Raw genomic sequence first — 72,089 nt, 5'->3', positions numbered from 1 at the left:
GCAAGCCCATGTAATGCTTTGTAGGTTAGCAGTAAAACCTTGAAATCCGCCCTTGCCTTAACAGGAAGTCAGTGTAGGTAGGCTAGTATAACAGTATAACTTTAGACTGTCCCCTCGCCCATACCCGGGCGCGAACCAGGGACCCTCTGCAAGGGGAACCACTACTTCAAGGTCTCAGAGCAAGTGACGTAACCGATTGAAACGCTTTTTAGTGCGCACCACCGCTAACTAGCTAGCTATTTCACATCCGTTACACTAGCACTGGAGTAATATGATCAACTTGTCTGGTTCTAGTCAGGATTCTAGCAGCCGTATTTAGCACTAACTGAGGTTTATTTAGTGCTTTATCCGGGTAGCCGGAAAGTAGAGCATTGTAGTCCAACCTAGAAGTAACAAAAGCATGGATTCATTTTTCTGCATCATTTTTGGACATTTTTGGACAGAAAGTTTCAGATTTTTGCAATGTTACGTAGATGGAAAAATGCTGTCCTTGAAACAGTCTTGATATGTTCGTCAAAAGAGAGATCAGGATCCAGAGTAATGCTGAGGTCCTTCAGTTTTATTTGAGACGACTGTAAAACCATCAAGATTAATTGTCAGATTCAACAGAAGATGTCTTTGTTTCTTGGGACCTAGAACAAGCATCTCTGTTTTGTCCGAGTTTAAAAGTAGAAAGTTTGCAGACATCCACTTCCTTATGTCTGGAACACAGGCTTCTAGCAAGGGCAATTTTGGGGCTTCACCATGTTTCATTGAAATGTACAGCTGTGTGTCATCTGCATAGCAGTGAAAGTTAACATTATGGTTTTGAATGACATCCCCAAGAGGTAAAATATATAGTGAAAACAATAGTGGTCCTAAAACGGAACCTTGAGGAACACCAAAATTTACAGTTGATTTGTCAGAGGACAAACCATTCATAGAGACAAACTGATATCTTTCCGACAGATAAGATCTAAACCAGGCCAGAACTTGTCCGTGTAGACCAATTTGGGTTTCCAATCTGATGTCCCACTCATTATGCATTCCCCAAAACATGTTGCATGTTTGCATTTTATTTGTGAATAACTTGACCTGCTTTTTAAATATTTAATAATAAAAAATAACTATGTTAAGTGAGATGTGTTTTTGTATGTTTAAACTGCGTTTTGAAAGCTGTTGAGATTTGAATGGATTTACTGTAATAAAACCTTTCACCTTTTCAGTCAAAAAAAAAAAAAAGGTAATTTACCACCTTCACAAGTGCAGTCTCAGTGCTATGATGGGGTCTAAAACCAGACTGAAGCATTTTGTATACATTGTTTGTCTTCAGGAAGGCAGTGATTTGCTGCGCAAAAGCTTTTTCAATTTTTTTGAGAGGAATGGAATATTCAATATAGGCTTATTAGTTTTTTATATTTTCTGGGTCAAGGTTTGGCTTTTTCAAGAGAGGCTTTATTACTGCCACTTTTAGTGAGTTTGGTACACATCCGGTGGATAGAGAGCCGTTTATTATGTTCAACATAGGAGGGCCAAGCACAGGAAGCAGCTCTTTCAGTAGTTTAGTTTGAATAGGGTGCAGTATGCAGCTTGAAGGTTTAGAGGCCATGATTATTTTCATCATTGTGTCAAGAGATATAGTACTAAAACACTTGAGTGTCTCTCTTGATCCTAGGTCCTGGCAGAGTTGTGCAGACTCAGGACAACTGAGCTTTGGAGGAATATGCAGATTTAAAGAGGAGTCCGTAATTTGCTTTAATTTGCTAATGATCATGATCTTTTCCTCAAAGAATGAATGTATTACTGCTGAAGTGAAAGCCATCCTCACTTGGGGAATGTTGCTTTTTAGTTAGCTTTGCGACAGTATCAAAAATACATTTTGGATTGTCCTTATTTTCCTCAATTAAGTTGGAAAAATAGGATGATCAAGCAGCAGTGAGGGCTCTTCGATACTGCACGGTACTGTCTTTCCAAGCTAGTCGGAAGACTTCCAGTTTGGTGTGACGCCATTTCCGTTCCAATTTTCTGGAAGCTTGCTTCAGAGCTCGGGTATTTTCTGTATACCAGGGAGCTAGTTTCTTATGACAAATGTTTTTAGTTTTTAGGGGTGCAACTGCATCTAGGGTATTGCGCAAGGTTAAATTGAGTTCCTCAGTTAGGTGGTTAACTGATTTTTGTCCTCTGACGTCCTTGGGTAGGCAAAGGGCATCAATTCTGAGAATTAGCACGACTTTTGATGCTCCTTGATTGGGGTCTGAGCAGATTATTTGTTGCGATTGCAAAAGTAATAAAATGGTGGTCCGATAGTCCAGGATTATGAGGAAAAACATTAAGATCCACAACATTTATTCCATGGGACAAAACTAGGTCCAGAGTATGACAGTGACAGTGAGTAGGTCTAGAGACATGTTGGACAAAACCCACTGAGTCGATGATGGCTCCGAAAGCCTTTTGGAGTGGGTTTGTGGACTTTTCCATGTGAATATTAAAATCACCAAAAATGTGAATATTATCTGCTATGACTACAAGGTCCGATAGGAATTCAGGGAACTCAGTGAGGAACGCTGTATATGGCCCAGGAGGCCTGTAAACAGTAGCTATTACAAATGATTGAGTAGGCTGCATAGATTTCATGACTAGAAGCTCAAAAGACTAAAACGTCTTTTTTTTGTAAATTGAAATTTGCTATCGTAAATGTTAGCAACAACTCCGCCTTTGCTGGATGCACGGGGGGGGGGGGGGGGGGGGGGGGGGGGATATGGTCACTAGTGTAACCAGGAGGTGAGGCCTCATTTAACATAGTAAATTAATCAGGCTCAAGCCATGTTTCAGTCAGGCCAATCACATCAAGATTATGATCAGTGATTAGTTCATTGACTATAAATGCCTTTGAAGTGAGGGATCTAACATTAAGTAGCCCTATTTTGAGAGGTGAGGTATCACAATCTCTTTCAATAATGGCAGGAATGGAGGAGGTCTTTATCCTAGTTAGATTGCTAAGGCGAACACCGCCATGTTTAGTTTTGCCCAACCTAGGTCGAAGCACAGACACGGCCTCAATGGGGATAGCTGAGCTGACTACCATGACTGTACCAGTGGCAGACAGTTTTAGCTTTAGCCAGCACCATCTTCAGATTAGCCTTAGCGTCGGTAGCCCTGCCCCTTGGTAAACAGTGTATGATCGCTGGATGATTCGTTTTAAGTCTAATACTGCGGGTAATGGAGTTGCCAATGACTAGGGTTTTCAATTTGTCAGAGCTAATGGTGGGAAGCTTTGGCGTCTCAGACCCCGTAACGGGAGGAGTAGAGACAACTCGCTGCTTAATGGGGAAAACCGGTTGAAAGTTTATGTCGGCTGAATGAGCGACACCGGTTGAGCATTACAGCATTTCCCTCCAGAAGCCATGAGAAAGTTGTCAGGCTGTGGGGACCGTGCGAGGGGATTTATACTAACGTTACTATCTGTACTTACTGGTGGCACAGACGCTGTTTCATCCTTTCCTACACTGAAATTACCCTTGCCTAACGATTGCGTCTGAAGCCGGGCTCGCAGCACAGCTATCCTCGCCGTAAGGCGATCGTTCTCCTGTGTATTATGAGTACATGAGTACATGTTAATGTTACTACTTACTACTTAGCTTCGGCTGTTGGAGGTCCTGACGGACCATGTCCAGATAAAGCGTCCGGAGTGAAAAAGTTGAATGAAAAAAATATAAACAGTAATTAAAAAGTAAAATCCGTAAAGTTGGCAGGTAGCAATGTAAGGTTGGCAACAAAACGCACAGCAACAAGTAAACAAGTCTGCAAGTTGTGACCGGAAATGACGGTACATAATTATATATCCACATAATTGTCCTACCTCATGATGCCATCTATTTTGTGAAGTGCACCAGTCCCTCCTGCAGCAAAGCACCCCCACAACATGATGCTGCCTCCCCTGTACTTCACGGTTGGGATGGTGTACTTCGGCTTGCAAGCCTCCCCCTTTTTCCTCCAAAGATAACAATGGTCATTATTGCCAAACAGTTCTATTTTTGTTTCATCAGACCAGACGACATTTCTCCAAAAAGTACGAGCTTTGTCCCCATGTGCAGTTGCAAACTGTAGTCTGGCTGTTTAATGGTGGTTTTGGAGCAATGGCTTCTTCCTTGCTGAGCGAACTTTCAGGTTGTGTCGATACAGAACTCGTTTTACTGTGGATGCAGATACTTTTGTACCCGTTTCATTCAGCATCTTCATAAGGTCCTTTGCTGTTGTTCTGGGATTGATTTGCACTTTTCGCACTAAAGTACGTTAATCTCTAGGAGACAGAACGTGTCTCCTTCCTGAGCGGTATGACAGCTGCGTGGTCCCATGGTGTTTATACTTACGTACTATTGTCTGTACAGATGAATGTGGTACATTCAGGCGTTTGGAAATTGCTCCCAAGGATGAACCAGACTTGTGGCGGTCTACAATATTTTTTCTGAGTTCTTTTGATTTTCCCATGATGTCAAGCAAAGAGGCACTGAGTTTGAAGGTAGGCCTTGAAATACATCCACAGTAACACGTACAATTGACTCAAATTATGTCAATTAGCCTATCAGAAGCTTCTAAATCCATTACATCATTTTCTGGAATGTTCCAAGCTGTTTAAAGGCACAGTCAACTTAGTGTATGTAAACTTCTGACCCACTGGTATTGTGATACAATGAATTACAAGTGAAATAATCTGTCTGTAAACAATTGTTGAAAAAATGACTTGTGTCATGCATAAAGTAGATGTCCTAACCGACTTGCCAAACTATAGTTTGTTAACAAGATATTTGTGGAGTGGTTGAAAAACGAGTTTTCATGACTCCAACCTTAGTGTATGTAAACTTCTGACTTCCACTGTATATATACTACAGTTCTTAGAAATGTCCTTGTTATCCATGAAAACATACATGAAATAAGTTACAAAAGGAATAAGAAATATAGTCAACATGTTGACAAGGTTATAAACAATGATTTTTCATTGAAATAATCAGTGTCCTTCAAACTTTGCTTCCGTCAAAGAAACCTCCATTTGCAGCAATTACAGCCTTGCAGACCTTTGGCATTCTAGTTGTCAATTTGTTGAGGTAATCTGAAGAGTTTTCACCCCATGCTTCCTGAAGCACCTCCCACGAGTTGGATTGGCTTGATGGGCACTTCTTACGTACCAACACGGTCAAGCTGCTCCCACAACAGCTCAATAGGGTTAAGATCCGGTGACTGTGCTGGCCACTCCATTAGAGACAGAATACCAGATGACTGCTTCTTCCCTAAATACAGTGCCTTGCGAAAGTATTCGGCCCCCTTGAACTTTGCGACCTTTTGCCACATTTCAGGCTTCAAACATAAAGATATAAAACTGTATTTTTTTGTGAAGAATCAACAACAAGTGGGACACAATCATGAAGTGGAACGACATTTATTGGATATTTCAAACTTTTTTAACAAAGCAAAAACGGAGAAATTGGGCGTGCAAAATTATTATTATCACTTGTTGTTGATTCTTCACAAAAAAATACAGTTTTATATCGTTATGTTTGAAGCCTGAAATGTGGCAAAAGGTCGCAAAGTTCAAGGGGGCCGAAAACTTTCGCAAGGCACTGTAGTTGTTGCATAGTTTGGAGCTGTGCTTTGGGTCCTGTTGTAGGGTATGGGTATGACATGGTGTTGCAAAATGGAGTGATACCATTCCTTCTTCAAGATCCCTTTTACCCTGTACAAATCTCCCACTTTACCACCACCAAAGCACCCCCAGTATCACGGCCGTTGTTGGTGGAAGAAGGTGAGGACCAAAGAGCAGCGTGGTATGTGTTCATAATGTTAATATTTAATGAATCAAACTGAACACTGAAATACAAAAACGACAACCAAACAGTCCTCTCTGATGAAGACACACAACAGAAAACAATCACCCACAACTCAAGGGTGAAAACAGGCTACCTAAGTATGGTTCTCAATCAGGGACAACGATTGACAGCTGCCTCTGATTGAGAACCATACCAGGCCAAACACAGAAATACCAAATCATAGAAAAAAGAACATAGACTGCCCACCCAACTCACGCCCTGACCATACTAAAACAAAGACAAAACAAAGGAACTGAGGTCAGAATGTGACACCCAGACCATCACACTGCCTTCACCATGCTTGTCAGATGGCGTCAAGCACTCCTCCAGTGTCTTTTCATTTTTTCTGTGTCTCACGAATGTTCTTCTTTGTGATCCGAACACCTCAAACTTAGATTTGCCTGTCTATAACACTTTTTTCAAATTTTTCTCCTCGTCCAGTGTCTGTGTTTTTTTGCCCATATATATTTTCTTTGCAACTCTGCCTAGAAGGCCAGCATCCCGGAGTAGCATCTTCACTGTTGACATTGACACTGGTGTTTTGCGGGTACTATTTAATGAAACTGCCAGTTGAGAACGTGTGAGGCACAGTTTCTCAAAATACATACTCTAATGTACTTGTCCTCTTGCTCAGTTGTGCCAGGGCTTCCCACTCCTCTTTCTATTCTGGTTACAGACAGTTCTGTGAAAGAAGTAGTCCACAGCATTGCCTTAATTTCTCAGAACAAGAACAGCGGCCATTCTGGCTATAGTGGCCAATTCTGGCCATTTTGAGCCTGTAATCAAACCCACAAATGCTGATGCTCCAGATACTCAACTAGTCCAAAGAAGGCCAGTTTTATTGCCTCGCTAATCAGCACAACAGTTTTCAGCTGTGCTAACATAATTGCAAAAGGGTTTTCTAATGATCAATTAGCCTTTTAAAACGATAAACATGGATACGCTAACACAATGTGCCACTGGTGATGGTTGCTGATAATGGGCCTCTGTAAGCCTATGTAGATATTCCATTAAAATTCTTCCGTTTCCAGCAACAATAGTAATTTAAAACACAAACAATGTCTAAACTGTATTTCTGGTCAATGTAATGTTATTTTAATGGACAGAAAATGTGCCTTTCTTTAAAAAACATGGACATTTCTAAGTGACCCCAAACTTTTGAATGGTAGTGTATATAAACAGTGTGTGTATTATACACTGCTCAAAAAAATAAAGGGAACACTTAAACAACAAAATGTAACTCCAAGTCAATCACACTTCTGTGAAATCAAACTGTCCACTTAGGAAGCAACACTGATTGACAATAAATTTCACATGCTGTTGTGCAAATGGAATAGACAACAGGTGGAAATTATAGGCAATTAGCAAGACACCCCCAATAAAGGAGTGGTTCTGCAGGTGGTGACCACAGACCACTTCTCAGTTCCTATGCTTCCTGGCTGATGTTTTGGTCACTTTTGAATGCTGGCGGTGCTTTCACTCTAGTGGTAGCATGAGACGGAGTCTACAACCCACACAAGTGGATCAGGTAGTGCAACTCATCCAGGATGGCACATCAATGCGAGCTGTGGCAAGAAGGTTTGCTGTGTCTGTTAGCGTAGTGTCCAGTGCATGGAGGCGCTATCAAGAGACAGGCCAGTACATCAGGAGAAGTGGAAGAGGCCGTAGGAGGGCAACAACCCAGCAGCAGGACCGCTACCTCCGCCTTTGTGCAAGGAGGAGCAGGAGGAGCACTGCCAGAGCCCTGCAAAATTACCTCCAGCAGGCCACAAATGTGCATGTGTCTGCTCAAACGGTCAGAAACAGACTCCATGAGGGTGGTATGAGGGCCCGACGTCCACAGGTGGGTGTTGAGCTTACATCCCAACACCGTGCAGGACTTTTGGCATTTGCCAGAGAACACCAAGATTAGCAAATTCGCCACTGGCGCCCTGTGCTCTTCACAGATGAAAGCAGGTTCACGCTGAGCACATGTGACAGACGTGACAGAGTCTGGAGACGCCGTGGAGAACATTCTGCTGCCTGCAACATCCTCCAGCATGACCGGTTTGGCGGTGGGTCAGTCATGGTGTGGGGTGGCATTTCTTTGGGGGGCCGCACAGCCCTCCATGTGTTCGCCAGAGGTAGCCTGACTGCCATTAGGTACCGAGATGAGATCCTCAGACCCCTTGTGAGACCATATGCTGGTGTGGTTGGCCCTGGGTTCTTCCTAATGCAAGACAATGCTAGACCTCATGTGGCTGGAGTGTGTCAGCAGTTCCTGCAAGAGGAAGGAATTTAGTCTATGGACTGACCCGCCCGTTCCCCAGACCTGAATCCAATTGAGCACACCTGGGACATCATGTCTCGCTCCATCCACCAACGCCACGTTGCACCACAGACTTTCCAGGAGTTGGTGGATGCTTTAGTCCAGGTCGGGGAGGAGATCCCTCAGGAGACCATCCGCCACCTCATCAGGAGCATGCCCAGGCGTTGTAGGGAGGTCATACAGGCACGTGGAGGCCACACACACTACTGAGCCTCATTTTGGCTTGTTTTAAGGACATTACAACAAAGTTGGATCAGCCTGTAGTGTGGTTTTCCACTTTCATTTTGAATGTGACTCTAAATCCAGACCTCCATGGGTTGATACATTTGATTTCCATTGATAATTTTTGTGTGATTTTGTTGTCAGCACATTCAACTATGTAAAGAAAAAAGTATTTAATAAGAATATTTCATTCATTCAGATCTAGCATGTGTTATTTTAGTGTTCCCTTTATTTTTTTGAGCAGTGTACATAATGTGATATATATAATAACATTCTATTGGTTGTAATAATTTTGTATAATAATTTAAATTGAAAAACTCAAAGCTTTGAATCCAGATTTGCCAAATGGGGTGCGAGGTAGAGTTTTGTATGCGTCTCTGTATGTGGAGGGAAGGTTATCTAGAGTTTGTTCACCTCTAGTTGCACAGGTAACACTCTGGTAGAAATAAGGTAAAAACGGATTTCAGTTTTCCTGCATTAACGTCGCCAGCCACTAAGAGGGCCACCTCTGGATGAGCATTTTCTTGTTAGCTTAGTGCCCTAAGTGCCCTAAGCTCGTTGAGTGTGGTCTTAGGGCCAGCATCGGTTTGTAGTGATAAACAGATGGCTTTGAAAAATATCAACAAAAACGCTCTTGGTAAAAATTTCCAAATAGAAATGGTATTGAAACTGAGACTTCGACTAGTTACCCCATGTCTGACTAAATCCAGTATATCTACATTTAAAAGGCAGCTCCCCTTAACACAGCCCCTTTCTCTGCTCCAGTGTCTTAACCCCCCAATCAGTGCTCACAATGGGGTAACTTGAGTGGCAGCCTTGACACCCAGAAGGCCCCTATTGTGGCAGGGTCAGAGCCTGCCACAACGGGGCACTTGACATGTGTCAGATGGATTTGAGAGAGAGAGAGAGAGAGAGAGAGAGAGAGAGAGAGAGAGAGAGAGAGAAATCCCTCTGCAGTTGAGCGGTGGGCGCCTTTTCTTTAGCTGCCATCTGTTAGCAGAGGGCAGATTGCCTCAAGGGTCTTATACTCCCAGGTTACGGGGTCAGGCTAGGCCTTCTCAAGCCTATTATAAGATCCTGGATGAGTAGACACGAGTGGAGCAGTGCAGCAGGTCTGAAGTCTAAGCAAAGCTCTTTGATCGCTTGTCTTCATTTCCACTGCAATAAGCATGTGTAGCCAGATGGAACTCCACTGTATGTTGTGCAACATGGGCTGCCTTTTGGCAAACCACTTATCCAATATTAGGCTTCACTGAAAAGGGAGATTTAAAAATAGTCCAGTTGGTCATCGGAGCAGCATTACATGATGACCGGTTGAGGAAACGTGTGTTTGTGTTTGAATAGTTAGTTGGCCAATGACGGAGGCCCGGGAGCGCGACTAAATTCCTCAGCTTCATGTAACATCCTGCACAATTAACATGGAAAAATTCCAACCGCCAATTTCACGGCACCAATAATGGGGACCATTAGATAAACAAGCTGACACAAACAGTGACATACTGTGACACACACACTCACTCCAACACACACACACTTGGACAAAGACACAGGATGCCCCAAAGTGAGGAAACTGAGTCGGTAGATAGGAAACAACACAGCGGGAGTGTGTCCCCCTGTCCCTGAAAGCACCATGATGTACTTGAACCTGGGGGCCTCTGTCCCTTCCTCCCTGTATTTTCCTGTTTATGACTCACTTGTTTGGATGTTTTCCATTTTTCTTTAAAGACATCTAAACTATGAAATAACACATATGGAGTCATGTAGTAACCAACATTTTTTTAAACAAATCAAAATATATTTTAGATTTGAGATTCTTCAAAGTAGCCACCCTTTGCCTTGATGATAGCTTTGCACACTCTTGGCTTTCTCTGAACCAGCTTTACCTGGAATGCTTTTCCAACAGTCTTGAAGGATTGAAGGAGTTCCCACATATGCTGAGCACATGTTGGCTGATTTTCCTTCACTCTGCGGTCCAACTCATCCCAAACCATCTCAATTGGGTTGAGGCCGGGTGATTGTGGAGGCCAGGTCATCTGATGCAGCACTCCATCACTCTCTTTCTTGGTGAAATAGCCTTTACACAGCCTGGAGTCGTGTCTTTGACCTGTTGAATTTAAAAAAATATAATAATCCCACTAAGCGCAAACCAGATGGGATGGCGTATCGCTGCAGAATGCTGTGGTAGCCATTATCTTTAAGTGTGTCTTGAATTCTAAGTAAAACCCAGACAGTGTCACCAGCAAAGCACCCCAACACCATCAAACCTCCTCCTCCATGTTTCACGGTGGGAACTATATATGCAGAGATCATCCGTTAACCTGCTCTGCGTCTCACAAAGATAAGGCGATTGGAACCAAAAATCTCTAATTTGGATTCATCAGACCAAAGGACAGATTTCCACTGGTCTAATGTCCATTGCTTGTGTTTCTTGGCAAGTCTCTTATTCTTGGCAAGTCTCTTATTCTTATTGGTGTCCTTTAGTAGTAGTTTCTTTGCAGCAATTCGACCATGAAGGCCTGATTCACACAGTCTCCTCTGAACAGTTGATGTTGAGATGGTTCTGTTACTTGAACTCTGTGAAGCATTTATTTGGGCTGCAATTTCTGAGGCTGGTAAATCTAATGAACTCATCCTCTGCAGCAGAGGTAACTCTGGGTCTTCCTTTCCTGTGGCGGTCCTCATGAGAGCCAGTTTCATCTTAGCGCTTGTTGGTTTTTGCAACTGCACTTTCAAAGTTCTTAAAATTTTCCCAGATTGACTGACCTTCATGTCTTAAAGTAATGATGGACTGTTGTTTCTCTTTGCTTATTTCAAATTTATTTTATATAGCCCTTCGTACATCAGCTGATATCTCAAAGTGCTGTACAGAAACCCAGCCTAAAACCCCAAACAGCAAGCAATGCAGGTGAAGAAGCACGGTGGCTAGGAAAAACTCCCTAGAAAGGCCAAAACCTAGGAAGAAACCTAGAGAGGAACCAGGCTATGTGGGGTGGCCAGTCCTCTTCTGGCTGTGCCGGGTGGAGATTATAACAAAACATGGTCAAGATGTTCAAATGTTCATAATGTTCATTATGTTCAATGTTCAAATGTTCATTATTTGAGCTGTTCTTGACATAATATGGACTTTCTTCTGTATACCACCCCTACCTTGTCACAACACAACTGATTGGCACAAACGCATTAAGAAGGAAAGAAATTCCAGCAAATTAACCTTTAAGAAGGCACACCTGTTAATTGAAATGCATTCCAGGTGACTACCTCAAGAAGCTGATTGAGAGAATGCCAAGAGTGTGCAAAGCTGTCATCAAGGCAAAGGGTGGCTACTTTGAAGAATCTCAAAAATTAAATATATTTTGATTTGTTAAACACTTTTTTGGTTACTACATGATTCCATATGTATTAATTCATAGTTTTTATATCTTCACTATTATTATACAATGTAGAAATTAGTAAAAAATAAAGAAAAACCCTGGGATGAGTAGTTGTGTCCAAACTTTTGACTGGTACTATATATATATATATTTTCAATTTCTCCGTTTGAGCCCCCTCCCCCCATACTCCTCTTGAGGTATTTTTAAAGTTAAATTACATGTCTTTACTATAATAGCTACGGATTACCTCTGAATGTGCCATGAACACAACCTGTCATGATGTTCTCATCTGATTGTCAAACAATAACTTCAAAAAGTACGTTACCTTTGCACTTTCATCCAAAATAATTCTAGCATCCGAACAGTGCACTATGCACCCACCAACTTTCCATCAATTTCGCAAGTGGCTGAAACTAACTCTCTAGAGAAAGCATCTGAAAGCGCCCCTCTGTCTTACCACACATCTGCTTGGGGCCTCCAAATCACTAAGTCCGCCCCTGCCTTTGGCTTCCCAAAGTCAATAGCCTCCTGTGGTGGGTGTCCGGACATCATTAAAGGGCTAAGAATATCCGGGATGTCTGATGGAGTCTTGTTTGCGGGTGCATTGTTTTGAAACCACCCTGGTTTGGCTAGGGCTATTTCTGGAGCACTGATCGCCTCCCTCCCTGACTGTATCCAAACTGTAAAAAGACCAGGGATTTTTCACCCACGTGTCCTGAAAAATAAACAATGCCACTTCCAAGGCCATTCTAACATTTCAGTAAGTCTCTACCTCTGAACTATCTTGCATCCTCTGTGAAATGCTGGAATGTTATTCAAACTACTAGTTAGTTATACATGTCATGCTTAATTTGGATGTCAGAAAGAAATGAATGGCGAAACATTGGAATTACAGATGGTAATGAATGATAAGAAACAAGGCAGCCTCCGCCAAAATGGCCCACTTTCAGCTGGAATCAGACCACATATTTTTTTCTTTAAGTGTTTTTTTGGGGGGCACGTCCACTCTTTGTCTGCTCTGCACTGCTGCACTCCGCTATCAGTCAGGGGAGGACACAGAATCCTCCCGTCGTCCGTCTCTTAACGACTCCTGTGACCCTTTGCTGTGAGATTGCTCAGATGCAGTGCACTCAAGGGCCAGTATCGAGGTCACTGATTGGTCCTTTTGGTTGACTATTTGCTTTCACATGCTTTATCACTCTACAAATGGAGCTGAGTGGAAATCTTGCACAGGGATGTTCATCAACTAAAACAAGTGAGTTACAGATTGGCTGAGCATTTAGGCTACTCAAGCACACACACACACACACACACACACACACACACACACACACACACACACACACACACACACACACACACACACACACACACACACACACACACACACACACACACACACCTGTCCTTGTTTGCTGACAGACTCCCCAGCTGTCCTTTCATCCAGACCCATGATCAACTAACACAGATGACACGAGGAAGAGGAGTGCAATTGGCCGTAGTATTGAGCTAGTGGAACTGCCCAGACTCGATCTGACTTCCAACTTGTAAAGTCCATCCACACACACGCAGACAAATCAAGTCGTTCATCCTGATGTGCAAGCCTCTGTGTGTTTCTATGTTTGTATGCATCTTCCTGACCTGCATCTTCCTGACCTGCTGTATTGTAATACGTACAACCCTACTGAATATGCAAACCTAACTTTAGTAGATGCAAACCTACAGATGTATGATTTTAATTTGATTACTCTTTTGTCTGCTTAGAATTGTCCTGCGCAGCAGGAAATGCAAATTGGAGTGTATTTCAGTTTTAAAAAGGCTTCTAAAGTTTCTAATTTCCATTTTAAAAGTTCAGACTTGATTTTCCCTACTGTAAATGTATCAACCCTTACAAAAATGTTCATTAATTATAATCCTTATGATAATTCACATTTCCTGTTGCTGCAGGATTATTTTCCTGCTATAATAAACTGGCTCATATTATGATCCTACATCTGTATTGTTATTATGCATCAATATACTGTACAATGCAGTAGTGACTTCCTTTTTTACTAGTAGCAGTCCTACACGATCACTCTCTTACTGTACAGACAGTTTGCCCCTCAACTGTAACAAGTGCAGTTACTATTCCATCAGCAGTTTGGAGTATGCCACTCTGGAAGAGTGGGGGAGGCATGACCAGGCTTCCTTGGGAGTGTCCATAGCAATGGGCTAGTGGAGTAAGACCCTGTCACCCCACACCAAGTCAACAATGTTATCTCCCAAAGCCCTGGCAAAAACATGCCAGCAGCTCCAACTGTGAATCCTGCCTCTTGGTTACAGTGAGTCCCAGCTCTTGGTCTTAACGAGAGAGAGAGAGAGAGAGTGCAGAAAGAGAGTGCTTGTTAGAAAGAACAACATCAGCTGACAGGTGGCTCTGTTTCAAATAGAGGTTTTTCTCTGCAGTACTGGTCGTTGCCAACAAGTCTAGGCCTAATCCCTTCGAAATTCATTCCGCAGAATTTACGACATTCTGACACTATTCTGATTTGTTTTACAGGATAATTCCAAAGTACATGAATTCCCTACTTCTAATCTTCCGATAGTTCCACGTTCCGTCAGAGGTGAACAACTCTCTTTGGTATTTATTATAAGTCTTCTTTTAAAATCTGTGGCCAACCTAAGACTCGGTGTTAACCTCAACAACTTAACACTCATGTTAACCTTGATAAAGGGTTATCACTGTCTGACTTTGTTGCAATGCCATCTTACGGATGTAGGATCTTAATTGGATCACCCTGCCGCAAGATAACTTTCCTGCAATGCAGGACATTTTTTACGTGTAGTGTAGAGGTTTAAGAAAACTTCCCTTAAGAAAAATGCATTAACCCCTACAAAAATGGCTATGTGTTATATTCCACATAATAATTCACATTTCCCTTTGCTGTAGGATCATTTTCCTGCTGTAGAAACCTGGTTCTTTGGGGTTATTTTAGGCTGCTGCTGACATGGGGTGTGTGTGCTCGCCAGAAATTTCCAAATGCAACATTTCTATCCATGAATAGTTAATAGCAAAAACCTCTCACAGATTCTTCGTCATCATACAGTACATGCACGCGCACAAACACACACACCCACCTGCACCAAATACCCCCTAATGGATCCCAACGCCCTTGCACGTTGAATGGAGTAAATATTAATGAGGATGTAGTAGTATGGTCTATACAGTCTGTAACTCATTACAGATGTAGGATCTTAATTTGACCTATATTGTCACAGCAAAGTAATCCTGAAGAAATGTTAAGTCCGTAATGTTGCTTGATCAGTGGTTAGGCTATTAACTGGCCAAAAGTAAGCTAAATGAAAAGTGCAATACTTTAAATTTAACTGTGGGTTTTCAGTGAATTTCTGTAAATCAAAAAGCAAATCATTTCATTCTCAGCATCAAATGAGTGATCAAATTAAGATTCTTTAACTGTACATGTGATGGGTTTGTCTGCTAAAATAATTCAGACATGCCACAAATGTCTGCAAATTGCCATAACTATGCTATCTCGTAACCCGGTGTCCACTACATTATTGAAGACAGATTTCAGAAATCTGTCTCTACCCATATGTTTCCCCTGAGGCCCCAAACTCCCCTTGACGGTAAAACATTATACCTCTTCATTAATTCTGCTGATTGGAACATAGCCCAGTTGGATCTCCATTTCTGCGGCTGCATGCGGCATGTGTGTGTGCACTTGCGTGCATGCGTGAATGCGTGTGTACATATCAGTGGAGGCTCCTCAGAGGAGGAAGGGGAGGACTATGCTCCTCAGTGAATTTTTCATATTTTTATATATTGTAAAACATTTCAAAAGTTAACCTTTTAGAAAAAACTATGCTAAATATAATCACGTCACAAAATAACTGATTAAAACACAATATTTTGCAAAGAAAGTCTATAGTAGCGTCAACAGCACTGTAGGGTAGCACCATGGTGTAGCGTGAGGACAGCTAGCTTCCGTCCTCCTCTGGGTACATTGACTTCAATACAAAACCTAGGAGTCTCATGGTTCTCACCCCCTTCCATAGACTTACACAGTAATTATGTCAAATTCTGGAGGATGTCCTCCAACCTATCAGAGATCTTGCAGCATGAACTGACATGTCGTCCACCCAATCAAAGAATCAGAGAATTAATCTAGTACTGAAAGAATAAGCTACAGCTAGCTAGCATTACAGTGTATAAAATGTGGTGAGTAGTTGATTCAAAGAGAGAAAGACAATAGTTGAACGTTTTTGAACAAATTAATTTCTTCCAAAATGAAGGAGAATCAAGAGAGAAATAAAGAGAGAGCAAATGCAGTTAGCTAGTTAAGCCCACTGAAACCTCTTGCTCAAACAGAGGGATTCTATGGTAGCTAGCCGGCTATGACTTTCCAACAAGATACTGGAACTCTTCCAAGTCAAGGTAAGCTTTTTGTATTACTAATTTATTGCCATCAGGGCCCGCCGGTGTAACTACTTGGTGACTAACGTTACTGCATGATTGTAATATTAGCTATGCTGACTATGACATTCATTTAGTTAATATGGTGACAATGATGTAGGCTGTGTGCAGCGGTTTAGCTTGGAATCATTTTTTTGCCTGGTCACATACAGTTGATGTGTTGTGCATTGAAGTCCACAAGCGAAGGGAAGAGGTGAGAGGAGGAGAGTGCATAGATGCGAGAAGAAATACAATGTGGCTTCTATGAAAGTGAACTGTGTTTACACGTGACCAGGGGTGTACTCATTCCACTGATTCTGTTGAAAAACATTTATTAAACGGATCAAAACAGGGATAAACATACCTGAATTTGTCTAATAGAAACTCTTGTTTGCAACTGTTGGACTAATGATTACACCCTATATCAGCTAGATGCAGATAAGAGTGTGCAAGGCGGTATTGAATGTCACTGTCTACACATGTGCCAATTGTCTGTCACCTCAAATTTGTCTCTCGACCTGTGTGCACATACGCTGTAAACTTTCATTCATAGGCTAGGTTGTAGCAACCTCATGATGGGTATAGGGAAAATGTGAGTATCATGTAGTAGCCTAAACCTATCGATGTTACATTGAACTGGGATATGAATGAGAGTCATACAATATGCTTAAATAGACATAAGGCCTTGCTCATGAAAAATAATTGGTCCTCCCTCATTTTAAACGGCACTGACCGCCACTGGTATGTACAGTATATACACACAGTACCAGTAAAAAGTTGGGTCACACCTATACTCATACTGACTGGTACTATATATATATATATATATAATAATATGTGTATATATACAGATGAAGTCAGAAGTTTACATACACTTAGGTTGGAGTCATTAAAACTGATTTTTCAACCACTCCACAAATTGAACAAACTATAGTTTTGGCAAGTCGGTTAGGAAATCTACTTTGTGCATGACACAAGAACATTTTCCAACAATTGTTTACAGACAGATTATTTACCTCATAATTCACTGTATCACAATTCCAGATGGTCAGAAGTTAACATACACTAAGATGACTGTGCCGTTAAACAGCTTGGAAAATTCCAGAAAATTATGTAATGGCTTTAGAAGCTTCTGTTAGGCTAATTGACATAATTTGAATCAATTGGAGGTGTACCTGTGGATGTATTTCAAGGCCTACCTTCAAACTGAGTGCCTCTTTGCTTGACATCATGGGAAAATCAAAAGAAATCAGCCAAGACCTAAGAAAAAATATTGTAGATCTCCACAAGTCTGTTTCATACTTGGGAGCCATTTCCAAAAGGTACCACGTTCATCTGTGCAAACAAGAGTAGGCAAGTTTAAACACCACGGGACCACGCAGCCGTCATACCGCTCAGGAAGGAGAAGCTTTCTGTCTCCTAGAGATGAACGTACTTTGGTGAGAAAAGTGCAAACTCAAGTTAAGCAATTTAAAGGCAATGCTACCAAATATTAATTGAGTGTATGTAAACTTCTGACCCACTGGGAATGTGATGAAAGAAAAAAAAACTGAAATAAATCATTCTCTCTACTATTATTCTGACATTTCACATTCTTAAAATAAAGTTGTGATCCTAACTGACCTTAAACAGGGATTTTTACTAGGATTAAATGTCAGGAATTGTGAAAAATTGAGTTTGAATGTATTTGACTAAGGTTCATGTAAACTGAGAGGGGGGGGGGGGGGGGGGGGGGGGGGAGTCTAGCATACATCCTGCCTGACCCCTCCCAACCTCCTCCTAATCCTTCTATTTCTTTGGCCTGCCTCAAAGCCTGCCTGCTCATCCATCAGCAGATGGAGTGATAGACGACTGCACTCTGGACTCCTCTGTATCCACCCCTGGCCAGACACTAGTGTCATCCTTCCTGCATTCCAGTCATGGGAATTTCTCAGTCCCCCTGTGTCCAGGCCATTGGTTGGTGTCTTCCTGGTGAGGTCATTCCAGCTTCCCTATTGTATTTTCATAGGAAAAGTACTGCCTAATCATATCTCAAGCAATGTTTGTCTACACTCCAGCATCCTACGACACCCTACAACTTTGAATTTCTTTTTTTTTCTCAATTCTAAGATTAAACCACAATGGGAACTATGTGACATTTATTCAAAAGTTAAATATTGATGTAAAGCGTTCTAGTCAATGCTATGTGGCACATGATCTATCTTCGCACCAGTGGGAGATGCAGCTATATTATGACAAGGTGTTACTCTAGCTTTGTCTGTGGATCTCAGCCTGATTTACAGCACACGTTATCACACATTATCACCCCCCCCCCCCCCCCCCCCCCCCCGCCTATCTGTCTGCACAATCTGCTTTCAGATGGGTTCCTGGCTAGATTGAAGAGCACCTTTTCAACACAATGAAAGGCAGATATATTCCTCATACTCATCTGAAGCACCCCAAATTATGTATTGTGTAGTATAGAAAGGAAAGAGTTATTTCACCAAGGCGGTGCTGAAATCTGTAATGCCTTCAAGATGTTGGAAACGGGTGGACGCTTTATTGCGCACGTAAAAATAGCTTTTAAGAGGTTGTATTTTTCCATCGCTGTACAATGCAATCACATCCGAATTGTACTACAATGCAGACCAAATCATTGTGTGTTGATTTCAAATGGAAGGTAATCATGCTGCCATTTATCTTGAACACTTAAGATGTTTTTGGGGGGGCTATCAACATTTTGAGGGGAGAAAAAAAACTGTGTTAAAGAAGCAATGCCAAGATCCAGCTACAGTTAGATGTAATCGAAGGGAAACGGTTTGATTTGGAATCAGAAAACAAAGGGGGGTTTGTGGAAGTGAGTGACCCTATAGTGGCTAGTAGCTGTTTACTCTGGTCAGAGACTGGTGGCAGGGGACCTGACTGTACCCTCTATACGTGACTGAGGTCCCAAACCCTGCTGAAAAAAACCCAGCATAGACTAGAATATGGTGGTGACTAATGCTGGTTTTGCTGGTGACCAGTTTATGCTGGTATGCTGGTGAATCAGTTCAACATGCTGGTATACTGCACAATCAGTTCAACATGGAAATGTATAATATTTCAATCTTTATTCACCCACTCAAAAAGACAGCCAGACGTTTGTTGAATTCAAATGTGTTATCACTATGCTTCAACCATCTAAAAGCAGAACCAAATTCCAATGGAAAAACATTGTCAGATTTTGGGATTAGTTGCATCTAAATGTGTCATCACTTATCACTTTCAAACATTTAAAAGCACAAAGTTCAAATGGGAATACAGATGCGTTGTATTTATACAACAACTTAATGTTTTATCACTGTGCTTAATCTAATAGCACAAATGACCTGGATTGAAGTTGAGATTACTTAAAAGTACATAGCGCAAGTGATCAATGCTGTTCGAGATGCTGTGCAGATTATTATAGCATTGCGAAGATCTACACAGACCTGCAACTTTTGTACGCAATCTTGAACATGCACATATTTTATTTATTACATTAGAAAACATTTATAGTTATAGTAACCTCAAATGTGTCCATGGATGTGTTACTTATTTTAGGTTAAATAAATACTGTTACATTAGTTTGTAAAATAGCCTTAACTTTAGGCTATTTACTGTATTACAAAAGTAACATTGAATTGTCTTTGGTTGACAACTCAACCAAATATCAACATTTAAAAGAGAAGTAGTCTAGCTAGTGCTTGGATAGTTTCATTTGAGCCACTGGCTTAATCCTATTCTTTCATTTAATTGTTTTGTTTAGTTGGAGAAATTAATCCAACATCATTTGTTAAAAATGGACTAAGCAGATCAGTACACCATTTCTTGGTTGATAAAATTGGAATAGTTAGCCTAATTTCAGTTTATGTAAGAAAAAAAGAAGCAAGTATAGTGTAGAGAATCAATGTACCATCTGAACCACTCTGAAAAATATTTACAAAACCGAAAGTAAAAGATGCAAAAATAAAACTTAAGAACAGGAAGCATAGAAATAGAAATATAACAGATCTACTGCTTCTTAGACTTGCTTTCAATCTGTAACAAACATTTCTATGTGAACTTGCTTCAGGTCGCCCCAAAAAATACACATTGTAGCTTTAACTTGTCGACCAAGTTAATAGACTATTTACTGTATTGCAAAAGTGATATTGAATTGTGTTTGATTGTCAACGAAACCAAGTATAAACATTTGAAGGAGATGTATATTTTGTGTCACTGACTTAGTCTGGCTTTAAATCCAGTTGTTTAGGTATTTTGCAGTGATTTATGCTGTATCTGGCAAAGTACTGTGTAAGTTTCAGAAAGAGAAAACAATGGCAAATTGTTGTGGACCTGTCAGCAGAACGTTTGAATGGACTTTTCCCACAACCTAAATACAGGGCAGGCGTTATGGGCGGGCCTAGGGGGCCTGTACCGCCCTACCGTACCTCCTTGACCGTACAAATCAAATATGGAAATATTGATCATTTATTTGACCGAGACGCACACCGACAGAAAGACACATCAATCTCAGTCAAAGCATCTGAACAAGTGAAACAGAGCCCCCCTGTTTGTCTCAGTATCTGTGGACCATGTATCTGATGCTGTCTGGACAGCGAAACAGCACCCCTCTGTCTCAGAATGGGTAGACCATGTATCTGACGCTGTCTGGACAGTGAAACAGCTCCCCTCTGTCTCAGAATGTGTCAACCTTGTATCTGATGCTGTCTGAACAGTGAACAAGCTCCTCTCTGTCTCAGAATGTAGACCATGTATCTGATGCCGTCTGGACAGTGAACAAGCTCCTCTCTGTCTCAGAATGTGTAGACCATGTATCTGATGCTGTCTGGACAGTGAACAAGCTCCTCTCTGTCTCAGAATGTGTAGACCATGTATCTGATGCTGTCTGGACAGTGAACAAGCTCCTCTCTGTCTCAGAATGTGTAGACCATGTATCTGATGCTGTCTGGACAGTGAACAAGCTCCTCTCTGTCTCAGAATGTGTAGACCATGTATCTGATGCTGTCTGGACAGTGAACAAGCTCCTCTCTGTCTCAGAATGTGTAGACCATGTATCTGATGCTGACAGTTTTTCCTCTTCCTGCCCTGATTCTATTTCTGGCCAAACAGCATCAAATACATGGGCTACATATAGAGGGCCACTTTTCGCTTGCTCGGATGCTTACTCCGGTGCTTTACAGTAAGCTTCAGCAGAGAGGAAGTGGAAAAGCGAGAGGGCTCACTCTCGCCAAATCTGTCCAGTATAAGCCCAATGCGTCTCTATAGGAATAATATGCAGACATATCTATTTATTTTTAAAACCTTTATTTAAATAGGCAAGTCAGTTAAGAACAAATTCTTATTTACAATGACGGCCTGCAGGGGAACAGGGGCAGAATGACAGATTTTTACCTCGTCAGCTCTGGGAGTTGATCCAGCAACCTTTCGGTTACTGGCCCAACGACCTAAGCTTGTCGCTTGCCTTCCCACCTTTGGGAAAAAGACTCCCATTGTCAGGGCGGAGACATGAGCATTTCTTCATTACATACAGATCTCTGGTTTCAGCCTCTTGCGAATTGCAAAGGAAGGTCATCGGGTGCACACTGCACTGTTAGGATGCTGGATTGCCCTAAAATAAATTGACGTTAAGCCAAAATGATATAATTACTCCTGTCTAAATAAAATGATTCTAAATACTTCACGAGGGAGCATGACTTATGAAATAGCTGTGGTTTGTTTCAAATACAGGTGTGGTCTAGCTGATTTAGGTGCAGCTGTCAGTGAAAATATTTGAGAAGTATTTGTGAAGATATTTGTGAAGATAATGTGTCTTGAATATAGTTGAAAATGTTGCATCAAGAAGAAGGGGAGGCGTGTGTTTGCGAAGATATGGTGCACATCCAGAATGCATGCATATGTAGGAAAGTGCGCATTTGGCAGTGTTTTATCACATCCATTGCGAATGATAGTTCCTCAGTATTTAAAAAAGCTTTCCAACACTCCCGTCCTAAATAATCCCCAAGCCTCGGTGTGAAAGAGCAGAATATCACAATCTGATGATCCCATATATCCAGTGGAAATGTCATAAAAACTGCTTTCTGTCCCGAGCTCACTGGCGTAGGAAACTATGAGGGCCCGGAATAGGCTAGTTGAGTTTGTTAGCGAAAGCTTCGGACTGGACCCTGTAATGATTTGAAACAACGTTGAACTTCACTTGCAATAGCTCAAGTCAAGACAGATAGAAAGGAAGGCAGGACAGGCGGAGAAGAGAGATTAATGTGACTGAAAGAATCGGAATTGTCATCAGGATATTTTCTACTTTTTATTTGTCGGCTTTAGGCATACGTACATTACTTCGTTGAGGCCTACTATTCTATCATTTCTTTCGCCGCCAATGAATCACAGTGTCTCAATGTGGCCATATGGCAGAGGCTAGTGCTCTTGCCATGGTTGAATTTTACATTTTGGATTTCATAATTTCACTTCAGATTTTTATGATTAACCACTTGACAATGATTATGAGAAACAAAAACGTTATTACTGAAATGAAAAAATGTGCATATATAAATATTCCTAACTGGCACGCAGATCGGTGGAAGTGGTAGAATAAATTGTAAGCTTCTCCAAACTTGAAACTCACGAGTTAACTGTGGTCTATACTATTACACCAATTTAAAAAAATATGTGCACACATAGGAGGTCCTGTGAAAATGCCCGTCCAACTGATTCGTTCTGGCGTCAGGTCTGTCTAAATATGCCCGCGAATTCTGAAATATTTTCGAAGGCAGGCTACTAAAAACAAATGCAATTACAGTATACAGTAGCATGCAAAGGCTTAATTCAACGTAAAAGATCAACCATTCACATGTTAAATTTGACTGTACATTTTTAAACCACGATGCCAATGGGATTGCAACACTTGAAATACATATAACCTATCTATTTGCTAGGCTACTAACTTGGCTACTCGGTCCAATTTAAATGACAGATGTACATGGTCATTTCTTGTATGGCTACTTCAGGAACATGAACCCATCACAGAAAGAAAAGGTGAGGAATTGATTCTGCAAATAAATAGGAACAATTCCTGTCTAATTATTTTAGGTTCTGCAATATTTTTGAGAAAATTGCGAAATGCAAACTGACAGCTGCAAACAACCATTGACATATGGCAGTTTCCATTCAAGTCAAGACTGGCAGCTATTGATCGTGAACCCATGAGTTTAACAGTCAAAATGCCAGGATTAGAAGTTCCAAAACCCATCTACGGATCATGCACTGTGTTTACAAGACATACAGTCCTGTGGACTGACCAGGTGAATCCAGGTCAAAGCTATGATCCCTTAATGATGTCACTTGTTAAATCCACTTCAATCATTGTAGATGAAGTGGAGGAGGCAGGTTAAAGAAGGATTTTTAAGCCTTGAGACAATTGAGACATGGATTGTGTATGTGAGCCATTCAGTAGGTGAATGGACAAGACAAAAGATGTAAGTGCCTTTGAATGGGGTATGGTAGTAGGTGCCAGGCGCACCGGTTTGAGTGCGGCAAGAACTGCAATGCAGTTTTCCATGTGTATCAAGACTGGTCCACCACCCAAAGGACATCCAGCCAATTTGATACAACTGTGGGAAGCATTGGTCCAGCATCCCGGTGGAACGCTTTCAACACCTTGTAGAGTCCATGCCCCAACGAATTGAGGCTGTTCTGAGGGCAAAAGGGGGTGCAACTCAATATTAGGAAGGCGTTCCTGTTTTATACACTCAGTGTATGTCTATGGCCACAACGCAACAAGCTGTTCCACAGATAGAAGAAGGAGCAATAGAAGGGAAAACAGTGCTTGTTCATTGATAAGCACACCAAAGACAGCATTAATGATAAGTAATAAAAATAAAGACGGCACTTCTAAAAGCCTATTTCACACCACAACCTGAAGAGTTCAGCGTACGACTAGCCACTTGCGATATGCACACACAGTTACAAGCCTGCTAGAGTTAATGGCAGGCGGACGAGCAATATCCTCCCTCATAGTGCGGATTAAGCCTGACCTGGAATGTGAAGCTAATTGAAGGTTGCTAGCTTTATCAACTTCTGAGTAGCTTGCTTCGCAGTATACTACAACTCAGATCTCAACCCATTTGTACACTTATGGGAGATTCTGGAGCGGGGCCCCTGATAGCGTTTTCTACCGCCATCAACAAAACACCAACTGATGGAATTTCTCATGGAAGAATGGTGTCACATGCCTACAATAGAGTTCCAGACACTTGCATAATCTATGTCAAGGTAAAGGCTTGGGCGGTATTAAGTTCGTCATACCGACCTTGTGCCATCCCAGGATATTTGGTAATACCGGCACTGAACAAAAGGGATGCTATTTTCAATCCGAAGGTTAGCAATACTAACAAGTACATGTAAAATCACATAGAGAATGCTAGTTAAATGCTAACGAACGCATGCAAACATTTTATACATTATTTTTGTATTTGTATTTTGTATTAAGGATCACCATTTGCTATAAATAAAATTATTCCCGGGGTCCAAATGAGATTAAGGCAATTACATCACAAAATAATAAAAAATAAAACAGAACATCATACAACAAATTATTACACCCCTTCTCTACCACTACAATACAATACAAAATGTATAATACCACAATACAAAAAATATAACAACCTTACAATGTACATGTGTGTAGAGTGCGATTGTTAGCGTTTGTGTGCATATGGGTGTGCCTTTGTGTCTCTTCACAGTCTGTTGCTTTATCTGTTTTTTAAATCTGATTTCACTGCTTGCTTGACTTACTTGATGTGGAATAGAGTTCAATGTAGTCATGGCTCTAATGTAGTACTGTGGGTTTCCGAAGGTCTATTCTGGACTTGGGGACTGAAGAGACCCCTTGTGGGGTATGCATGAGTGTCTGAGCTGTGTGCTAGTTGTTTAAAACAGAGAGCTCGGTGCTTTCAAAATGCCAATACTTCTCACAAAGACCAGTAATGATGCAGTCAATCTCTACTTTTAACCAGGAGTGATTGACATGCATTTTATTGATGATAGCTCTCCATATACATTTAAGGGTCAGGCGTGCTGCTCTGTTCTGAGCCAACTGTCATTTGCCTATGTCCCTTTTTGTGGCACTTGACCATATAACTGGGCAGTAGTCCAGGTGTGATAAAACTAGGTTCTGTAGGACTTGTTTTGTTACCAAATAGGATAGGCTCATCAGTCATTTTATCTGGGCTGGCAAGTCACCTACACTCAAAAATATTGGGGTTCAACAAAGGTTCTTCTGAGATCCTCAAAGTTAAGCCTCTTGGCACTGAAAATTGCCCCCAAAAGGTTCTTCCTTTTAGGAGACTGTCTTTCACTCTTCATAGAAGCCACTCCTCCTTTCAGTCGCATGTTGCACCTTACTCTACACGTCAGTCCAATGCATGTGCATAGCTTGCCAGCTAAATAGCAAGCTGCTCTAGACATTGGTGAAGTAACTAAACAACTTCAGTGGTTTAAAAAGTAACAGAATGGAACGATATAAACTGTTACTTTTTGTGGGGTTCGAACCGGCTCAGAACTTTATTTAGCTGGTTGGTAACAGTGGAACGGAACCCAAAAAATTAATGGTACTGTTCAGAATGAAACAATTGGAGAAGAAAAAATTGCTTCCAACCACTGGTTTGGACCATGACAGTTTACAATCCAGGATCTCCTCATCTCTCTCAATTTCCACATTATTCATTAAAATATTTAGTTTAGGTTTAGGGTTTAGTGAATGATTTGTCCCAAATACAATGCTTTTCGTTTTTTAAATATTTAGGACTGGCTTATAACTTGCCACCCATTCTAAAACTGACTGCAGCTCATTGTTAAGTGTTGCAGTGATTTCGTATTCTGTGGTAGCTGATGTGTATAATGTAGAGTCACGAGCATACATGGACACACAGGCTTAACTCAGTGCCAGTGGCAGGTCATTAGTAAAAATAAAATAAAAGTAAAGAGCCTAGACAGCTGTCCTGGGGTATGCCCGACTACCTGGATTATGTTGGAGTAGACACCCTCTGTGTTAAAGAATAGGCTCTGTGTTCTGTTAGACAGGCAACTCTCAATCCAAGATATTGCAGAGGATGTAAAGCAATAACACAGATTATGGTCTGCTGCTTTTTGTCTCTAACATCAACTATGACATCCCTGCTCATAAAGTTATAGAAGTAACTCAAAAATAATACTCACAGTTTGCTGCACACCCCAAAAAAGTATTTTTTCAGCTGTTACCAAGAGGAGCTTAATTGTAAGAAATTCACCACTTAGCTTGATAACTAGCAACTAAGTTAGCAAACCAAATGCATAAAGAAAATGTAACACATTTAGAACAGTTAACTTAATAGTTTAAGATATCTAGCTGGCAAACATTTAGTTGAGAATTCTATACTATAACCTCATCACCTGGGGGCCAATTAAAATCATATATTAAAATCTCACCCTTGAATAGACTACTAGCTATTAGTATGAATGTTAGACAAAATGTTCACATTTTCGCATATAATCTCAGCAAAAAAAGAAATGTCCTCTCACTGTCAACTACGTTTATTGTCAGCAAACTTAACATGTGTAAATATTTGTATGAACATAACAAGATTCAACAACTGAGACATAAACTGAACAAGTTCCACAGACATGCTACTAACAGAAATTGAATAATGTGTACCTGAACAAAGGGAGGTCAAAATCAAAAGTAACAGTCAGTATCACCAGCTGCATTGAGTACTGCAGTCCATCTCCTCCTCATGGACTGCACCAGATTTGTCAGTTCTTGCTGTGAGATGTTACCCCACTCTTCCACCAAGGCACCTGCAAGTTCCCGGACACTTCTGGGGGGGAATGGCCCTAGCCCTCATCCTCCGATCCAACAGGTCCCAGACATGCTCAATGGGATTGAGATCCGGACTCTTTGCTGGCCATGGCAGAACACTGACATGCCTGTCTTGCAGGAAATCACGCACAGAGCAAGCAGTATGGCAGGTGGCATTGTCATGCTGGAGTGTCATGTCAGGATGAGCCTGCAGGAAGGGTACCACATGAGAGAGGAGGATGTCTTCCCTGTATTGCACAGCGTTGAGATTCATCCAATGACAAAAAGCTCAGTCCGATGATGCTGTGACACACCGCACCAGACCATGATGGACCCTCCACCTCCAAATTAATCCCGCTCTAGAGAACAGGCCTCAAGGTAACGCTCATTCCTTCGACGATAAACGTGAATCCGACCATCACTCCTGGTGAGACAAAACCGCGATTCGTCAGTGAAGAGCACTTTTTGCCAGTCCTGTCTGATCCAGCGACGGTGGGTGTGTGCCCATAGTCGACGTTGTTGCTGGTGATGTCTTGCTGGTGATGTCAACCTGCCTTACAACAGACCTACAAGCCCTCAGTCCAGCCTCTCTCAGCCTATTGCGGACAGTCTGATGGAGGGATTGTGCGTTCCTGATGTAACTCAGGCAGTTGTTGCCATCCTGTACCTGTCCTGCAGGTGTGATGTTCGAATTCACTGATCCTACACAGGTGTTGTTACACGTGGACTGCCACGATCAGCTGTCCGTCCTGTCTCCCTGTAGCGCTGTCTTAGGCTTCTCACAGTACGGACATTGCAATTTATTGCCCTGGCCACATCTGCAGTCCTCATGCCTCCTTGCAGCATGCCTAAGGCACATTCACCCAGATGAGCAGGGACCCTGGGCATCTTTCTTTTGGTGTTTTTCAGAGTCAGTAGAAAGGCCTCTTTAGGGTCCTAAGTTTTCATAACTGTGACCTTAATTGCCCACCGTCTGTAAGCTGTTACTGTCTTAATGACCGTTCCACAGGTGGATGTTCATTAAATGTTTATGGTTCATTGAACAAGCATGGGAAACTATGTTTAAACCCTTTACAATGAAGATCTTTGAAGTTATTTTGATTTCTACGAATTATCTTTGAAAGACAGGGTCCTGAAAAAGGGACGAGTTTATGACAAAAAACTATTTCTTTGCTTATCTGTTTCAAATTAAATTGTATTTATCACATTCTTCGTAAAAAACAGGTGTTGACTAACAGTGAAATGCTTAATTAGGGGTCCTTTTCCAACAATGCAGAATTAAAGATAAAAAAAATATAGAAATAGTGATACTCTTCATCCCTGCAACTCAGGACAGCAGATTTAAACAATGGACGCAGAAAGGCATCACATCATTTAGTACAATTATAAGGACTGGGAACTTCCAGGACCGAAGTAAAAAACATGGCTTGGATAAACAAGATTTTTACAGATACCTACAAGTTCGACACTATTTCTTAAGGGAGATAAAAGTGACTGACCCTCGAGCACCTCCAAAATTAATCCAAGTATTCACTAACGCATACAACTGGAGGAATAACAAAAAAACTTTTTTCAAATCTCTACTTGGGTATTCAATCCTCAAAGAAACATTCTACAAACTATATTAAAAAGAAATGGGAGGAGGAACTTAACATTGAAATAACTGATGAAACATGGTTGAACTTATTAGAGACTCAACTAAGCTCCACCAACTCAAGGTCATGGAGAGAATTCTGTTGGAAGAATGTCATACGTTTCTTCATAACACCTAAACTGAAATCAAAACAGACTGTCTCACTACACCCTTGTTGGAGAGAATGCGGTCTATTGAGGGCGGACCACTCTCATATCTTTTGGACTTACCCCGCAATCAAAACTTACTGGGGAGAAATAAGATCTAACATTGGAAAAATAATGGGATTTGACATAGAACAAAATTCATTTCTTTGTACATGGGTGAAATACCTGAACTTACACAATAGAGAAAAGTACCTCTTGAAGGTCCTACTGGCAGCCAGTAAAAAGGCTATCACTAGGAAATGGCTACAAAAAAACCCTCCCACAGTGGCACGATGGATATTTGTAGAAGAAATACACCACATGGAGCGTTTGACCTTTGCTTTAAGAACACAAGAGGAGAGAGGTCAAGAATACTGTGGAAAATGGGTTTCGTACTTGGAAAAGGTCTAATTCAAAGATGCCAATGTAACTAATATGATGATGAAGGTATGACGTGCACTGTAACTGCCAGATCTTTGTTGTTCTTTTATTTTACTTTATTTGTACTTTCTTTGTTTTGCTACAATAAAAACAAAGTATAAAAAAACATTTATAAAAATAAAATAAAAAAAGAAATAAATAGTGACACTAGGAATAAACGCACAGTGAATGACGAATAACAGTGACGAGTAAATATAACATGACTATATACAGGGAGTACCAGTACCGAGTCGATGTGCAGGGGTACGAGGTAATGGAGGTAGCTATGTAGATACTGTATAAGTAGGGGTAAAGTGAATAGGCAACGGTACAGATAATAAACTGAGCTGAGGCAGCAGTGTATGTGTTGAGTGTGAAAGTGTGTGTGTGGCATCAGTATGCATGTGGGTGCATGTTATGTGTGTGTGTGTGTGTGTGTGTGTGTGTGTGTGTGTGTGTGTGTGTGTGTGTGTGTGTGTGTGTGTGTGTGTATTTGTGTGTGTGTTTCAGTGTGTGAGGTTAGTCCAGTGTCTGTGCATAGAGTTAATGCAAGAGAGCTGGTTCAAAAAAGGGTCATTGGAGGTAGCCAATTGATTAGCTATACAGCAGCCTTGTTTAGCAATCTTAAGGCTTGGGGTTAGAAGCTGTTGGTTCCAGACTTGGTGGCCTGGTACTGCTTTGCATGTGGTAGCACTGAGACCAGTCTATGGCTTGGATAGCTGGATACTTTGACCATTTTTGGGGGCTTTCTCTAACACCGTCTGGTATAGAGGTCCTGGATGGCAGGGAGCTTGGCCCCAGTGATGTACTAGGCCTTACTCACCACCCTCTGTAGTGCCTTACCGCCGGGTGCAGTTGCCGGACCAAGAGGTGATGCCACCAGTCAAGATGCTCTCAATGGTGCTGTTGAACGTTTTGAGATTCTGAGGGCCCATGCCAAATCTTTTTAGCCTACTGAGGGGGAAGAGGTGCTGTCATGTCCTCTTCACAACTATGTGGGTGTGTGTAAACCACGTTCATTTCTTAGTGATGAGGACACCAAGGAACTTGAAGATCTTGACCTGCTCCACTACAGCCCCATCAATGTGGATCGTTTCCGTTTCCTGTAGTCCACGATCAGCTCCTTTGTCTTGCTGATGTTGAGGTAGAGGTTGTTGTCCTGGCACCACACTCCCAATTGACAGGTTAGCTGACAATGTCACGAAAGCTATGCGCACACTTCAGTGGGGCAGAAGGCCATGTGTTGTTGTGATTCACAATGGCCATTTAGCTAGCAATAATGACAATAAGCTGTCATGTGGGGAATTGTAGATGGCTTGTTTCAGCTAGTTTTACCTTGTTCTTGATACTAGGTCTTGTTTTTAGGTGTTTTGACTGATGTCACGTCTATGCTAATATGGCAAACATTCACTAGCTAGCTAACCCAGTGGTTCTCAAACCTCTCCTTGAGGAACCCCAGACGTTTCACAGTTTTGTTGTATCCTTGAGCTAGCTCACCTGATTCAAGTAGTAAAGGAATTGATGATTAGTTAACAAGTTGAAACAGGTGTGCTAGCTCTGGAATAGTTCAAATACATAGAACAGAGGAGAAGTTTGAGAACCACTGAGATAACCAACAACTGTAACAATGTATTTGAGATACAGCAAGTTCTCATTGTGCAAATGTATTTATGTTTTCAATAAACATTGGAGATTGAATATAGTTTACATGTTGTCATGTAAACTATAAGTCAACCCCATTTGTTTGCCACATAGTTACACACATGTTGGTTTTGTTGCTAAACAATCAACCCGTCTAAAGGCTGCCTTATCGTCGTTGGTGATCAGTCACAGTTGTGTGCGTTCACAGTAATAAAGATACAACATGTACATTTGTATTTGTACGTTGTAAAAAAAAATGACAAAGCTTACCTTCACTGCTATTAGTAATTGGTGGAGTAATCCACTAAACTGGCAAGCACAGAGATGACAAGGAATTGTAGCAGCTGGTTCGAATCCCATTCAGGGCAAGGCTTTTATTTGACGAAAAATTCTCTCCACTGTTGGTCCTTGAGTCAAATAACACATAGCCTATGTGACAAGCTTTGTGGAAGTGAGTGATTTAGGTTGTTTCGCAAATATGGGTTTGCATGGTCTCAAAGTACCATGATTGTGTGATGAAACCATGAAAAGTAGTGCACCTAAGCTGAGATCTGGTGTTTGGAGGGTGTTGAAATATAAACCCAATGTAAGTGTTTAGAAGCACATAATGTGTTTTAAAACAGAAATGAACAAGTAGTTCTTCAACCTGAATAGTGGTGTTAAGAAAATACTAATTGCTCAAACACTTTTTGGGGTTTCAGTGCATGTAAACCGCATCATCAAAACTGTGTTTTTTTTATACAATCAATGGTTTAGAAATTAAAAAAGGTTCATAGACTAAATATTGATTGATAAGGGCCTTTGGAGAAGAGCTTTTGTGGAATTCCACCACATTTGTCATGCTTTACTTAGATGTTAGAAACAGGAAGGGAAGATGTTACATTCGTTGTAATTTTACCACACAGCCACACTGTAAGAAATTATTCTGGGGTAAATTTAAATGGACAAAAGAAACACCAACATATACTTAATAAAAAGGAATGCCAGTCGGGCAGAGCCCATTTTCTAGTGTTAATGCACCAACTTAATATTTTGCTAAAAATATAAGTATTTCTCATGAGAGTAACCAAAAACAGAGAAAATTTGGTAATTGAATTCATTGGAAGTCTTTAGTTTTAATCACCTTGCATTTCCTATCTTGATACGTGGCTGTGTTTTTTAGAGGATTGTGGGTAATTCAACATTTTTAGACATAATACGTTTCACATATCAGTTTGCAAACAATGTATAAAAAAAGTAATTGACTTAATAAAGCTGCATACATACATGGTCTCTTTTTTGCTTTATTGAGTAAGGCAGATCCAAAATGCAGGTGTTTCAGCCTAGCTCAGTGTTTTCTGTGGTGGTCGGGCAGCCAGCAGAAAATATGAAGCTTAGTGGTTCGTAATGTTCTCTAGTTGTGCCGTGATTGGCTCAGTGTTCTGTCATTCATGGAGAAACTACATCACCGCAAAAAAACTACAGGGAGAGCTAAAAAATTCAAGCCCTTTAGGTGCTGTCTTAGAGGTTTTATTTTATTTTTTATTTCACCTTTATTTAACCAGGTAGGCCAGTTGATAACAAGTTCTCATTTACAACTGCGACCTGGCCAAGATAAAGCAAAGCAGTGCATCACAAAGAACACAGACTTACACATGGGATAAAAAAATGTACAGTCAATAACACAATATAAAAGTCTACATACAGCGTGTGCAAATGTAGTAAGATTAAGGTGGTAAGGCAATAAATAGGCCAGAGTGGCGAAATAATTACAATTTAGCAATTAAACACGAGTGATAGATGCAGAAGATTAATGTTAAAGTAGAGATACTGGGCTATTTACAGATGGGCTATGTACAGGTGCAATGATCGGTAAGCTGCTCTGACAGCTGATGCTTAAAGTATGTCTCCATTTTCAGTGATTTTTGTCATTGGCAGCAGAGAACTGGAAGGAAAGGCAGCCAAAGGAGGAGTTGGCTGTGGGGGTGTCCAGTGAAATATACCTGTTGGAGCGTGTGCTACAGGTGGGTGCTGCTATGGTGACCAGTGAGCTGAGATAAGGCGGGGCTTTACCTGGCAGAGACTTATAGATGACCTGGAGCCAGTGGGTTTGGGGATGAATATGAAGTGAGGGCCAGTCAACAAGAGCATACAGGTTGCAGTGGTGGGCCGTATATGGGGCTTTGGTGACAAAACGGATGGCACTGTGATAGACTACATCCAATTTGCTGAGTAGAGTGTTTGATGCTATTCTGTAAATGACATCGCTGAAGTCATGGATCGGTAGGATAGACAGTTTTACGAGGGTATGTTTGGCAGCATGAGTGAAGGATGCTTTGTTGCGAAATAGGAAGCCGATTCTAGATCTAATTTTGGATTAGAGATGCTTAATATGAGCCTGGAAAGATAGTTTACAGTCTAACCAGACACCTAGGTATTTGTAGTTGTCCACATATTCTAAGTCAGAACCGTCCAGAGTAGTGATGCTAAACTCCTGGGTATATTTGTTTCAGGTTATTGTCCTGCTGAAAGGTGATCTGGTCTCCCAGAGTCTCTCTCTGAACCAGGTTTTCCTCTAGGATTTTGCCTGTGATTAGCTCTATACTGTTTATTTTTATCCTAAAAAACTCCCTAGTCCTTGCCGATGACAAACATACCCATAACATGATGCAGCCACCACCATGCTTGAACATGTGAATAGTGGTACTCAGTGATTTCTTGTGTTGAATTGCCCCAAACATAATGTTTTTATTCAGGACATAAACTATAGTGCCTTACAGCAAACAGGATGCATGTTTTGCAATATTTTTATTCTATACAGACATCCTTCTTTTCAGTCTGTCATTTAGGTTAGCATTGTGGAGTAACTACAATGTTGTTGATCCATCCTCTGTGGTTTTCTTCCTCTCTGGCAACTGAGTTTGGTAGGACACCTGTATATTTGTAGTGACTGGGAGTATGCTCTAAGGGATATTACAGATTATTGTATGTGTGGGGTACAGAGATGAGGTAGTCATTCAAAAATCATGTTCAACACTATTATAGTACAGTTTTTATTGCAAACAGTATTATGTGACTTGTTTAACAAATGTTTACTCAAACTTATTATAGGCTTGCCATAACAAAGAGGTTGAATACTTATTTCAAGCTTACATTTTTTAAATTAGTTTGTATACATTTCTAAAAACATAATTCCACTTCAACATTATGGGGCATTGTGTTTAGGCCAACGATACCAAATCTCAATTGAATCCATTTTAAATTCAGGCTGTAACACTACAAAATGTGTAAAAAGTCAAGGGGTGTGAATACTTAAGTATTATTTGAAGTTGTCACTATGACAATGTACACACTCTGAAAGCACTGATTGATCTTGTGTTAACACCTTATTAAAATGTCTACAACGTGCAGTAGTATTCCGTCGATCAGTTGACTGACAGGTGTACTGTAGAATGCTAAACGCTCTTATGGAAAAGTGTTTGTTCACGTCCATCTATGTCAACATTTGTAATTATCTGATGAAGAATGAGTTCCAGGATATAATCACTGCCACCTGTTGAGGTTAGCATAGGGCTAACATGTGCCATGGTATCTGATGGGATGAGCTACAATTTAGTGTTTTGTCACCTGCAAATAAATTGATGATTTTAACTGGCTGATAAACATTTTGAGCCAGAGGAAATGGGTCCAGTGTGACTCAGTTGGTAGAGCATGGCACTTGCAACACAGGCGATGTGGGTTTGATTCCCATGAGGGATCGGTATGAAAATGTATGCATTCACTGCTAAAAGTCACTTTGAATAAGAGCGTCTGGTAACTGTTTACAGTTAAATGTTTGCAAGTATGGCCCCCTGGTGTGTTCTGCAGTGAGTTACTCACAAGGCACCGGTCTCTCATGTTTCATAATGTCAAATAATGTGACAGGTGAAATAAAGAATGCAATCTGCAGGTATTTCCTTAAAAAGTAGCTACAAACATTCACATTTCTAAAAAAAATGTCATATAAATAGTTTCAAAGGTATTAACGGTAATGAAAACCATCCCATGGCTATTTTCAAATATCCCCGGTATACAGTATATATGGTATACCGCCCAAGCCTAACAAGGTGCATTGAAGCTGCTCGTGGTGGTCCAACTCCCTATTAAGGCGCTTTATGTTGACGTTTCCTTTATTTTTTGGCATTACTTGGCAGTATTTTACTGCAGTTGCCAGCTTGCAATACAATATTTCAACTGCTAGCAGATGTGGTATGCATGTTCTGCAGGGAGGTGAGCACATTCTCATGGCTACTTAAATATACATTTTTAGAAATGCCAACTTTTGATTGAAAACTGGCACACACACATTTTGGGGTATATTTTGTAGGTTCGCACAGTTTATAAATCAGGCCCCTGCACACTGACTATGGTAAATTTGGTTTGACTTTTGATATCCCTATGGGGCTAGTTTGGGACCATCAGTAAATTACGCAAAGTACATGGGACAATATAAAACAAATCAATTAGCTCCAAATTTAAATAAAATTAAAACCTCAAACCAACTATAAATTGCAGAAATTCATATAGCTAGCCTAGGCTATTTCCAGATACAAGATCTGGTCAGACTGTTTCAAGTGATCTAGAAGGGTGAGTGGCTGTAACTGCGTAATGTTTTGGCAGAGTGAATGTACAAACGCTTCCCACGTACGTACAAACACACACAAACAAGAGACACCCACATCAAAGCACGCTTCCAAGACCCGAATCTCATTCTCAGTTGCACTTCCTAATGAGTTTGATTGAAACCCAGGCTAAATCAGTAAGTCCAGCCCCCCTTTAGGACAATACATATATCGTAAGACCTTACTTCGAAGGCCTAGTTTTTCACATTACGCTAGCTTGCAAACATGTTTAAACCCTATAGGAATCCAGCCAGTGGGGATATCTGTTAGAACCTATATTCACCCACAGCCTGAATACAGAATGACTGCTAAGGGCAAGAAAGATTACTAAATGAGACTACCACCGTCTAAACTGAAATGTATGTTATTTATCTTTGTGTAGCCTAAGATTAATTAATTAATCAAAGCACAAAATAATGAAACCAACAATACAAAAAAATCGAACTGCAAAGGGCATGCTGGGAAATATGATAATGATTGGTGCGGTTTTTGCCAGCTAGACCATGCTGGTCAGACAAGCTTGACCAGCTAGAAAAGCATGGACCAGATTGGTCCCCAGCATACCAGCTTCACCAACATACCAGCATGAGCTGGTCACCAGCACCACAATCTTGACCAGCTAGTCGGCCAACATAAACAGCTAGATGATACTGGTCAGACCAGCTTGACCAGCTAGAATATAATGGTTGGACAACATATACAATAACAGTCAAAGGTTTGGGCACACCAACTCATTCAAGACTATTTCTTTATTTTTACTATTTTCTACATTGTAGAATAATAGTGAAAACATAAACTATGAAATAACACATATGGAATCATGTAGTAACCAAAAAGTGTTAAACACATATATTGTCTTGACAGATTTGCACACTTTTGGCATTCTCTCAACCAGCTTCATGACGAATGATTTCCCAACAGTCTTGAAGGAGTTCCCACACATGCTGAGCACTTGTTAGCTGCTTTTCCTTCACTCTGTGGTCCAACTCATCCCAAACCATCTCAATTGGGTTGAGGTCGGTTGATTGAGGAGCCCAGGTCATCTGATGCAGCACCATGACTCTCCTTCTTGGTCAAATAGCTCTTACACAGCCTGGATGTGTGTTTTGGATGTTTGTTTTGGGTTTTGGGTTGAAAAACAAATGATAATCCAACTAAGCACTAACCAGATGGGATGGTGTATTGCTGCAGAATGCTGTAGTAGCCATGCTGGTTAACTGTGCCTTGAATTCTAAATAAATCACAGACAGTGTCACCAGCAAAGTAACCCCAAACCTCCTCCTCCATGCTTCACGATGGGAACCACACATACGAAGATCATCCATTCACCTACTCTGCGTCTCACAAAGACACGGCGGATGGAACCACAAATCTCAAATTTGGACTCACCAGACCAAAGGACAGATTTCCACTGGTCTAATGTCCATTGCTCATGTTTCTTGGCCCAAGCACATCTCTTCTTCTTATTGGTGGTCTTTAGTAGTGGTTTCCTTGCAGAAATTTGACCATGAAGGCCTGATTCACGCAGACTCCTCTGAACAGTTGATGTTGAGATGTTTCTGTTACTTGAACTCTGTGAAGCATTTATTTGGGCTGCAATCTGAGGAGCAGTTAACTCTAATGAACTTATCCTCTGCAGCAGAGATAACTCTGGTTCTTCCTTTCCTGTGGCGGTACTGTATGTGATACAGTAGCTCAGAAGAGGAGTTTTATTGCCTCTATATCTCTGTTTTGTCTCTCTCTCTCTCTCTCTCTCTCTCTCTCTCTCTCCCTCTCTCTCTCTCTCTCTCTCTCTGTATTTCTCTCTCTGTATCTACTGTCTTTCTCTTACTGACGCACACAAACACACACACACACCACTCTTTCCCTCTACCCATGTTAAATACTATATTTCAGAGATTTACAATGGTCGTTGATCGTTGGTCGTAGGTCAGAAAGAGAAGCAGAGGCGCTCCATGGCGTCTACCGTCTGTGGCTCTGTCTCTGATATATGTTAACACATGGTCATATTTGAAATATCAATCCCGCAGAGATAGAGGATTTTTATTTTTCTACCACAACAACAATTACGTCCCAACATCTCTATTCCATGCCTCCTACATCTGGACTGTGTGCACATTAGACTCTAGGCCTGTCTCCTCGTTATAGCTAGTGTTGACAGCTACAAGCAGCGATATGATCGCAGCATGGTTGACGATTACAGATTTTACTGTCCCGTTTGGTTTTCAGTGGCAGTTTCCTTTAGGCTGAGCTGGTTTCAGTGGCGTTAGATTGAAATTGGGTCCCTGGCATTGCTGGCAAGTGACCATGCTGGGTCTTACAGTGCACTAGGTGCCTGTGGCCTCTCAGTCCCTTGCCCTCCCCTGTGCCTACACTAGCTAGCTATTCCAACTCACACACTTAACACGGGGAGACGTTGCCAGGGCTACCATTTATTAATAGCAGGTAGGTAGGTTGATAGGTAGGTTGATAGGTAGCACCCCCTACTGTTTTGATAGGTAGAGGCAGGTAAGTAGGTAGGTTAATAGGTAGCACTCCCTACTTATTTTAGGTAGAGACTGGTCATTTCAACCTGTATCATAGTTTACATGAGTCTAACAGCTGAGGCAGAGCTGACCGGTTGACGTTTGTGGAAATGCATTTTGCCCTCATTACCATTACACTTTTTACTCCCTTTGCGTTAAATGCAAATTCATTACAGCAAATGTAATAATGCAAGTTGGATGAAACCTGTTATGCTTACTGTGTTTCTTGCCATGTGTGAAATAAGTATGGTGCAAATGTGCCCCCCTCTGGTCAGGTAATGGAATGGCTATAGGCATAACACAAATACTGCCATACATGTCTTATTCAATTGTTTATGGCTGATTATCACTGCAGGTAATAACTCTGGGAGAAGGATTGTCTACATTACCATGTCTTTGTATGTTTGACCTTTTTGGCTTGTAGGCCTTAAAAATGGTCAAAGACCCCAGCCACCCTAGTCATAGACTGTTCTCTCTGCTACCGCACGGCAAGCAGTCCAAAAGGCTTCTAAACGGCTTCTACCCCCAAGCCATTAGACTACTAAACAGCAAATCAAATGGCTACCCAGGCTATTTGCAATGACCCCCCCCCCCCCCCCCCCCCCCCACACACACATTGACTCTGTACCCACTGTATATAGCCCAGCTATTGTTATTTACTGCTGTTCTTGAATTATTTGTTATTCTTATCTCTTTCTTTTTCTTAAAACTGCATTATTGGTCAAAGGCATGTAAGTGAGCATTTCACTGTATACCTGTTGTATTCGGCGCATGTGACAAATAAAATTTCATTCGATTTGAACACCTCAAAACAAGACATGGTGTCAATAACAAAACACAACAAGCTGGAACGAGCCACATACGATTCCCCACTTGCCAGCTTCTTGTCATACAGAATCATGTCATGCACACTTTCCGGCCACATCGATGCATGCACATTTGTTTCGAACAGCCATGATGGTGACACACACATACACACACACACACGCACACACGCACACACACACACACACACACACACACACACACACACACACACACACACACACACACACACACACACACACACACACACACACACACACACACACACACACACACACACACACACACACACACACACACACACACACACACACACACACACACACACACACACACACACACACACACACACACACACACACACACACACACACACACACACACGGGGCGGCAGGGTAGCCGATTGGTTAGAGCGTTGGACTAGTAACAGGAAGGTTGCAAGTTCAAATCCCCGAGCTGACAAGGTACAAGGTACAAATCTGTTGTTCTGCCCATGAACAGGCAGATAACCCACTGTTCCTAGGCCGTCATTGAAAAAAATAATTTGTTCTTAACTGACTTGCCTAGTTAAATAAATAAATAAAACACTCACACAGGCCCTGAGTGTAGTCTGTTCTGTTCAGATGGAAACACAAGGCTCCATATTCCCTCTTTATAGAGTAATTCACTGAGTTGTGCTCTTATTAAGCCATAAAGTCTTACAACAGGTGGCTCCAGTAGCCCTGTCTGAGAGCAATCAGATGTGTTATCAGTTCATGGAAACTGCTGGACACGTCACAGCACACATTATATAGCCATATAGGCTATTCACTGTAATACACTGCAAATAAAGACAGCCCAGGCGCCAATTAGTGAAAAGCATGCCGACATAACATTAAATAGGCTATAAAGTTGCATTTGTCATAACTTCACGAAGTAACAAGAAAAAAACGTTAAGTGCATGATACACTTACAGAGCAAATGTGCCCCCTTCTGGTAACCTCCTGGATGACGTGTGTTGATTTAAAAAAATATATATATATATTTCACCTTTATTTAACCAGGTAGGCTAGTTGAGAACAAGTTCTCATTTGCAACTGCGACCTGGCCAAGATAAAGCATAGCAGTATGAGCAGACAACACAGAGTTACACATGGAGTAAACAATTAACAAGTCAATAACACAGTAGAAAACAAAGGGGGAGTCTATATACAATGTGTGCAAAAGGCATGAGGTAGGCGAATAATTACAATTTTGCAGATTAACACTGGAGTGATAAATGATCAGATGGTCATGTACAGGTAGAGATATTGGTGTGCAAAAGAGCAGAAAAATAAATAAATAAAAACAGTATGGGGATGAGGTAGGTGAAAATGGGTGGGCTATTTACCAATAGACTATGTACAGCTGCAGCGATCGGTTAGCTGCCCAGATAGCAGATGTTTGAAGTTGGTGAGGGAGATAAAAGTCTCCAACTTCAGCGATTTTTGCAATTCGTTCCAGTCACAGGCAGCAGAGTACTGGAACGAAAGGCGGCCAAATGAGGTGTTGGCTTTAGGGATGATCAGTGAGATACACCTGCTGGAGCGCGTGCTACGGATGGGTGTTGCCATCGTGACCAGTGAGCTGAGATAAGGCGGAGCTTTACCTAGCATGGACTTGTAGATGACCTGGAGCCAGTGGGTCTGGCGACGAATATGTAGCGAGGGCCAGCCGACTAGAGCATACAAGTCGCAGTGGTGGGTACACTTGTCATTAGCAAATATTTATATATATATATATATACTGTATATATACACACACACACACACAGGCATTTATATATATTTATAAACTGGGTGGTTCGAGCCCTGAATACTGATTGGCTGACAGACATGGTGTATTTTTTTTTTAACATTTTTTATTTCACCTTTATTTAACCAGGTAGGCAAGCAGTTCGACACATACAACACAGAGTTACACATGGAATAAACAAAACATACAGTCAATAATACAGTACAAAAAGAAGTCCATATACAATGTGAGCAAATGAGGTGAGATAAGGGAGGTAAAGGCAATAAAAAGGCCACGGTGGCGAAGTAAATACAATATAGCAAGTAAAAACACTGTAATTGTAGATTTGCAGTAGGTGAATGTGCAAAGTAGAAATACTGGGGTGCAAGGGAGCAAAATAAATAAATAAATACAGTAGGGGATGAGGTAATTGTTTAGGCAATTTATAGATGGGCTATGTACAGGTCCAGTGATCTGTGAGCTGTTCTGACAGCTAGTTCTTAAAGCTGGTGAGGGAGATAAGTGTTTCCAGTTTCAGAGATTTTTGTACTTCGTTCCAGTCATTGGCAACAGAGAACTGGAAGGAGAGGCGGCCAAAGGAGGAATTGGCCCTGGGGGTGACCAGCGAAATACACCTGCTGGAGCGCGTACTGTGGGTGGGTGCTGCTATGGTGACCAGCTAGCTGAGATAAGGCAGGACTTTACCTAGCAGGGTCTTGTAGATGACCTGGAGGCAGTGGGTTTGGCGACGAGTATGAAGCTAGGGCCAGCCAACGAGAGTGTACAGGTCGCAGTGGTGGGTAGTATATGGAGCTTTGGTGACAAAACGGATGGCACTGTGATAGACTGCATCCAATTTGTTGAGTACAGACCGTATACCACAGGTATGACAAAGCATTTATTTGTACTGCTCTAATTACGTTGGTAACCAGTATATAAAATAGCAATAAGGCACCTCTGGGGTTTGTGGCATATGGGCAATATACCACGGCTAAAGACTGTGTCCAGGCACTCCACGTTGCGTCGTGCGTAAGAACAGACCCTTGGGCCTTATTGCTTAAATATATCACATTGTTTTCATCACAAATTGCATGATGCAGGTTGATGTCTGCCTATGTTATTATGTGTTTAACAGTTGAGCAATGGTAAAACTTCTGTGCTCTCTGTGTGTTTTTATTGGCCAGTAAAGATCTTGCTCCTGAGTGGCACAGTGGTCTAAGACACTGCAACTCAGTGCAAGAGGTGTCACCGCAGTACCTGTTTTGAATCCAGGGTGCATCACATCCGGCCGGGATTGAGAGTCCAATAGGGCGGCTCACAATTGGCCAAGCGTCGTCCGGGTTTGGCCGGGGTTGGCTGTCATTGTAAATAAGAATTTGTTCTTAACTGATTTGTCTAGTTAAGTAAAGGTTAAATAAATAAAACATATTAAAATCTTCCAGAGTACACAACAGATGTTGGCCATTGGCCAAACATTAACAGCTGCGTTTCATAACTCCGCCTCCCTGCTCTGATAGAGGCTATTTTGATCAAAGGCTGAAGTGCAGCTGATCTTCACAAGTTATTTTTAACCTAACGGTGTTCCATTAGCTACCTCACCCATAGTGTAGACCTAGTCACTCAAAGTGGACCGTAGATTCGTGGTTCTCCAGGGTTATGTTCACTAGGCACCAAATGGAAGCAAGCGGCTGCATCAAGGCATACTATCTTAACGTGCCCAATAACAAGAAACTCTCGTTGATGTCGCAAAAATGTTGTGCTACTGTTTGCTATGGTGTGTACTAATGAATACACCCCTGATTTCCATAACATCAACAGCAGATCTTCCTTGTCTGCTTTCGAGGTGCCACTGTTGCTAAGCAGTAATTGGCCGGGGAGCTGAGGAGTCTCCTGAATGGTTCTGTTCAGGCGATGGAATGGAACACAGTGTAATAGAGACTCATCTCCTCTTTCCTATGCCCTCTGCTCACATCATAGTAGACACAAAGAGGTTGTATAAATCGAACACTGACTAGTAGTCTTTGTTTTCCACTGAGACCTAGGAGGAATTACCTGAAGTGGTCTTGTATCTGTCAATCTGCACCCATATTGCAGAAAGACGGACACACACATACACACTCATTATATTCTATGCACCTTAGACCATGTTTTTCATGGCATGTGTTGGCCGTGTACTGGAGGCTGGAGTGAAAACAAGATAAAAATGTCTGGGTGTGTGAGAGGCATACATCCAGGAGCCCTGTGCAGGATGACCACAGTGCTGCACTATTATATGCAGCAAGGCTTGGGTATCTCGTGCAGAACAGACCTCTATTACAAAATATATTTTTTATTTCAAGAGACCACCTGTATTACATAGAAACTGTGTTATCAGGTTCTTCGATTAATTATGTTATTTCTAACCAGGAAATACAAATAAAAGGGCATCCTGAAGGGAATATTGTTTTATATGCCTCGGACTGCTAAGAGAGAAGGGCAACAAGCAGTGGAGCTGAGCGGCAACGGCAAAATGACACACTGGTTTTTATGGCATGGAGCAAAGAGAATTTATGGAACGGAGAAAAGAGATCCATACCTCAGCCAAAGTTCCACCCTTTCCACCCTTTCCACCCAACCAGCTGTTGTGGTTGATCTCTGTCAGAAGAGGGGATAGTGCATGGTGTATCGTACAGACAGAGGGAGGAGAGAGACGTGGCAACACACTCACTGACACACCCACACACGCACCTGTCTCACATACAGTACATTCATGCAGGCATTACCGTCACTCTCTCTGTGGAATCGCTGGTGGCAGACAGTTTGTGCCAAGATGCCCTTTTCTGACTGGCTCCTGGTTGGCACTCTTCTGGCACTTGGAGGTAAAAGTTTAGTTCTAACTTCCTGTGATGATTGATGTAGGATTTCTGTGTGAAATGCGAGAGGCTCTTGGTTGATATAGGGTACATTAGAATTTGCCATCTGCTGTTGGTTTCCTGCCTGTTGGATAATTCATTGGAATATCTTTGAATGTAATTTGCCTGAGAATGAATCTAATGAGAATGACACTCTTATCAATGATTATGCATTCTGGCTGTTGAGAAGTCAATCTTTTGATTGCTTCTATTTTCTTGATTGAGAGAACTATTGTGTTGCACTGGGATTTTATGAAAGGTATTATTATACACGATTTGTCTGGCTGCTCTCTTCTTTCTCTACTTGCAAGAGATTCTATAATTTGTCATTTTCTCACCATTGCATTTAGTCCTCATTTGCCCCTGGCTGCCCAGACTGTAATGTCTGATTAAAATCAGTAACTGAACAACAACATTGATCTAGAAACGTGCTTACACAGCACTTTAATTGTCACTTTCCAAGGTCTCTTCCTCATTAGTTTTTTTCCCATTTCAGGAAGCTGGAATGTCATTCGTGCAGACGGTGGGTCTGAGAGGAACTGCTCTGCAATCCCTCCGGTATGATTATCTAGCCCAGATTTAGTGCTGTTATACCATGTGTCCTTGTATACCACGTCCCTTCTGGGGACTCAAATAAATGTGTAGTGAATGAGTGTCAGATCAGTCAATATGTAATCAGGTCAGACACACAGTATGCAGCCCTGTTTTTACAAATCTAAGGTTCACTCATTGGCATAATTAGCCTCCACCCATATTTAAAAAGAGACTCAGAGCAGGCGTTCTGGTTAGAATCAGGTCCTCCCTGATTTGATGAATTCATATTTATTATTAAAAAAAATGAAAAACTGATCCTAGATCAGCACATCTTTTCTGAAACGCTTTATGAATATGGGACAAGGAATCTACACTAAATATCACTCAATTCCACTGTTGTTTTACTTCACTCATTCAGTCTGGACAAATATTGGGGAACTTGAGTTTTGGATTCCAGGAAACTCTCTATTTTGAGAAATCCACCCATCGTGACTCTGACTATCACGTGAATCATGCATTCATGTCAGTAGGCGATTCACACAGATTTTAAGGTTGGAATTCAGCCCTCTGACTCTCTCTACTGTTTGTTCCAGTACCTGCCCTCCACCATGGTCAACACTACCCTACGGCTGCAGGCCTTGAGGGAGGCTATGAGTTCTGTCAATGTCTCTGCCTATATCATCCCTGGGACAGACGCTCACCTGGTAGGAGTGTGTGTATGTACGCATATGTGTGCGCATGGTGACCAAGTGTGTGTGTGTGTGTGTGTGTGTGTGTGTGTGTGTGTGTGTGTGTGTGTGTGTGTGTGTGCGTGTGTGTGTGTATGTGTTGTGTGTGGTGCTGACAACATGTGTATCTCCTACAGAGTGAGTACATCGCCCCACGTGATGCACGGATGGCTTTTATGACGGGTTTCACAGGCTCTGCAGGTAGATCTCCTAGATGTCTTTTCCTCCCTTCCTTTTTCTCCCTTCCGCTCCTAATTCTCCTCCCCTCAGTTCTAAACTACCACACTCCCTTCCTCTCCTCCTGTCTCAATTTCAGTCCTTCCCATTCATCTCACCGTTCTACTTCTCAGTTCATTTCTCACCCCCCTCCTCCTCTTCACTCCTCCTCCTCCTTATCCTCTCCTACCTCCTAGTCCCACAATCATTTCACTCCCACCCTCCTCTCCTGATACCCTCTGTTCCACTCCTCCATCTTCACCGCTTCTCCTTCCCACATCCATCAGCTCCCTGCCCCCTCCCCCACCCTCTCAGAGCCATCGATGAATGACAAATGAGCTGTGAATCAGGGAGCTTCCAAAGACCGATCAGCCTGGTCTCATAGACTAGACGTAACATAGTAAACTCAAATCCGGGACACTGAAATTAGTTTGAGATGTTACATTTGGTATGGTTACATAAGACAGGAGGTTACGTAAGGCAAAACAATTAAAAGAGGCTGGTATAACGTGAACATCTAGAAACCAAAGGTTGTCTGTTCAAATCTCATCAAGAACAACTTGAACAATTGCATGTTAGCTAACCCTTTCCCTGACCTCAACCCATTAACCCATTAACCTAACTCCTAACCTTAACCCTATCCTTAACCAGTAGCCTAACTAACATTAGCAACCTAGCTAACGTTAGCTTTAGCCACCTAGCAAACATCAGCAACGACAACTTGGAATTCGTAACATATCATATGTATTGCAAATTCGTAACAAATTGTACAAATTGCAATTCATAACATATCATACAAATTATAATTTGTAAAATATCAAATGAAATGGATGATGGACATCCACAGATGAATACAAACCATACTAAATGGAGGGAGACAGATTTAGGTACACTACGTTAAGTCTACCCTTGAGTCCAGGTTGGACAGATTGATGGGGAGATCTATTCCTGGACTATTGCACTGACATAAACGGATGATCAATGCCATTTCTGTACTAGAGCTCAGGCAGATGAATAGATCATTCCAAGCACAGTTAAAATTTCTCCCATGTGAATAAGAAAAGGTATTTTATAGTATTTTTTATTTTACATCCGGCAGATGTTCTGATTAGTCTGAGTCTGGCAGATTGCGATATACAGTGGGGCAAAAAAGTATTTAGTCAGCCACCAAATGTGCAAGTTCTCCCACTTAAGAAGATGAGAGAGGCCTGTAATTTTCATCATATATACACTTCATCTATGACAGACAAAATGAGGGAAAAAAATCGAGAAAATTACATTGTAGGATTTGTAATGAATTTATTTGCAAATTATGGCTGACTAAATACTTTTTTGCCCCACTGTATAAATAGAGGTCAACACCAGTATTACAAAGCTGTTATGATTGTGTTATGAAAATGCTTTGAATAATTTGGTACAGTTTGTGATCATTTGTACTGTTGTACGTCTCTCTGGTATGTACTTGTCATATACAGTGCCTTCGGAAAATATTTAGACCCCTTGACTTTTTCCACATTTCGTTACGTTACAGCCTTATTCTAGAACTGATTAAATTATTTTTTTCCCCTCATCAAATTACAAACAACACCCCATAATGACAAAGCTAAAACAGTAAAAAAAGCTTTAAAAAAACTGAAATATTAGATTTACATAAGTAATCAGACCCTGGCCTCCCGGGTGGCGCAGTGGTCAAGGGCGCTGTACTGCAGCGCCAGCTGTGCCATCAGAGTTCCTGGGTTCGTGCCCAGGCTCTGTCGTAACCGTCCGCGACCGGGAGGTCCGTGGGGCGACGCACAATTGGCCTAGCGTCATCCGGGTTAAGGAGGGCTTGGTCGGTGGGGATGTCCTTGTCTCATCGCGCACCAGCGACTCCTGTGGCAGGCCGGGCGCAGTGCGTGCTAACCAAGGTTGCCAGGTGCACGGTGTAACCTCCGACACATTGGTGCGGCTGGCTTCCGGGTTGGATGTGTTAAGAAGCAGTGCGGCTGGTTGGGTTGTGTATCGGAGGACGCATGACTTTCAACCTTCGTCTCTCCCGAGCCCGTACGGGAGTTGTAGCGATGAGACAAGATAGTAGCTACTACAACAATTGGATACCACGAAATTGGGGAGAAAAAGGGGTAAAAAAATATTTAAAAAAATAAAAATTAAAAAAGTAATCAAACCCTTTACTCAGTACTTTGTTGAAGCACCTTTGGCAGTTGATTACAGCATTGAGTCTTCTTAGGTACTCAGTACTTTGTTGAAGCACCTTTGGCAGTTGATTACAGCATTGAGTCTTCTTAGGTATGCCACTACAAGCTTGGCACAAGCTTGGCTTTGGGTAGTTTATCCCATTCTTCTCTGCAGATCCTCTCTAGCTCTGTCAAGTTGGATGGGGGAGTGTAGCTGCACCGCTATTTTCAGGTCTCTCCAAAGATGTTCGATCGGGTTCAAGTCCGGGCTCTGGCTGGGCCACTCAAGGACATTCAGAAACTTGTCCCGAAACCACTCCTGCGTTGTCTTGGCAGCGTGCTTAGGGTTGTTGTCCTGTTGGAAGGGGAAGCTTCACCCCAGTCTGATGTCCTGAGTGCTCTGGTGCAGGTTTTCATCAAGGATCTCTCTGTACTTTGTTTCGTTCATCTTGGCCTCGAACCTGACTAGTCTCCCAGTCCCTGCCACTGAAAAAAATCCCACAGCATAATGCTGCCACCACCATAATTCACCGTAGGGATGGTGCCAGGTTTCCTCCAGATGTGACGCTTGGCATTCATGCAAAATAGTTCAATCTTGGTTTCATCAGACCAGAGAATCTTGTTTCTCATGGTCTGAGAGTCTTTAGGTGCCTTTTGCCAAACTCCAAGCCTGCTGTCATGTGCCTTTTACTGAGGAGTGTCTTCCGTCTGGCCACTCTACCATAAAGGCCTGATTGGTGGGGTGCTGCAGAGATTATTGTCCTTCTGGAAGGTTCTCCCGTCTCCACAGAGGAACTCTGGAGCTCTGTCAGACTGACCATCGGGTTCTTGGTCACCTCCCAAGGCCCTTCTCCCCCGATTGCTCAGTTTGTCCGGGTGGCTAGCTCTAGGAGGAGAGTGGTAGAGTGGTGGTTTCAAACTTCTTCAATTTAAGAATGATGGAGGCCACTGTGTTCTTGGGGACCTTCAATGCTGCAGAAATGTTTTAGTATCCTTCCCCAGATTTGTGCCTTGACATAATCCAGTCTCAGAGCTCTACAGACAATTCCTTCGACCTCATGGCTTGGTTTTTGCTCTGACATGCACTGTCAACTGTGGGACCTTATATAGACAGGTGTGTGCCTTTCCAAATCATGTCCAATCAACTGAATCACCAGTCAAGTTGTAGAAACATCTCAAGGATGACAAATGGAAACAGGATGCACCTGAGCTCAATTTCGAGGTTCATAGCAAAGGGTCTGAATACTTATGTAAATACTGTAAGGTATTCTGTTTTTGAGGATTTAATCAATTTGAAAACGTTTCTAAAATAGGGAGTGTGATAGGGACTTGGAGATTAGTCAAGATTCAGGGAAAGTTGAACGTAGCAAAGTACAGAGAGATCCTTGATCCAGAGCACTCAGGACCTCAGACTGGGGCAAAGTTTCACTTTCCAACAGGACAATGACAATAAGCACATAGCCAAGACAATGCAGAAGTGGCTTCGGGACAAGTCTCTGAATGTCCTTGAGTGGCCCAGCCAGGGGACAGAGCTTGAGAGGATCTGCAGAGAAGAATGGGAGAAACTCCCCAAATACAGGTGTGCCAAGCTTGTAGCATCAAATCCAAGAAGACTCGAGGCTGTAATCGCTGCCAAAGGTGATTCAACAAAGTACTGAGTAAAGGGTCTGAATACTTATGTAAATGTGATATTTCCGTTTGGTTTTTTATACATTTGCAAACATTTCTGAAAACCTGTTTTCGCTTTGTCATTATGGGGTATTGTGTAGATGGTTAAGAAAATATATATATTTCATCCATTTTAGAACAAGGCTGTAAGTTAACAAAATGTTGAAAAAGTCAAGGGGTCTCAATACTTTGCGAATGCACTGTAAGTTGCCTATGCATAAAAGAGTACCATAACTCTGACATGGCCACACATCATTGAAACTGAATACAACCCTCCATGATGTGTAATGTAACCCTCCCTCCCCAGGTACAGCAGTGGTGACCCTGAACAAGGCGGTCCTCTGGACAGACAGTCGCTACTGGGTCCAGGCTGAACGTCAAATGGACTGCAATTGGGAGCTGGAGAAAGATGGTAAGATGATTTGATGTGATTCATTAACCAATGCCAATGGAGACAGCTCGTCTTACTGGGGTCCGGACACATAACCAACAATACATTACAGACAAACGTCTTTACAATTTACATACGTTTAAAAACATGAACATGTCCTTTGTGTGTGTCGTTTGTGTGCATGAGACTGTATTGCAAAAAGAAGAGACTAGAGCTGCAGACTGTGTTGACTAGACTAGAGCTGCGGACGGTGTTGACTAGACTAGAGCTGCAGACGGTGTTGACTAGACTAGAGCTGCGGACTGTTTTGACTAGACTAGAGCTGCACACGGTGTTGACTAGACTAGAGCTGCAGACTGTGTTGACTAGACTAGAGCTGCAGACTGTGTTGACTAGACTAGAGCTGCAGACTGTGTTGACTAGACTAGAGCTGCAGACTGTGTTGACTAGCCTAGAGCTGCAGACGGTGTTGCTTTCCTGTCTGCCTGATCCTCTCATTTCAAATGCTCATCTCTATCTGATGAAACTACAAAAGGAGAAAGGAATTACAGTCACAAACACATACACAAAAAAAGTGCACAGTGATGCAAGCCATCAATGAATCAATCAAATTCATCTTATGAAGCCCTTTTTATATCACCAGCAGCACAACGTTTTTTACAGACACTGTACTCAGCCTACAACCCCAAAGAGCAAGCAATGCAAATGCAGAAGCACAGTGTCTAGGAAAAACTCCCTAGGACGCAATAACCTAGGAGAAACCTAGAAACCTAGTCTTCTTCTGGCTGTACCAGGTGGAGATTTATGGGTACATGCTGTAAGGCCAGATCTTTTTTTTCAATGCGTTCAAACGTTCATAGATGACCAGCTGGGTCAAATAATAACCATGGTGGCTGTAGGGGTGCAACAATTCAACACCTCAGGAGTCAATGTTAATTGGCTTTTCATAAACAAGCATTCAAAGTTTCAAAGTGAAAGGTGAGGAGGGGAGTTAGCAGGAAGCAGAAGCAGGTAGGAAGTGAGGGGGTTGGGCAGCAGGTCTGGGATAAGGTGGCGCAAGGGCAAGGGTATTGTCAAATATAAGTCTGAACAAAAACATAAATTCAACATGTAAAGTGCTGGTCCCTGTGTTTCATGACCTGAAATAAAAGATCCCAGAAATGTTCCATACACACAAAAAGCTTATTTCTCCCAAATGTCGTTCACATTTTTTTTGGAGCATTTTGTCCTTTGTCAAGGTAATCCATCCACCTGAAAGGTGTGGCATATCAAGAAGCTGACTTAACAGTATGGTCATTACACAGGTTCACCTTGTGCTGGGGACAATAAAAAAACACTCTAAAATGTGCAGTTTTGTCACAACACAATGCCACAGATGTCTCAAGTTGTGAGGGAACGTGCAATATACATGCTGACTGCAGGAACGTAAACCAGAGCTGTTGCCAGATAATTTAACATGAATTTCTCTACCATAAGTCGCCTCCAACGTTGTTGGAGGGGGAAAAACTAATTATGATTGGTTGCGCCCCTGCCCAGTCATGCAAAATCCATAGATTATGGCCTAATGAACTTATTTCAATTGACTGTTTCCTTATATGAACTGTAACTCAGCAACAAATTTGAAATTGTTGCATGTTGTGTTCTTTTTTGTTCAGTGTATTATTATAATAGAGCTATGATAGAGGTAACCTTAAACAAACACATTGTCAAGGCCCCAAATGTCAAACATGAATTTATGTAATCTGAACAAATGAAACTGTCTCGGCAAGAAAGATGACTGTTGTGACAATGTTTACTCAAGCAAATGTTTGGTCTGTCTCATTGTTGCTTCTGCTCCACAGTGTCCATCAGCAGTATAGCTGACTGGCTGATTCGGGAGGTTTCGGACACTGATAACATTGGCTTTGACCCCTTCCTCTTCTCTATCCGTAAGGCAGTCCATAAAGATCCATGTCATACTTGACAGACTATGGCACTTTGGTTTAGCAAATAAGTATTCATGTACTATGAAATATATGGCACTATATATGCCACTTAGCAGATGCTTTGATCCAAAGTACAGTAAATGCATACAGTATATGCTGTGTATGCGATCCCTGCAGGATGTACCATTGTATAATGGTTGTCTTTTCCAACCCCATAGAAACCTATGAGTCCTACAGCTACAACCTAGTTCCAGCCAAGCTAATGCTGAAGTCCATCCCTGACAACCTGGTGGACAGAGTGTGGACAGACAGACCCCTCATCCCTCCTGATAACCTCATCCGCCTGCCCGACAGAGTCGTAGGTGTGTGGGTGCCACTGTCTATCCTTGTGTGTGTGTGTGTGTGAGTGTGTGCGTGTGATGAGTGTGTGAGTGTGTGCGTGTGTGAGTGAGTGAGCGAGTAAGTTACTCTTATCTCTGGGCTGATGAATAGATAAATACCGGCAAACAGTGCAGAAAGCCATAGGCTCACAAACTGTCATAAACATCCCCTTTAACTGCTTATGGCTGGTAATCATTGCCGATTATTACTCTGTGGAAGGGGCGGAAATGAATGGGGTTGTTTCCATTAGTCTTGTCTCTGTGTGTTTCCCCTGATAATAAACACTTATAGTCAGTGCCTGACTTGGTTCAGAGCTGTCCTGAATGTGTACCAGCAAATCTAATTGTTGGGGAATTGGGTACCAGCTCCTCTATTTCAAACAAAGTAACCTATCCCTGTCCCAGATTCACATACTGAAGCAAAACATGTTGATCAAATTGGAATGAAGACAAGATCTTCATTGAGTAGGGGAGTGGGCATTCATTTACTGATCCCCACTCTGTTCTACTTTATTTGACGCTAGTCTGTGGGTCTGAGAGTGACAGTAGGCTGTCCTGGGTGTGCAGGCTTTTGTTCAAGCCCTGGTATAACCACATTGTAGGCTAAACATCATCTGCTCAATGGGACCTTGATATGCAGACTTGAGTGTTTCGGGGCTGTAATCATAAGCCAAGCCTGCACACCCAGGTGCTCTCCCGATGGAGGGTTGACCACATGTTGACATCATGTGACTAACTGTGCAGTTCTATGTGGGGGGGCTAAGTGCCTTTATCAAGGGAACAATGCCAGGAGGTGGTAAGTCTACACTGGATCAGACACAGCAGCTTCCCCATGTCAATAATGCTTACTTTTGCATGTAGGCTATGATAATAGTCATGGAAATTTGGTTAAAATGGCGAAGTCATGGAAAATGTGTTTAAACCATTAACAGTGAATAATCAGAGAGCTTTATAGCATAATGTCATCGGTGAATTTTGGTAATCATAGTCTAATGGACCGACTTGGAAAAAGACAGCTACTGCACTTATTCCATCCCAAGTCATGCACTGCTGAGAATTCTGTTTTTACCTTGTTTTCTATTATCTTGATTAGACAGCAGTAGTGATGTGTGAGTAAAATCACTGGGGGAAGCCAAACCAGGGGGGGAAAAAGCCATATCACAACCTATGTGTTGTGGTAATTGCGTTGTTTGCTCTATAACCTGGTAGTTCGTATGCCTTGCAACCGTGATATACTGTATAGGCCTAAGGCTGAGAGAATAAGAAGACATTGGCAGAATAAATTCAACCACACCTTTGTTTCATCACTAAACTGGAGAGCAACGTCTGTCTGAAGTCCACAAAGCGTATTGCATGTAACAGACAGTTACATGACCTACAGCATGGTCAAGCAAGTTATTGTTTCCAACATTGTTGGACCACTAAACAGCTGTTGATTTAGAACCATGGAGAGTTACAAAGAAAACAGGAGCTGCCTCCACTTTTACATCACCATTTCAACTTCAACATTTCAACATCATCAAATCACGTATGCTTAGTCTAATAGAGTGACAACTAAAATATACCAAAAACAATTTAGTCCAATCAACGTCAGCTAAATATGATGTGGCTGTCCATGGTTCTGATTTCTCTGTGTGTGTTGCGTGCAAGTAGAAAAAACATGTTGACTCACTCACCCTACTTGTAGAGAAACGCAAATGCCATCCTCCTCTCTTTCATGTTGCCGAAACGGTCTCTCACTCTGTCATACAGTACACGCTTTTATTTTTTGTTGTCCTAGGGTATCTGGCTAAAATGCTTGCTCGCTAGCCTAACTTCCTTTCATGGGCAACGTTAGCTAGTTAGCATTAGCCTTCTACATTTAAATTTTAGCCATTTAGCAGACACTCGTATCCAGAGCTACATATTCAACTTCCATCCTCCAGGGGCACGTTATGTGAATATATGGTTGGATCAGAATCACCGTTATAATCATTGGCCAGTACGGAGAATTAAAGGTTAAAAATGTTTGTATTTTAGTAAGTAAAACCACAAGTCCAAATCCCTATCTCCATCTATTGCTAATTTAGGAAAGGGCCTATTTTAGTTAGCTAGCTAGCCAGTTTACTTTAGCTCAACGCTGATAGGCTATTCTTTTATACTTTTTTTAATCAAGGAAGCCAAAAGCTCGCTGGCTTCCCGTGCATTCAATGCTACAGGCAGCAACAACGTCATAATCTTTTTGACCAGACAGAATCAGATAGATGACCTACAAATACAGAAAAAGAGAGGCACTATTTCACTAGCTCGGATGCTTTCCCCGTTGAGATAGATTCAGCCTCTTCAAAATCGAAGGAAAATCATAAAACACAGAGAGACGAAAGATAAAAAAATATTGGTCACTTTGCTGGGGAAACCTGGCTTCCCTTGGCATCCACGAATACACTCCACTGTTAGACAGTAAGTAAATGGAGGGATCATAAAACAAAATGCCCTTTATGGTGACCCAGAGTCTGATTGTGTTTTCTCATCTGGCGCCGACACACACCCGTTTGACAGAGAGGACCTGGCAGATGAAAGTGGAACACATACGGACTCAGATGACAGACAATCCTTACAAGCCCACAGCGGTCCTGCTCTCTGCTCTTGATGAGACTGCCTGTAAGAACGCCACGCCTGGACACTCATTCATATCCATTAACTTAACACTTCATTACTTGAAGTCCTCATCGAAGTCTTCTTATCTGCTCTGTTCCAGGGCTGTTTAATCTGCGCGGTAGTGATGTCCCCTACAACCCCTTCTTCTACTCCTATACACTGCTGACCTTGAATGAGATCTGGTGAGTCTGAAGTCCCAGTCCACACTGCTTTGCAGTGCTCAAACGTGCCCCTTTGTGCGCCATAAAAGTTGCTCATTCATTTTTTTCTCTCCCTCTCAGGTTGTTTGTACACAAAGACAGAGTGACAGAAGACTTGAAGTTATACCTGAACTCCACTTGTTTCCCCCTGGCCCACTGTGTGCAGTTGTTAGAATATGAACAGGTGCGGGTAATGCTGAAGAACTACATGGCCACATCTGGTGTGAAGGTGTGGATTGGAACAGAGTACACCAACTATGCCCTGTACGAGCTCATCACTCCAGAGGTGAGGACAGGGGTCGGGATATTAACCTATTATTAAACTCCTCACTGGTTGGGAATGGTCCATTGAATGTGTGGTATATTTATTTAGCACACCTCCCTACACTTTACTGGGGCGGCAGGGTAGCCTAGTGGTTAGAGCATTGGACTAGTAACCCAAAGGTTTCAAGTTCAAATCCCCGAGCTGATAAGGTACAAATCTGTTAACCCACTGTTCCTAGGCTGTCATTGAAAATAAGAATTTGTTCTTAACTGACTTGCCTAGTTAAATCAATTTTAAATAAATAAAAAACTGTGGAAGAAAGTTGTTGTTGTGTCACATTTCATGTACATGAGTAGGAACTGACAGTATTAAAACCATATCGCTCTACCCCTTTGTTTTAGGAGAAGTTACTGACCAGTGCCTACTCTCCGGTGCTGACCACTAAAGCGGTGAAGGACGAGACAGAGCAGCGCATCCTGAGAGATGCTCATGTATGTGACACGCACTATTCAAAATCCTATTTTTCCTAACCCGAACCCTTAACCCAAAACCTTAACCACAAATCCTAAACCTAACCCTTAAGCCTAAAATAGCATTTTAACAAATTCAAGACATGAAAAAAGTCCTGACTTTTCAAAACTATTCTTGTTTTCCTACCTTGTCAGGACGTTATGGTCCTGGTAAGGAAGAAGAAGAAGAAGAACAGACAGACAGACAGACTGACAGACAGACAGACAGAGCTGGAGACTCAAGACACCCTATTCCCTCTCTTTATTGAGTTGTGCTCTTGTTAAGCCATAAAGTCTCACAACAGCGACGCTGGTGGCTCCAATAGCTCTTCAGATGTGTTATCAGTTCATCTTGACAAGCCTGTCACACCCTGACCATAGTTTGCTTTGTATGTTTCTATGTTTTGGTTGGTCAGGGTGTGATCTGAGTGGGCATTCTATGTTGGATGTCTTGTTTGTCTATTTCTATGTCTGGCCTGATATGGTTCTCAATCAGAGGCAGGTGTTAGTCATTGTCTCTGATTGGGAACCATATTTAGGTAGCCTGGGTTTCACTGTGTGTTTGTGGGTGATTGTTCTTGTCTCTGTGTTTTGCACCAGATAGGGCTGTTTTTGGGTTTCCACGGTTATTGTTTTGTAGTGTTTGTGTTTCTCTTTTTTGTTATTAAACACCACGCTGCATTTTGGTCCGCCTCTACTTCACCACAGGAGAACCGTTACAAAGCCATACTTTTCCATATTGGGATTGTTATATTGGAGGCAAGATTGCATACATTAGCATTACATTACATTAGCATTGCTTTCAATACCCTTCATGGTATATCCTGTCTAAGATTCTGTCTTCTATCCATCACCATTAAAGTCAGCTTTTATGATTGGCACCAATAAAGCCCTTAAATGTATGGTTCTTATACGGGTGTGTTATTATAAATTCTTCCATTCCTGCCGTCATGGCTGTCAGCTAATGGGGATCCAGATAAAGATCCAGATCTGAGCGCGGCAGTAAGATATGACAGACTGTTGTCATGGCATTCACATTTAACATGGGCCAAAATGTCAATGTGGTTGGATGAATTATGACTCTGGATGGACGTTGTCCTTTGAATCAGATCTAGTAATCAGCTTACAGACCCTAACCTCAACCCTTACACACCCTTACCTAAAACATTACACACCCTAACCTCAACCATTACACACCCTAACCTCAACCATTACACACCCTAACCTCAACCATTACACACCCTAACCTCAAACATTACACACCCTAACCTCAAACATTACACACCCTAACCTCAACCCTTACACACCCTTACCTCAAACATTACACACCCTAACCTCAACCATTACACACCCTAACCTCAACCATTACACACCCTAACCTCAACCATTACACACCCTAACCTCAACCATTACACACCCTAACCTCAACCCTTACACACCCTTACCTAAAACATTACACACCCTAACCTCAACCATTACACACCCTAACCTCAACCATTACACACCCTAACCTCAACCATTACACACCCTAACCTCAACCATTACACACCCTAACCTAAACCATTACACACCCTAGCCTCAAACATTACACACCCTAACCTCAACCATTACACACCCTAACCTCAACCATTACACACCCTAACTTAAACCATTACACACCCTAACCTCAACCATTACACACCCTAACTTAAACCATTACAAATCCTAACCTCCACCAGCTTGAAAATCCTAACCTCAACCACTGTGGGAAAAAACGGAATGCTGATCTGAGATCAGGGGCCGTATGTATCAAATATCTCAGAATAGGAGTTCTGACTTAGAATCAGTATTATCTTTTAGATCACAATTAATAAGATTACATGAATCTGATCCTAGATCAGCAGTCCTACTTTGAGACTCTTGAAACATACAGCCCCAGAGTTCAAGGGTAACGTCATCCTACTTCTCAGTTGTAATAGGAGAATACCTCGTGTGGTCTGATTGTCCTCCCTTGCTCTCCGTAGGTGAGGGATGCCGTGGCAGTCATACAGCTACTGATGTGGCTGGAAAAAGTTGTACCAGAGGGGAAAGAGACAGAGATGACAGCAGCACATTACGTCAATGAGTGTCGCAGGTGGGGAGAAGACACACACACACACACATGCATGTATGCACACAAACGCAAGCACACACACACTTAATCGCTAACACTATCTTTGACACTTGACAGCAAGCAGAAGGACAGCAGGGGGCCAAGCTTTGAAACCATATCTGCCAGTGGGCCCAATGCTGCTCTGGCCCACTATAGGTATCTAGAGCTTTCCTTTTCCACCTTGTCTCCTAATGGTTTTTGCTTAGTATCTGTCTCACAGTACCACTAACTATTGTTTTGTCACAAACATTGTATTATAGCCCTTCTAATGCAACTAGCAGAAAGCTTACTGTTGATGAGATGTACCTGGTGGACTCTGGTGGCCAGTATCTGTGAGTAGAGAAGCGTATTCACTATAGCTGAGAATGTAGTTATCACCATAGAATTACAAATAACACATTAGATTAGTAATTTAATAGGATCTCCATGGTAAATATTTGCAGTTTATTCTTCAGTTATTATCCACATTGATTCAAATGTGAGCCATGACTTGTTCTTCTTGTGACCATAGAGATGGGACCACTGACATCACACGAACTGTTCACTGGGGGATCCCCACTGACATGCAGAAGGTACAGGTGGCCCTATGGGGCTAAGTAGCTTTATATATACCAGGGATGGGCAACTTTGATAGGGGTGGGGGCCACAAAAAATCTGAACTCATCACGAGGGGCCGGAGTGGCTTGTGGGTCTGCGTACCCACATCCATACCCGCAGTCTGAGCCGGCCCTATTGTGCTACCTCCGTCAAATGAATATGTAGATATATACCTTTATACCTGATATGTAACTTTATGTCGCCTATAGTTATTTCACGTCTATTCTCATCATTTCAAACCAATTCTCTGATCTACACCGTTCTCTCACTCCAAAGGAGGCCTTCACTCGTGTGCTCATGGGAAATATTGAAATCTCTCGGACCATCTTCCCCTCGGGGACAAAAGGTGAGTGCAATGCAGTGTACAACTGCACAGAAGCAGATGCTCATTCACGTCACACTGTCAGAGGCTACTACTGGTGGACATGTAAAAGCACACGTGCAATGTCCTATACAACCACAAGAGGGAACTATTTTTTCACTAGTCCATTAGCAAGGTGATTTTTGTGCTTATTTTACACAAAGTACATTGTGTCTGTTTGAGGCCCTGTTTGAATAATAGTTTGAAAATACATCTTTCCTTCTTTGAGATCACTGATCTGACATGACTGAAAGGTATATTACAAGCATTTCGCTACACCCGCAATAACATCTGCTAAACACGTGAATGTGACCAATACAATTTGATTTGATGAGGGAATCTTTACTTTCCCGCTTGTGTTAAATCAGCGATTACTTCAAGAGAGGAAGGAAAAATACATGTTTTAAAGTGTGTCAACAAGAAGTGGTTGTAAAAGGTTTGGAGGATGTTTGACACCAGGGCACGTTAACGCTTTTGTTTATCAACAGGTGTAAACATGGAGATGCTGGGGCGCCGGGCATTGTGGGAAGTGGGCCTGAACTACGGCCACGGGACGGGTCACGGCGTGGGAAACTACTTTGGTGTCCATGAATGTACAATTGCTTTACTTATTGTTCATTTTCAATCTTTAGTATCGTTTTATAATACTGATATTCAGAGTTGTTTTAATTTCATTGTAGCAATCACACTGTATTATTTTCTCTTTTTTAATTTTTTTATTCTCAATGCTAAAAGAAATCCTTGAATCCACTATTGAAAATAACGGAAGGAAATTAATGTAGCTGGTACAGTATGTAACCATATATTTTTGGATTTGACTCATCTCAATTCCGTCACAGGGCCTGTTGGCTTTCAGGGCAATAACATTCCATTCCGGGAAGGCATGTTCACGTCTATAGGTAAGATCTCACCAAGTCAAATTTGTTTCCTTATCTCCAATTAACATCTTGAGGTTTGTCACAAGGTTCATTTAGATTTTTTTAGATGCCTTTTTGACTTGAATGAATAGGAAGAGAATGGAGACCTTTATTTCATGAGCAGGTTGTATCTCTTCCAGAACCAGGATATTACAAGGAAAATGACTTTGGGATCCGTATTGAAGATGTTGTCGTCATCGTGCCAGCTCACACAAAGGTAGATAAACTATTGAACTACAGCGTTTTTATTTAACATGTGGAAATATCAGATAAGTGTGGGTAAATATGAATAACATTTAACAATGATGGGGAAGTATTAAAGCTGTGGAAAGATTCTAGCTATCCATAATATGACGTCAATTGTCATATGTAAAATGTCTGACAACTACGGTGCATTTGCAAAGTTTTCAAACCCCTTGACTTTCTCCAAATTTGGTTAAGTTACAGCCTAAAATGGATTACATTTTAAAAAATCCTAATCTACACACAATACCCCATAATGACAAAGCGAAAGCATTTTTTTTTGCACATTTATTAAAAATTAAAAACAGAAATAACTTATTTACATAAGTATTCAGAACCTTTGCTATGAGACTCGAAATTGAGCTCAGTTGCATCCTGTTTCCATTTATCATCCTTGAGATGTTTCTATGACTTTATTGGAGTCCACCTGTGGTAAATTCAATTGATTGCACATGATTTGGAAAGGCCCACACCTGTCTATATAAGGTCCCACAGTTGACAGTGCATGTCAGAGCAAAAACTAAGCCACGAGGTCGAAGGAATTGTTCGTAGAGCTCCGAGACAGGATTATGTCAAGGCACAAATCTGGGGAAGGATACCAAAAGATTTCTGCAGCATTGAAGGTCCCCAAGAACACAGTGGCCTCCATCATTCATACATGGAAGAAGTTTGGAATCACCAAGACACTTCCTAGAGCTGGCCGCCCGGCCAAACTGAGCAATCGGGGGAGAATGGCATTGGTCAGGAAGGTGACCAAGAACCCGATGGTCACTCTGACAGAGCTCCAGAGTTCCTCTGTGGAGATGGTCAACCATCTTTGTAGCACTCCACCGATCAGGCATTTATGGTAGAGTGGCCAGACGGAAGCCACTCCTCAGTAAAAAGCACATGAGAGCCAACTTGGAGTTTGCCAAAAGTCAACTAAAGACCATGAGACACAAGAAGCTCTGGTCTGGTGAAACCAAGATTGAACTCTTTGGCCTGAATGCCAAGCGTCACGTCTGGAGGAAACCTGGCACCATCCCTACGGTGAAGGATAGTAGTGGCAGCATCATGCTGTGGGGATGTTTTTCAGTGATAGGGACTGGGATACTAGTCAGGATCTTGGGAATGATGAATGGAGCAAAGTACAGAGAGAGCCTTGATCCAGAGCACTCAGGACCTCAGACTGGGGCAAAGGTTCACCTTCCAAACGACCATAAGCACATAGCCAAGATAATGCAGATGTGGCTTCGGGACAAGTCTCTGAATGTCCTTGAGTGGCCCAGCCAGGGGACAGAGTTTGAGAGGATCTGCAGAGAAGAATGGGAGAAACTCCCCAAGTACAGGTGTGCCAAGCTTGTAGAGTCAAACCCAAGAAGAATCGATGCTGTAATTGCTGCCAAAGGTGCTTCAACAACGTACTAAGTAAAGGGTCTGAATACTTATGTAAATGTGATATTTCAGTTTTTGAATAAGGGATGTCAAAGGTTGTGTTCCAGGCTGACTTCATGCATTGTATCAACCAATAGTTGTGTGCCACGTCATGCAGTCCGACATCAGATGACTATATTAAATGCTGATACGTTAAACACATTTGTATTTATAAGCGATCCCCATTAGCTGCTGCCGCTACTCTTCCTGGGGTCCAAACACATTAAGGCACTTACATCACAAAGTGCAATAGTTGTGACATCTGGCATGTTTCTGCAATGTAGTCCGCTAGGAATGTGTCCAAAGGCTGACAATCGTCGACTTTCTGCCCTTTGTGTATTTTTTTCTCCTGCAGTATGGCCATAATTACTTGACCTTTGAGACCGTATCATTAGTCCCGTATGACAGGAAGCTGATTGACACCTCTCTCATGAGCCCTCAACAGGTGAGAAACACACGATGTGTTGACACTTAACTTGTACGCTCTGTCATGAGGCCTTACTTGCTGTAATGACAGCAGATATCATAGAGTAAACACACAATGAGCAGTCATGATAAAACATCCTCACCGCCATCGCAGCTAGTGCCAGCTCAATTAACAACTGAACTAAGACTGACATGATGCCCATCATTCAATTACATATTTAATGTAATTTAATTTCCTTCATTAATTTCCTTTATTATATTTGTTATTTATTATATAAAATCCCACTTTGTAAAATGACAAAAAGGGGTCAGTGGAGACTGCGTTTTTGGAATTACTACGTGTGTATTTTGATATGATCTCTGTTATGCACGTTAGGTCATTATTATGACTGCATTATAGTATGACTGAAGGTTCAAAAACGTTGAACGGTTCAATTCTCTGGGACATCTAGTATGATAGCATGAGGTAAATACACATTCGACTGACAGGTTGAGGTGTATTCATGCTGACAGTGTGGGTTTCCTCTGAAAATCCCCCTCATAGTTTACAGGCAGCTTCCAAGACCTGCAAGTTTTGTTTTGTTTTTTGAAACCACGTATGACGTTTATCAGCAGTGAAATTACTAACTATCCGAGGTCTTAGAGAAAACAAAGCCAGCACTTTCATTTTGTACATGTAGCCTGATCTGTAATCTATTCGTGTTTATGTTCAGCCGTGCTACTTTTTAAAAAATTGTATCTTGTATGTTGGTCATTTTAGAAGCAGCGCTCATATATTATTGCAGTTTGAATAAAGTACACCTGTCGCTCAAAGTGAATCTCACACTACTTCTGTACACACACATAGGACTACCGTAAAAGCCAAAACGAGTCACATATGACCTGCAGTACCAGTCAAAAGTTTGGACACACCTACTCATTCAAGGGTTTTTCTTTATTTGGACTATTGCAGGTACTATTTAATGAAGCTGCCAGTTGAGGACTTGTGAGGTGTCTGTTTCTCAAACTAGACACTCTAATGTACTTGTCCTCTTGCTCAGTTGTGCACTGGGGCCTCCCTCTCCTCTTTCTATTCTGATTAGAGCCAGTTTGTGTTGTCCTGTGAAGGGAGTAGTACACAGCGTTGTACGAGATCTGCAGATTCTTGGCAATTTCTGGCATGGAATAGCCTTAATTTCTCAGAACAAGAATAGACTGATGAGTTTCAGAAGAAAGTTATTTGTTTCTGGCCATTTTGAGCATGTTATCGAACCCACAAATGCTGATGCTCCAGATACTCAACTAGTCTAAAGAAGGTCAGTTTTATTGCTTCTTTCATCAGAACAACAGTTTTCAGCTTTGCTAACATAATTGCAAAAGGGTTTTCTAATGATCAATTAGCCTTTTAAAATGATAAACTTGGATTAGCTGACACAATGTGCCATTGGAACACTAGAGTGACAGTTGCTGATAATGGGCCTCTGTACACCTATGTAGATATTCCATTAAAAAATCTGCCATTTCCAGCTAGTCATTTACAACATGAACAATGTATTTCTGTATTTCTGTATTTCTGATCAATTTGATGTTATTTAAATGGTCAAAAAATTGCTTTTCTTTCCAACACAGGGACATTTTTAAGTGACCCCAAACTTTTGAACGCTAGTGTATGTGGGAACTCTGTTGGAAAACTGTTAGAAAAGCATTCCAGGTGACTAATTCATGAAGCTGGTTGAGAGAATGCCAAGAGTGTGCAAAACTGCCATCAAGGCATAGGGTGACTACTTTGAAGAAACTAAAATATAAAATATATTTTGATTTGTTTAACACTTTTTGGTTACTACTTACTACATGATTCCATATGTTTTATGTAATAGTTTTGATGTCTTCGCTATTATTCTACAATGTAGAAAATAGTAAAAAATAAAGAAATTAGAAAGAAATTGGCCTGCCATATAGAAGGCTTTTGTCTATTTGAGTTGGTCAGTCCGTGTTGGTAATCCTGACTAACACGGCTTTTTTTAAAAATGTATTGTGTAGTGGAGCTGCATAAGTGTTACTCTCCACTTTCTGGAGGATCGAGTTTTGAAATCAGTAGAATTAGAGTATGATAGCTAAAGAGATGGAGAAAACAACTGTCTCTGGATTACATCTTCGAACTAAGGGCAACCGTGGCATGGCATCCGTGACAGGGAAACATGTCCGTCATGCATGATGATGCATAGTCTACATTTTCAGATATTACTCATTTCTAATTTTGACAGAAAGTGGTTTCATTTCAAGCTAAAGAGTACTGTTAGCTAGCTAAGTAACGTTATACACATTACGTGTATGACGTTATTATTTGTATCCCAGGACCGTTTGCTTTGCTAGTTAGAGCCTAATGTTAGCTAGCTATTGTGATCACTGCATCCAATGGGTACGGATACAGCTTTAGAACAAAGTTTTACAGTATTAGTAAAAATATGATCAATACATGTGGATGATCTTGTTCCTGGTAGGTTGATTAATAACCTGAACAAGATTATAGGCACGGGTTACAGGGAGAAGCTTCTTCTTGAGTGGACAGCTTGATGAAAACCAGTCAATATTCAGGTCCCCAAGAAATTAGACCTCTGTTTACATCACACTACATTATCAAGCATTTCCCACATTATTTAGATACTGCCTGTTAGCACATGGTGTCCTATAGCAACACCCCAAAATAAAATACTTTAGATGTGCCAGGTGAACCTGCAACCTCAACACTTCAATAACACTTGACATAAAATCTTCTCTAAGCATTTAGGGCTCCCGAATGGTGCAGCGGTCTAAGGCACTACATCTTAGTGCTAGAGGCATCACTACAGACCCTGATTAGATCCCGGGCTGTAACACAACCAGCCGGGATCGGGAGTCACATGAAGCGGCGCACAATTGGCCCAGAGTTGTTTGGGTTAGGGGAAGGTTTGGCTGGGGTAGGCAGGCATTGTAAAATAAGAATTTGTTCTTAACTGACTTGCCTATGTAACGGATGTGAAATGAAGTTATACTGTTACACCTAGTTAAATGAAGGTTAATAAATTACATGGATATGTCTCTGAATTGACTAACCTTCATCTCTTAAAGTAATGATGGACTGTCGTTTCTCTTTGCTTATTTGAGCACAATATGGATTTGGTCATTTACCAAATAGGGCTATCACCCCTAACTTGTCACAACACAACTGATTGGCTCAAATGCATGAAGAAGGAAAGAAATTCCACAAATTAACTATTAACAAGGCACACCTGTTAATTTAAATGCATTCCAGGTGACTACCTCATTGTAACGATGTGCGCTGAGCATCAGGAAGCAAGTTCAGGGAGTGAGTGTTTTAATAAACATAACATAAGAAACATGAACAACGCACAGACATAACACATAAATAATAATGCCTGGGGAAGGAACCAAAGGGAGTGACATATACAGTGGGGCAAAAAAGTATTTAGTCAGCCACCAATTGCGCAAGTTCTCCCACTTAAAAAGATGAGAGAGGCCTGTAATTTTCATCATAGGTACACTTCAACTATGACAGACAAAATGAGGGGGAAAAAATCCAGAAAATCACATTGTAGGATTTTTTATGAATTTATTTGCAAATTATGGTGGAAAATAAGTATTTGTTCAATAACAAAAGTTTCTCAATACTTTGTTGTATACCCTTTGTTGGCAATGACAGAGGTCAAACGTTTTCTGTAAGTCTTCACAAGGTTTTCACACACTGTTGCTGGTATTTTGGCCCATTCCTCCATGCAGATCTCCTCTAGAGCAGTGATGTTTTGGGGCTGTTGCTGGGCAACACGGACTTTCAACTCCCTCCAAAGATTTTCTATGGGGTTGAGATCTGGAGACTGGCTAGGCCACTCCAGGACCTTGAAATGCTTCTTACGAAGCCAGTCCTTCGTTGCCCGGGCGGTGTTTTTGGGATCATTGTCATGCTGAAAGACCCAGCTACTGTTCATCTTTAATGCCCTTGCTGATGGTAGGCTTTGTTACTTTGGTCCCAGCTCTCTGCAGGTCATTCACTAGGTCCCCCCGTGTGGTTCTGGGATTTTTGCTCACCGTTCTTGTGATCATTTTGGGTGAGATCTTGCGTGGAGCCCCAGATCGAGGGAGATTATCAGTGGCCTTGTATGTCTTCCATTTCCTGCTAATTGCTCCCACAGTTGATTTCTTCAAAACAAGCTGCTTACCTATTGCAGATTCAGTCTTCCCAGCCTGGTGCAGGTCTACAATTTTGTTTCTGGTGTCCTTTGACAGCTCTTTGGTCTTGGCCATAGTGGAGTTTGGAGTGTGACTGTTTGAGGTTGTGGACAGGTGTCTTTTATACTGATAACAAGTTCAAACAGGTGCCATTAATACAGGTAACGAGTGGAGGACAGAGGAGCCTCTTAAACAATAAGTTACAGGTCTGTGAGAGCCAGAAATCTTGCTTGTTTGTAGATGACCAAATACTTATTTTCCACCATAATTTTCAAATAAATTCATAAAAAATCCTACAATGTGATTTTCTGGATTTTTTTCTCATTTTGTCTGTCATAGTTGAAGTGTACCTATGATGAAAATTATAGGCCTCTCTCATCTTTTTAAGTGGGAGAACTTGCACAATTGGTGGCTGACTAAATATTTTTTTGCCCCACTGTATAGGGAAGGTAATCAAGGAGGTGATGGAGTCCAGGTAAGCCTGAAGACGCTCTGATGTGGGTAACGATGGTGACAGGTGTGCGCCATAACGAGCATAGTGACCTAGAAACCAGAGAGGGTGCACACGTGACACTCATGAAGCTGGTTGAGATAAGGCCAAGAGTGTTTAAAGCTGTCATCAAGACAAAGGGTTGCTACTTTGAGTAATCTCAAATATAAAATATTTTTTGATTTGTTTAACACTTCTTTTGGTTACTACATGATTCCATATGTGTTGTTTCATAGTTTTGATGTCTTCACTATTATTATACAATGTAGGAAATAGTAAAAAATAAAGAAAAACCCTTGAATGAGTAGGCGTGTCCAAGCTTTTGACTGGCACTGTATACAGCAACACCTCACCCATAAGCATTCCTGTCTCTTCTATAGGTGTTATCCTTGCATTGCTACTGCTCTGTCATCAAATGAATTATCTAGTGAGTCCTAGAAATGGCTAATATATGAATTTTATCTTATGTTAGCAAGTTATTGATTTCACTAACCTTAATTCTAAGGCTACTTATATTAATATGGGCTATTTTCAGCACTTTCCTGGATAACTTATCAGGGATAGACATGGAAAAGAGCAAATCAAGCAAGATAAATATATATATACTGTATATATTTACACACATACATTGATTGTCAGTGTCAGTTGGCATGTCAGTGGCTGTAGGTGACGTTTAAGATGAGGGAGAACGATTATTTTTTTATGAGCATGGCCTTATTTCTACTACAGCATATTGAATGACTGTCATTCATATTCCATTCACCCAGCTCAATGTAACATCAATAGGTTTAGGCTACTACCTGATACTCTCATTTTCCCTGTACCCATCATGAGGTTACTACAAACTAAAAAGTTTACAACGTAGGTGCATTGGTCGAGAGAAACATTTTAGTAATCGAGGTGACAGACAGTGACACATTTAATACTGCTTTGCACACTCTTGCCTGCATCTAGCTGATCTAGGGTGTAATCATTAGTCCAGCAGTTCTAAATGAGAGTTTCTATTGGACAAATTCAGGTATGTTTATCCCCATTTCTTTCCATTTGCTTCCATTTAAGAAACATTTTTCAACAGAATCGGTGGAATGAATACACCCCTGATCACATGCAAACACAGTTAGCTTTCATAGGAGCCACATACTGTACAAACAGCGTGGACATTTGCTCATTGTAGAATTCCTTCTTGCATCTATGCACTCTGGCAATACAGTTATAAAACCAAAAGCTTACCTTGACTTGGAAGAGTTCCAGTGTTGGATAACCATAGCCATAGCAATAGCATCCCTCTTTGTTTGAGCCGGGTGTTTGAGTAGGATAAACTAGCTAGTTGCATTTGTTAGCTAAGTGAAAGTAAAACAAAAATATAATTAAATATCTCTTTTGCTTCTCCTTTATTTTTAAAGAAATGAATTTGTTCAAAACTGTTCCTCTATTGTCTTTCTCTCTCTTTGAGTCAACTACTCTCTAGATTGTATGCACTGCAGTGCTAGCTAGCTGTAGCTTATGTTTTCAGTACTAGATTCATTCTCTGATCCTTTGATTGGGTGGACGACATGTCAGTTCATGCTGCAAGAGCTCTGATAGGTTGGAGGACATCCTCCGAAAGTTGCCATAATTACTGTGTAAGTCTATGGAAGGGGGAGAGAGCCATGAGCCTCCTAGGTTTTGTATTGAAGTCAATGCACCCAGAAGATGACGGAATCGAGCTGTCCTCTGGTTACACCATGGTGCTACCCTACAGAGTACTGTTGCAGCCACTGCAGACCTTCATTACAAAACAGTGTGTTTTAATTAATTATTTGGTGACGTGAATATATTTAGTATAGTTTTATCTAAAAGGGATAACTTTTTTAATGTTTCAGTATTTTTATGAAATTCACTGAGAAGGATGGTCCGTCCTCCTCTGAGGAGCCTTCACTCGTGCATGTGGCATGTGTGAGTGCATGTGTGTCCGTGCCAGCTTACTGTGGTGTGTGGCACTGGGTTGCTGCTCATTTGTGTCTGTGCCCCAATGACCCAGTCTCCATTGTTCTCCCCTTCAGCTGCAGTGGCTGGATAATTATTACCTGACCATACGTGAGCTAATGGGGGCTGAGCTGGACAGGCAGGGCCTGACAGAGGAGAAGACATGGATGCTGAAGCACACAGTGCCTTTCCAGAGTGCCACTGCTTCTGCTGCCGTCTCCTCCCTCAGCCTGACCCTCAGCGCCTTGGCCACCACCCTCCTCCACATCCTCCTCTGAGGAGCCTCCATCCCTCACTCCACTTCTCCCGCCATCTCTCAGTCCTTCTCTCCCTTCATCTCATTGCACTCTCATCGCATCTTTTATGACTAGTATTATTGTCTTAGCTGTCAGCCTATGCAGTGCCTGTGCATAGTAAATGTATTGTTGTCGTTCAATGTTTGATTTCAATTCATGTTTGATTAGTACCTTTTAGTTTATTTCAATTTGTTTATTTCATTATTTGGTGAATATGTTCAGCTGGTTTGTTTTGTGTGTTTCGAATCAGTTTTTTAATTTGCATCCCAAAAGGGTGTCTTGGCTGTAGACAGTGTAAATTGATTTGTAATTTATTAAAAGAGGATTATTTGAAAGTTTGAGTACCATTTTGTTAACTGACCTGTTGTTCACTACTTACTTTATGTGTAGAATGATTTGAATGCATATCAAGCATACTGTACTTTTCCCTGAAGAAAAAGTTTAACCAAAACAAACTCAATATAAAACACTACATTACAAGAGGGCCACGATGACAGGGTGAGTGTTGTATTGTAATCTGTGCCTGTTAGCACTTTGTGAGGGACAGATAATTGGGGTCATCATCACATGCTGTGTTAATCAGTGTCTCTAAAAGCAGCCATTGTCACTGTCTGATATGAGTCTCACCCCCAACCCCCCCCCCCCCCCCCCCCCCCCCCCCCCCCCCCCCCCCCCCCATCCAACCATCTGAACAGCTCTTGAGGTTTGTCTAGCTTTACCACATGTGAAGAACTGGTGCCAGCGAGATGGGGGCTGTTGCTTGGCAACAGACCTATCAAGAGCTGCAAGAAGGTGTGAATGTGGCTTTTACGAAGACGTCCGCCCTGCTGCATGCTTTTATTCGACTTGCATCCCTCCCGCATAGGAAAACAAGTTTTCGTAAGAAGAGAAAGATGGCTTGGCTGTGCTGTATTGTTGTTGGTTAGATGACACTGTCCATTTAACTCTGTGTGTTTGAAATGGTTGGGTCTGTGGCTATGGCCACTGGAAAAAGAGGAACAATGCCATTATTAATTGATGTTGAAAATATGAGCTCATTGCCTCTGTGTAAGGCAAATATTTCCCTAGGACCTGAACACAGTTCTAGTAAATGTACTATATCTTAACTTTCACATTGTCCTGAAATGAAGTGTATACTGTTGTGTATACTGTACATCCTCTTGGATTGCTACTGTTTATTCTTTCAATGAAACCAGTATGTCTTATGCTGAATATTGTTAATTTATGCTTTTGTCCCTCAAACGTTTGTACAAACACGCAAAACCTCAAACTTGTTGCCAACCTTCGGAAACTAAACTAGGGCATCCTCTAGTCATGTCGTTTGCCAACCCTCCAAAATAATAGGCTACATTTAACACATATCTACTTCCTTTTATGTCCATTTCCGCATAGGCCTACTAATGCTTGTTTTGTCCAAAATACAAAAGGTAAAATGTATACGCATTTTCCTGTGGATTCTATTTCTAGTATTTTCTTTATCATCCATTAGTTGTTTTTATTGGTTGTTATTGGCTCAAAGTAAAAGTTGCCCTTGAGTTGCAGGGTCAGGGAGATGTCCCTAACCACTGAAGCAGGTATCAATATGTTCTATCCCCCTAATGGTTAAAGTTAGGATTGAGGGGCAGGGTAACCTGGTCCTAAATCAAGGACAACTTCTACCTTGAGCCAATAACAACCAAGAAAATCAACCGATGGACAGTAAAGAAAATACTAGAACTAAGAATCCACAGGGAAATGCGTGATTTGACAGACCACTCTGTATACCTTAACGAGGATCAACATGGATGTGTTTCTGGTCGGGCAGGCTGTGCGTTTCTCCTGTGACAGGGATTTACACCTGCGCATCAGCTACAGTTTCTAAATGTGTCATCTCTTGTTCGCTTTCACTTCCAGGGTTCAGGTCTGCTCTGATATAAATACTTTGGGTATTTTTGTAAAGCTGGCTCAGTGCTCGAATCCTCAACTAGCATCTCTATCAGACACAACCTCAACTAGCATCTCTATCAGACACAACCTCAACTAGCATCTCTATCAGACACAACCTCAACTAGCACCTCTATCAGACACAACCTCAACTAGCACCTCTATCAGACACAACCTCAACTAGCACCTCTATCAGACACAACCTCAACTAGCATCTCTATCAGACACAACCTCAACTAGCACCTCTATCAGACACAACCTCAACTAGCACCTCTATCAGACAACCTCAACGAGCACCTCTATCAGACACAACCTTAACTAGCACCTCTATCAGACAGAAATCACTATAAAAGGTGGAACTCATCTTCTTCTGGCCAGCAGTTCGTATGACTGGCATGACTAGTAACAGTGCCCAACAACAACAAGTGAATAGCACTTTGAAAACTCGAATGATGAGCACTCATAGCAGATAGGATGTGGAGGAGTGAATGCCAAAAGGGATGGCAGCTTTCAAGCCAGGGTTGGGTTTTACTCCCGCCCAGTACTATTTTTCAGTATGTTAGGGTTAAGAGGAAGAAAACCTCCACTACTCCTTTTACATGCAAAATATGATTCATTTCTCGCACTCTGGTGGATCTGCCTTCTTTTTCGCAAGAGGTAAATATAGACAGAATGAGGGAGGAATGAACTTGTTTAACCCATTCATAGACACTACTGCCCGTCGGTGCCTTTTGAGTGTATTCTGGGGAGTTTTGTGAAGAGCCCCGATGCTTGTTCTGAACGTTAAAACGCATCACTTGCGGTAATATTTTGGAAACATAAGGAACGTATCTTTTATATATGTCAGAAATAATTTTCAGAAAATAAATGGTTAAATTACTACACACCTTTAGGGATTGAACTTGTTTTTATAATAAGGGATACATGGAGAAAATCAGACCTGTATGAAATTAAAATGAATGGCCCTCCCTTCAGCAAAATATATTTGACCTAAATCCACCCTGAATGCTTGAGAAAAAAAGAGAGACCCTCCCCTATATGCAAAACAATAATTAAAACAAAATGCATAGCAGAGAACTTGTCTACCGTTTAGCCTTAATTCTTGGACAGGCCAGAGTCAGTTTTAGAAACTGTTCCTGGTCCTGTGTAGTAGGCTACGTGGCATTGCAGAAATGTTGTTCAGGGCTGCGGGCCAGAAGGTTGTGGGTTCACAGACCACCGTGGACAAGAGTAGGGATGGAACAATCTCTTTTATAGTAAAAGCATTTGCAAGAATCTCTCTCCTTTATAGTAAAATTATTACATGAATCTATCATCGTAATTGCAGGTTTGAGAAAAATTGCCTTTTATAAACATTTCATACAATTAATACCACACAAATTACAGAAATTACAGGCTAAGAATGGACACAGATAGCCCTATCAAATTAAATGTTATTGGTCACATAGACATAGTTAGCAGATGTTATTGTGGGTGTAGCAAAACGCTTGTGTTCCTATATGCAACAGTGCAGTAGAATCTAACAGTGCACTAGTATCTAAAAACGATTCACAATAATACACACATGTAAAAGTAAAATAATGGAATTAAGAAATATATACATATTAGATAGAGCAATGTCAGAGTGGCATTGACTAAAATATAGTAGAATAGGATACAGTATATAAATATGAGATGAGTAAATCAGTGTGTAAACATTATTAAAGTGACTAGTGTTCCATAAATGTATATTTAACTAAATCAAATCAAATGTATTTATATAGCCCTTCGTACATCAGCTGATATCTCAAAGTGCTGTACAGAAACCCAGCCCAAAACCCCAAACAGCAAGCAATGCAGGTCTAGAAGCACGGTGGCTAGGAAAAACTCCCCAGAAAGGCCCAAACCTAGGAAGAAACCTAGAGAGGAACCAGGCTATGTGGGGTGGCCAGTCCTCTTCTGGCTGTGCCGGGTGGAGATTATAACAGAACATGGCCAAGATGTTCAAATGTTCATAAAT

At 41.6% G+C, this 72,089-nt stretch overlaps 1 protein-coding gene across 2 annotated transcripts; it reads left to right on the top strand.

Moving 5' to 3' along the window:
- Nucleotides 1-43,280: 43,280 nt before the first annotated feature.
- xpnpep2 (X-prolyl aminopeptidase (aminopeptidase P) 2, membrane-bound) lies at nt 43,281-68,502 on the top strand. 2 transcript variants are annotated; one of them, XM_036969940.1, is made up of 22 exons: nt 43,281-43,465; nt 43,995-44,056; nt 44,626-44,736; nt 44,898-44,961; nt 49,126-49,230; nt 51,051-51,137; nt 51,353-51,496; nt 54,053-54,154; nt 54,252-54,333; nt 54,433-54,637; nt 55,018-55,107; nt 57,129-57,238; nt 57,335-57,412; nt 57,517-57,588; nt 57,768-57,828; nt 58,130-58,199; nt 58,703-58,807; nt 59,054-59,113; nt 59,272-59,348; nt 61,143-61,232; nt 65,861-65,891; nt 67,949-68,077. In XM_036969940.1, exons 1-21 carry the CDS (start codon nt 43,357-43,359, stop codon nt 65,867-65,869), a joined length of 1,893 nt encoding a protein of 630 aa, XP_036825835.1. In that variant the 5' UTR covers nt 43,281-43,356; the 3' UTR covers nt 65,870-65,891; nt 67,949-68,077. The 2 variants fall into 2 exon arrangements, with proteins under 2 accessions (XP_036825835.1, XP_021439861.1); XM_021584186.2 differs by lacking the exon at nt 65,861-65,891 and having other exon boundaries at nt 43,282-43,465; nt 67,949-68,502.
- The last annotated feature ends 3,587 nt before the right edge of the window (nt 68,503-72,089 follow it).

The sequence above is a fragment of the Oncorhynchus mykiss genome, chromosome 31 (genome assembly GCF_013265735.2).
Source record: "Oncorhynchus mykiss isolate Arlee chromosome 31, USDA_OmykA_1.1, whole genome shotgun sequence".
Lineage (NCBI taxonomy): Eukaryota > Metazoa > Chordata > Actinopteri > Salmoniformes > Salmonidae > Oncorhynchus > Oncorhynchus mykiss.
The sequence above is the reverse complement of the archived record's forward strand: the minus strand, read 5'-3'. Positions and strand labels throughout refer to the sequence as shown.

Excerpts from the sequence above, each read along its gene's own strand:
- xpnpep2 (XM_021584186.2), top strand. The coding sequence starts at position 43,357 with ATGCAGGCATTACCGTCACTCTCTCTGTGGAATCGCTGGTGGCAGACA. Across the intron at positions 51,497-54,052 it reads CCTGCCCGACAGAGTCGTAG|AGAGGACCTGGCAGATGAAA; the intron begins GTGTGTGGGTGC and ends CCCGTTTGACAG. Across the intron at positions 58,808-59,053 it reads CTACTTTGGTGTCCATGAAT|GGCCTGTTGGCTTTCAGGGC; the intron begins GTACAATTGCTT and ends ATTCCGTCACAG.